A 72,089-nucleotide genomic window follows, 5' to 3' on the forward strand; every position below is an offset into this window, starting at 1 on the left:
GATGGTCCCACAAATCTGTTTAGTTCCTGACCGTATTTCTACCCTCTCTACCCTCTTACATGTGGTCTCTTCTCTACACTTAGTTCTGGTGTTTCTTCTGCCAGTCTTCAGGCCATTTTCTGGCTTATTTATTCTGATGTGAGTGTTATCTAGTTGTATCTGTGGGATGAGGTGAGCCTAGGGTCCTCCTAGTTCACCATCTTCCCCAGAAGTCTGGAGAGTAATTGACTTTGTATCCTGCAACCTTGCTGTAATTGCTTATCACAGCTAGGTCATTCTACCTATGATAATTGCAGGCATATGTTCACAGAAATTTTATACACAAACAGAGCTACTTTATTCATAATATCCAAAAAATGGAACCGATTTAAACATTTATCAATAATGACTTATTGACTAATTATTAATGACAATAATGGGCAAAATCAGGCTTATCCATATAACATAATACTACTCAGCATTACAAAGGTATGATACATATCACATGTGGATAAATCTTAAAATAATATGCTTAGTGAAGAAAGAATATACCAGAAGAGACATAGTGTATAATTACATCTATATGAAATTTGAAAAAAAACCAAAACCAAAAACCCCAACCTAATCTATGGACATGAACTGTCATTTTTTGGGAAAACAGGTTGGGTTTCAGGAAAAGACAATAAGTATGTATTTCATAGGCACGTGAGGAAATTTAAGGGAATAAAAGATATGTTTATTATCTTGGCAATTCTTTCACAGATTAATACATATGGCAAAATATCTTAAATTGTATATTTTAAACATATTCACTTTACTGTATGTCAGACTTCAATAAAGTTGTAAAGACATTTTTAAAAGTATATCCAACGACTGCCATAACATAAGCCAAAGACATTAGTATCACCTGGGTGTTCTATATGTGGGGTTGAAATATCCTTGAACTTCTACTTTTCTCCTCCTTGTATTTTCCTTATCACTCTCAAACTATATTGGTTTCCTCATTTCTTTCAGATTTCAAAGACAGTGCAAAATGCAGTGCTTTTTTTCTTCCTATTTCTTCTGCTTAAAATACTCTCATCAGAGTTTGCCTTATTAAATCTGTTGTCTCCAAATACTTTCTCACATACCATCTACTAAATGATATTTTCCTGACAACCCTAAATAGAAATATATCTTCCACCACATACACAACATCCCCTTATTTCCCTTTCTTTATTTTTTCCACAGTATTTATCGCCAACTGTTTTTATTTACTATATTCATGCTTAAAACTTTATACTATTAAAATAGTTCAGACTTGCCAAAATGCAATGAGTCCACCATAGCCAACTTCTCCAACAAATTAAAACTAAAATCTGGACAAAGTACAAAACAATTACCACAGAATTCTAGTAAGTTAGCAAATCAATCAAGTTAAAATGAGTCAAATTTTGAAGAAGTGATTTATATCATGTAAGATCTCAAGAAAATTTTCCCCCATTTGTTCCTTCCACTGACTAGAGTGCAAGCATCCCACAGAGATATAGGAGCTTGTACAGGGTACAAAAATGCAAGGACTGTTTACTGGTCAGAGGATCAGGAGAACGGTGTCTGTGAGCTGGAGAGAAAGAGGAGAATCCCCCTATTTCTTCTTTGTTTTTCTACTAGACCCAACTGAAAGTTATATCCCTGTGATAGAATAGTACAAGCAGCTAAAACTCCAAGAGAAGGTTTATTTTTCTGGCCAGCAAATAAAAGAAAGAAAGAAAGAAAGAAAGAAAGAAAGAAAGAAAGAAAGAAAGAGAAAGGAAGGAATATAGGGAAAGAAAGAGAAAGAAGGAAAGAAGGAAAAAAGGAAGAGGGAGGGAGAGACAGAGAGAGAGAGAAGGAAGGAAGCAAGGAAGGAAGGAAGGGAGGAAAGAAGGAAGGGAGGGGAAAGGGAAGAAAAAAGAGAAGGCTGATGTTGGAGAGTGTGTGTGAAATTCCTACCGTTATCCTCCCTCCCTTTCTTCTTTTTTCTTTTCTTCTCTTCTCTTTTCTTTTCTCTTTCTTTCTTTCTTTCTTTCTTTCTTTCTTTCTTTCTTTTCCTTCCTTCCTTCCTTCCTTCCTTCCTTCCTTCCTTCCTTCCCTTCCTTCCTTCCTTCCTTCCTTCCTTCCTTCTTCCTTCCCCAAGAGCAGTACCCATTTTGATGGCATGGTGATACATGCAGCTACAGTTCTGCCAGAAATGCTGTCTTTCTTGATCATGGCAATATGAGAGGTGAGCCCTGATAACTGCAGAATATGAAAAGAATCTTGGAGAGAAGAGAGCTGGATAAGTGGCTCCTTTATTTCTGTATATGAACTGACACAAACCATAAGCTTATTCCTGAGCTGCACATGCATACGACAGACCCAACAAAACACAACAAAGGCACTGAGAACTGAACTACAATAGAAACCATCTCTGAGTTTCAAGATGAGTGATACAAATATTGGACAGACAAAAGACAACCATTAGAACCACCACAGGAGGCAAGTTAAGACTTGTAGTCTGAACACAACTAAATTTCCTGGTAAAACAAGACAAAGGAAAACAAAATCAATCCTCTACAAAAGATTTTAACAAGATCCATATTCAAAATGCCCAGGATAAAAGTTTAAAAAAATTATTAAACATATGAAAAACCAGAAAACATGCGACTATCGAGGGAAAGATGATCCACAGATCCCAATCCCAATATCGCTCAGATGTAGGAATTGTTATACAAAGACTCTAAAGCAGTTATTACAACTATACTTCATGACTTAAAAGTAAACACTATTGAATTATGTGAAAGGTCCTCAGCAGAGAAAACAGAAAGTATTAAAAAAGAACAATGTAATTTTACATGTAAAAGTCTTAACATCTGAAATTCATCAGATGAACTCAATAGAAGAATGAAGATGAGAGAGGAAAGTGTAAACTTGAAAACAGATTAAGAAAAAAATGATTCAATCTGAAGAGTAGAAAAAAAATATTAAAGTCATGAACAGAGCCTTAGGGATGTGGAGCGCATATAAAAATCTCTAATATTCATGTCACTGGGATCCCAGAAGGAGAAGAAAAAGATATTGGGCAGAGAAATATATTTAATGAAACAATAGGCAATCATTTTCAAACTTGGTAAAAGATATAAATTTACAGATTTTTAAGACTCCATGATCCCTAAAGAAGTAAACTAAAAGAAATGCATATATGTAGGAAAAACACACGGAATTGATAAAAACCAAAGATGAGGAAAAAATATTGCAAAGAGTCAGAAAAATATGTCATATTATATATAGAATGTATTCTCCAGGAAAACATAACCATACTAAACGCATATGCACTTAAGTGCAGAGCTTCAAATTATATGAAGGAAAACTGAGGGAATGAAAGAACATATAGTCAAATGCACTATTATATTTGGAGAATTTAAAGTTCCTCTTTTAATATCCAATAGTACAAATAGAAAATTAACAATCAAAAGGTGTGGGATACAACTAAAAAATAGATCCGACAAGGCGCCTGGGTGACTCAGTTGGTAAAGCGACTGCCTTCGGCTCAGGTCATGATCTTGGAGTCTGGGATTGAGCGCCACATTGGCTCCCTCCTCAATGGGGAGTCTGTTTCTCCCTCTGACCGTCCCCCCTCTTGTGCTCTCTCTCTTTCTTTCAAAAAAATCTTTAAATAATAAGTTAAACTAAAATTTATATTATTAGATATTACTAGAAAAAGGCTATATGGTAGTAAGTATACATTAATTACTTTCATTTACCATCTTTCTTTATTGGTTATAAACTCCACTAAAGGAAGTAATTCTGCTTCATTTGTTTACCCTCATGTCTTCTATGCCCATGTAAGTGCTAGGCACATTACAGAGGCTTGCTAGATACTGAGTGGATAGATAAATGCAAAATCAGTCATCATTTTGTTTTACTTGCTCATTTCAGGAGTAAGAGTTCTGTTTCTTTGAAAGTTTTAGAAGTTTGAAAAATACTCAATGTTTGTAATAGCAGTGGAAATGACTCACTTTACAATCCATATTCATTCTCAAGAGAGCTCTTACAATGCATCCTTCTGTAAGTTGCAAAGTGAAACCCTAGGGCTTACCCAACATTTTTTTCTTCTGCCCACTTTTCACCAGCTTTCTCTTATGGCTACAGTGAGAGTACAAATCAACCCAATTCAGATTGCCATTTGGATTACCTAGTCTAAAATTTCTCCATTAAAAAAAATAATGGTTAGATGGATGTTCTTATCTGGTTAATTTTGTAAGATAAACTAATAAGTGTTTCATAAAGACACTGAGCAAACCCATAACACACAGCAGAATAATTTCACACACTGAAATAATCTTACCTTTATTAAGTACTAAAATATCCTAGAAATAGTGCTAAACACTTTGTAACCATTAACTTATGACATAGGTACTATTATATCTGTTTTACAGATGCTTGTTAGATAAATCAAATATAATTTCCACTTATAGAAATAGTAAGTGGAAGAATTAAAATTCTAATATTTGGTCTTGCTAAAGCTGGAATCCAACAACTGTACACCAAAGAATTATAGGAGGATGGGAATAAGTAGAAAATAGGACCCAGAATTCTCAGCTGATTTTAGTCATGAATAATCGTAGAACACATTCTCGGATCTGTCTAGTCCTTACTCCATAGATGATAGGGTTCAGCATAGGGGGTACCAACAAGTGCATGTTGGCCAGCAGGATGTGGGTATGGCGTGGTATATGCTTACTAAAATGGTGGGTGAGGAAGGAGAAAAGAGCAGGGATGTAGAAGGTGAGGATGACACATGCATGGGACCCCCAAGTGCTGAGGGTCTTCAACCTGGCATCTTTGGAAGGGAGATTAAATACGGTACGAAGTATCTGTACATAAGACAGAGAGATACATGTCACATCAGTCCCAATGATTAAGATAATGACCACCAAACTATAAAGACTATTGATGGAAATGTCAGCACAAGCCAATTTCACCACAGCCATGTGCTCACAGTATGTGTGGGGGACTACAGTGGACTGGCAGTACGGCCATCTCCTCACCAGGAAGGGATGTGGTGTCATTAGTACTAACCCACGTAAAAGAGCCACCATGCCAACCCAAGCCACCACAGAATTGGTAAGAATGGATGAGTGTCTCAGTGGATTGCAGATTGCCACATACTGGTCGAGTGCCATGGCCACAAGAAGCCCTGACTCCACCCCAGAGAAAGCATGGATGAAAAACATCTGAGTAACGCAGGCATGGAAGCTGATTTCATGATAATTGAACCAGAATACACCCAACATCTTGGGAAGAGTGGAGGTTGACAAGATGAGGTCTGTGATGGCCAACATGGAAAGAAAATAGAACATGGGCTCATGGAGAACAGTCTCAGTTTTGATGATGAAAAGGATGAGTATGTTTCCCATGAGGGCAACAATATACATTGAGCAGAATGGGATGGATATCCAAATATGCAAGTCTTCTAGACCAGGTATGCCCATCGGGAAGAAGGTAATAGGATTGGTGAATACAGTAGAATTCAAGTCAAGCATGGTGATTCTGGCTACATGAAGATATATTCTTGCTTTCTTTTTTCTCTCCTTTATGCCTGGAGCAGTCAAATGCACATATACTCTAATAAATATACCATAAAATTATTTAGTGTAAAAATGCAACTGAGCAAATTTATTCATATTTTAAGTCCTCCTCGATGAGCTTCTCTGAAATTACAAGTACTGCATTACTCACTGCCAGCTATTAATCTTATTAAGAACTAGCTGGGGTACAGAGTGTCTCCTTAGGCTGAGAAGCTCCACAGTGTTCTGCCTGACACTAAGTATTCTCTTTCTGTCTGTGATAACCAGGCTGAGCAAAAGTTTGGTCTCTGAGAAACAAACTGAGGGCTTCAGAGGGGAGGGGGGTGGGGGAAGGGGATAGGCTGGTGATGGGTGGTGGGGAGGGCACGTATTGCATGGTGCACTGGGTGTTATATGCAACTAATGAATCATCGAACTTTACATCAAAAACCAGGGATATACTGTATGGTGTCTAACATAATAAAAAAACATTAAAAAAAAGTTTTGATAAATAACTCAAGTTCCTCACATTAACAAGGCAATAGGGGGAAACCTGTAACATTGCACTCACTGAAAAGCACCCCTCCAAAATAATTATGGTCCTGGAGACTCTTTGCATGAGGTAAATTCTAAATAGAGATGTTTGAAAACAAGACATGAAGGAATAATAAGCTCTCCCTACTTACAATGCTTTGAATGACAATACTTTTGAAATTTGCTGCCCTGGTGAATTTTTGGCCATAAAAGAACAAGCATCTGATCACTTAAATGTATAATAGCTTTAAAACGCAACAAAGTCATTGACACACCCCAAAAAAGTATGCTGGATTTTCTGGGATCCCTAGAAAAATGTGACTTGGAAAGATTGCCCATGTTTTCATGGTAATTCATGTGTGTGCATGTGTGTATATATATATATGTATATGTATATATATATGTATATCCTGAAAGGATAACTATTAGATTTGTGTGTATATCTATGTGTAATATATATAAATGTAAATGTGTAATGTATATATACATATATACAAATATATAATTTGTGTAAATATGTGTGTATATATACACTTGTGTGTGTGCATGTGTGTGTACATATATAGATCCATATATAGATCCATATATATATATATCCATATATATATCCATATATATATATTTCCCCAAAGGATAACCATTAAATTTGTTTAACACAGTTCCTAGAGAGGGGAAGTTACTTGCTAAAGAACACAGCCTCTTTTTATTATGATTGAAGTGTAATTGATATACAATATTATATTAGTTTCAGGTGGATGACATAGCAATTCCACAATTCTGTACATTACTCATTAAGTCATTAAATCTTTCTTTATATCAAATTTATACTGTGGTGTTAACTGGGTACACGAGCTTCTTACCACACCTAAGAAATTAGAATACACTTTGGGGGGCGCCTGGGTGGCACAGCGGTTAAGCATCTGCCTTCGGCTCAGGGCGTGATCCCGGCGTTATGGGATCGAGCCCCACATCAGGCTCCTCTGCTATGAGCCTGCTTCTTCCTCTCCCACTCCCCCTGCTTGTGTTCCCTTTCTCGCTGGCTGTCTCTATCTCTGTCAAATAAATAAATAAAATCTTTAAAAAAAAAAAAAAAGAATACACTTTGGGAGAGAAGGACTGATGAGCTCTAAATCAATCAAACATCATCAACATTTGAAAGTAGTAACAGTTACTACCTTTTGATATCATAATATGTACCACACAAAATGCATATGTCATTTCCAGTGCCCAATTGCTGACTTGTATAAAATCTGGTGAGGCCACCATTATTCTCAATGTATAAAAGAAGCAACTTAAACTTTACATAAGCTAAACATTCCTCTGAAGTCACACAATCAGCATGCTGTAGGGGAAAACACACCCTAGTTTCACTCCAAGACTACACCTCTGTTCCACTACAATATGCAATAAAAATAAAGAGAACGCTCATGTTAAAGGTTTTCACAGATTTTATCATAAAGGATTCTCACAGCATATTCAGAAGCAATAAGGATGTACATTCTTATTTCTTTTGTTTTGTAACCGTGGTTTAATGGATTGACTAATAGGGCTCATGCAAAATCCATAAAATAATCCTAAACTTTCTATTCCAACATCTCTGTTAATGGCCGATGTTCCCTGTGAAACTAACTCACTGTGAAACTAACGACGAGTATGTTATTTCTTACTAAATTACTCCTGAGCCCAGAGAATATACCTGCATACACTTCCTTTTCCCAAGTTGGTACCAGCTGACTTGTGGACTGGAATTTCCAAAGGATAGTTGAGGAAGACTTCAAGAACTTCCTCATCTAGCCTTATAAATGGCTAGTTCTTTGTGCTGGGTACACTGATTTACCTGTCAACCATGAGGCAATCCAGAGAAGTCTCTAACTTCTCTTCAGAGGGACCGCCTTGTCTTCATGCCCTAAGTTTATGTGCAGCACAGCTGGATCTCAAGAGTCCAAAGTAATTTTGAGTATTTGTTCCTTAGCTCTGGAAAGCTCTTCCTCACACTAATACACTACAGTCCCCTCATCACTGCCTCTTTCACTTCTTAGGCTTGAGTATACATGGATGAGTTGTTTATCCTTCCAGATTAATTGTGTTGTTGAATCAAAGCCAGGAACTCAGAGATTTGAATTATTCCCACATGAAAGGCTAATTTCAGATTTTATAGCTCCACTGGGGGCAGTCCCAGGGGCTCAAAACCTGCAACAGGTGTTTCCTTACCTTCTGAGAAATATAAATGTTGCCAGAGGGAATACACAATTACTCTCACAATTACTCCATCACATGATGTCAGTTGATAATGAAATTTGATTTGAGTGAGGCTTTGAAATGAATAAAAAAAGGCAGCAGTAACTCTTAAAAATTAACAAAAAGTCAAGGGAAAATTGCAACAGTAATATGTCCTGGAGATCTAATGAACGACATAATGATTATAGACAAAAATGCTGCATTATAAACTTCAAAGTAGCTAAGAGATTAGATTTTAAGTGTTCCTAACACCAAAAAAAAAATGGAATAAGATAACAAAAATATAAAAAATAAGATAAAAATAAGAAATGTTAAAAAATATGATTAAAGGTGTTAGCTAATGCTACAGTGGTAATCACACTGCGATATATAAATGTGCCAACTTAACAACTGTATACCTTAAACTAATGCACTGTTATGCATCAACTGTCTCTCAATACAAATAAGTTTTTTTAAAAAATCAAGAGTTTCAGAACTCACAGAGATCTCAAAAGCAGATAGAATAAAAAGATAGATTACCCAGATAGGCATATAAATATAAATTATTCTTGGTAGAAGACTTCTCAACATTAATGATAAACAAAATATTGTCAATTAAATTTATCCCAGAAATACGTTTGGTTTAATATCTGATGATCAGTGAATATAATGAAAAAGGGAAAAAATATAATTATATCATTACGTGTAGAAAAGGCATTTGTTAAAATTCAATAGCCATTCATGACTAAAACTAAAATATCTTAGCATAGTCCAGAAATTAAGTTTACAATGAGGTGTTCTCAATCCAATAAAAGTATATTCAAAACATAAATAAGTAACCCTAGAGTAAGCATTACACTAAAGGCAAAAGATTTGATTGCCCCCTTGAGGTGCTTAGAGGGCATTCAATACAAGATAATAGAACAATTAAAAGCTAGGATAATTAAGACAGTGTGCTATCAGTTCAGAGACAGAAAAACAGATCAGTGAAACAGAATAAAGATAAAACAAAGTCACATATGGTGTTCTAGAAGATACGGGAAAACTATAGACAATATCTGTTATGAACATTGATGCACAAATCCTCCATAACTTTCCATCAAACCAACTTCAGCAGCATAGTAAAAAGGAGTACACACTATAACCAAATGGAATTTAATCTTTGTGTTAGGAAAAACTCAGTCCTCCCTCCTCTATTTCTCCTTTACTCTTACACCACCACCTCACTCACAACACTTCTGACATCAGATGTGGGGGTGGTTTCCCCCATGTAGCTATTCTGCAACACCATCTGGGTGTCCTATATGTAACTCAATGCTGACACCATCCACCTAGAGATAGCATCAGGTCCCACAAGTTAGGGCTGTCTCACGAGATCGCTCCCATTCCACTTCAGATGCCAATCACAAATCTAGGCTGTCATCTGTGCTTCTGACTGATGGGCTCTAAGTCAGAAGTTGCAAATTTATCTTCTTTATTTTTGATTAATTTGCTAGCGTGGGTGGCAGAACTCAGAGAAACACTTACTATGTTTACTAGTTTATTAAAGGATACAATAAAGGATACAGATGAACAGCCAGATGAAGCGATGCATAGGACAAGGTCTGGGAAGGTCCTGAGCACAAGAGCTTTGTCCTTGTGCAGTTGGAGTGCATCACCCTCCTGATAGCTGGATGAGGTGCTCACCAACCTGGAAGCTCTCCAAACCCAATCTACTTGGCATTTTTATGTAGACTTCCTCGCTTAGGCATGATCAATGACTAACTCCTTTTTCAGCCCCTCTCCTCTATCTGGAAAAATGGCTGGGGTTTAGGGATGAAACTTCCAAGCTTCTAGTTATGGTTTGGTCTTTCTGGTGACCAGTGTCTATCCAGGAGCCCACGTTGAGTCATCGCATTAGAACAAAAGTTGTTCCTAATGCTCAGATCACTTAGACATTTACAAGTTTTATGACCCCTGTGTCAGAAACTGGTGGCAGGTATATATATCATTATTAGTTCACAACCCTAAAATATGTGTTTCTTATTCATTCACTACCGTGAAATCATGGTAACACCATTCAATGAAGAAAGGACAGGCTTTTCAACAAACAGTGCTGAGAATATTGGGTATCCATGTGCAAAAGAATGAAGTTGAATCCTTACCTAACACCATAAATGAAAATTGACTCAAAATAGATCAAAGACCTAAAACTAGAAAACTCTTAGGAGAAAATATCAGGAAAAAGCCTCATGACATCAGATTTAGCCATGATTTACTAAATAAGAAACCAAAGGCATAGGAAACAAAAGGAAAAAAAATCATATATTTGGTTGTTTCCAGGAGCTGGGTGAAGGAACAAGTGAGGAGTTATTATTTCATAGGCATAGAATTTTAGCTCTACAGGATAAAAAGCAGCATAGAATGTGTAGTGTTGATGGCTGCAAACAATGTGAATGTATTAATTCCATTGAACTATACACTTAAAAATGGTTACGGTAAATTTTATATTATCTGTATTGTATCTCAACAAAAAAACAAACAAAAAAAAATGGGGGAAAAAAGAAACCCACATATGATCTATAACAATGTGTGGATAGAATGGAGTTTCCAACAAAGAATAGGTAGCCATATAAAGGAAATATGTATGTCCATGCAATATTACACCATCCTCCCAAAACAAACAACTTTATATTGTTTGTACAATTAGTGAATTAGAAAATATTGCTTTTAGAGGAAAACATAGAAATATCTTATCTTGAAGTAGGCTATGCTTTGTTAAATAGGACCACCGCTACCAACAAGAACAACAAAATATAAAGAGCCCTATGATAAATCTCAATATACATGGCAATTTTGTATATGATGAATATGGTTCTCCAAACTAGTGGGGTAAATTTATTTTGTGTGACTAATAGTGCCAGAACAGCAGGTTATTTATATGCAAAAATACCCCAAAGTACATATGTAAAATAAGGTTCAGCTAAATTATTCTGAAAACTTAAATGTATAAAAAACAACAACAAATGGTTTAGTACATACAATATCCTATATTGTATTATAGAATTTAATTCCGTATATCATAATCTATACTCTCTACTATACATGCATAGATAGATAGATAGATACCTATCTTCTTATCTTGCTAGTTAGTTATAAAAAACTAAAACAGGAATTATCAAATGAAAATATAGAAGCACCTAACTATTAAGAAATTATTTTTTAACAATTACAGCAAAAGAAAACACAATCATGATTTTTAAAAAATGATTTGAAGAACAAATATCTTGCACAGGAAATGGTAAACTCCCCAATGTACAAAGATCATGGAAGAGAAATCAATTCACACGATTAAACAGAAAATTTAGTGAAAGGGTATCTACAAGTAATTCAAAAGAGAGCAATTCTGTATGGACTATACATTTCTTTAAAATGGCTCATCTCATTAAAGAATGTTCAATATGCATATAACTTTGAACTGAAATGTAACATAATACAAGTAATATAAGTAATTCAAATAATACAGTGATTCAGAATTTGCCTATAAATAGAAGCAAAGGGGTTCCTGGCTAGCTCAGTTGGTAGAGTATGTGACTCTGGATCTCAGGGTCATGAGCTCAAGCCCCACCTTGGGCATGGAGCCTACTTAAAAACAAACAAACAACAAACAAACTCATAGAACTACCCACTAAAAGGATGAAATTTACACTGCATAAATTTTATCTCAATAAACCTGATTTTAAAGGAGGGAATAGGGGAACCTGACTGTCTCAGTCAGTAGAGCACGTGACTCTTGATCTTGGGGTTGTGGGTTTGAGCCCTACTTTGGGTGTAGAGATTACTTAAGAATAAAATCTTTAAAAAATAAACAAAAAATAAATAGAATCAGAAAATATTTACAATAGTCATTAATATAACAATACTTACAGGCATAAGCTTAAATATGTATAATATAAATAAACTTAAGTATAAACTTGAATATAAATTGAATTCTATCAAAAAAATTCTAGACACACACATTATAACTGTTCACAAAAATGAGCTCTAAATGGATCACAGATTTAAAAGTAAAATGCAAAACTAAAGCTTCCTTAAAGATAACATAGGAGAACATATAGATGACGTTGCTTTGGTGATCAGTATTTACAATACCAAAGGCACCAAACATGAAATAATAATTTATTAATTAGACTCTAATTAAAATTTAAAACTTTTGTTCTATGAAGGACATGGTCAAGAGAATAAGCTGACTAGTCACAAAGTGGGAGAAAATATTTGCAAAGACATATCTGGTAAAAGATTGTTACACAAAATATATAAGGAATTCTTGAAACTCAATGAGAAGAAAATGATCAACACTATTTAAATAGACATCTCAGCAAAGAAGATATACAGATGGCTAGCAGCATATGAAAAATGTGCAACATCATCTGTTATTATGTGGAACAGTGGGAACTCTTATTCATTGCTTGTCGAAATGCAAAATTGTACACTCCATTTGGAAGACAGTTTGGTGATTTCTTACGAAACTAAACATATTCTTACCATAGGAGTCAGCAATTGGTATCCTTAGTATTTACCCAAAGGAGTGGAAAAGTTATGCCCACACAAAAATATGCACATGAATGTTTATAACAACTTTATTCTTAATTGTCAAAACTTGGGAGCAAACAAGATGTTCTCTAGTAGGTGAATGAATAAATAATCTGTGGTACAAAATCATCCTCACCATTATCATCATCATCATCATCATGGTACATTCAGATAGTAGAATATTATTCAACACTAAAAATAAATAACATGTCAAGCCATGAAATAACATAAAGGAACCTCGAATGCATATTATTAAATGAAAGAAGCCAAGGCTACATACTACATGATTGCAACTCTCTGACATTCTGGAAAATGTAAAACTAGGGAGACAGTAAAAAAATCAGTGGTTTCAATGGCTGGGGAAAGAGAAGGATGAATAGGTAGAGGACAGAAGATTTTTACTGCAGTAAAAATTGTTCTGTATGATACTAGAACAAAGGATACATGTTACATGTCATGATACATTTGCCAACACACAGCGAATGGACAACACCAAGGGTTAACCCTAATGCAAACTGTGGACTTCGAGTAATAGTGATGTGCTACTGTAAGTTAACTGACTATAACAAATGCATCACCTTCATGAGAGATATTGATAGTAGAGTACGCTATATGTATGTGGGGTCAGAGAACCTGTGGGAACTCTCTGTACCCTCCTCTCAATTTTGCTTTGGGCCTAAAACTGTTCTAAAAAATAAAGTTTACATAATTGGGTAGATAGATAATAAGTGATCTCTGATTTTTTTTTTAAAAGAATGCCTAGCAACAGACAGTTTAATAAGGACCAATATATCTATACTAATGAATATTCTGTGGAAATCAAAAAGGATTAGATATTGACATTGACATTATTCTTAACAGTCATTCACAGTCATAAAGTAAAATTTGAGTAGTGTGGAATATCACTTAAAATATATATTCCATTTTCAGTAGTTTTTAAAACCACCTACATCTTCTTGATTCTAGTATTTTTTTTTCCTAATATTTCTTTCAACTACAAATAAAAATGTGGAAAATATAAAAGGATTGACAATTTGGTCACACTAGTTAACTTGAGAGAGACTTTTATGAATATATAGGGAATGGCAGAAAAAATAAAATGTAATTTCTACAGTAAGAAAAGTAAGTTTACTGTCGACATTATGGAAAATTATAAAATTTATGTACATTCTAGACCACAGTTTCATGAAAGAAAGACTAAGTGTCTGTTGTGTTTGTTGTCAGTTTATTGGATTTACACTTCTTTTTTTTTCTAAAGATCTATTTATGTATTTTGGTTGGGAGGGGTAGAGAGAGAGAGAATCTTCTTAATTCTGTGCTGAGCTTCTAGCCTGACATGAGCTTGATCTCACAACCCTGAGATCATGACCTGAGCCAAAACCGAGTCAGACGCTTAACTGAGTCTGTGCCCCCCAGGCGCCCCTGGATTTACACTTCTAAACAAATGTCTTCCTTTTACCTTTTCAGTGTTTAAATTTTCCAAAAAAATATTTCTTTTTTTTTTTAAGATTTTTTATTTATTTATTTTACAGAGAGAGAGACAGCCAGTGAGAGAGGGAACACAAGCAGGGGGAGCGGGAGAGGAAGAAGCAGGCTCCCAGCGGAGGAGCCTGATGCGGGGCTCAATCCCAGAACGCTGGGATCACACCCTGAGCCAAAGGCAGATGCTTAACGACTGCGCCACCCAGGTGCCCCCCAAAAATATTTCAATTGCATTATCAGAAAAACTAGGTAGTCATTGCCATATGGACATTGTGAATAAGTTGATCTATATCATATAAAGCCAATTTAATAACATGCTGCATTTCTCCTCAAAACTAACCTCAGTCTGAAATAGTCATTTTGATGAATAACAGTCCTGTTGGATGGGAAAATTGTATGCAGATTTTCAGCTGACTACTGTAATTTTCTGTTTCTGTTCCTTTCCCTTTGTTTTATACTTTTTCCCAAACTAAGAATTTTTAAGGTATATATTATTCTTGAAGCAAAACAGCTCTTAAATTCTAGCTGTGGCACAAGCAGATATATACAGAAGAGCTCAACTTATACGTAGAGCTGACCTCTACGTTGATTACACAAAATTGAAGAATATATGATAAGCTAAAACAAAACAAAACAATATATGATAAGTTAAGCCTCAATTATAGGTCCAGTTTCTTTAAAATGGAAGCATATTTAACTTCAGAGACACACTTTGCCCTTTCAGTTTTTCTACTGTCAGTTCCTAGATTATTAACTGTTACAAGCAAGACAAAAAATGCTGACTATACTATACTGACAGATACTGACATCAGTGTATTAGCCACTCCAGGTTGAGTGTGCCTGTGCTAAGGAATGATGGAATGAGAAAACATTTGTCATTGAAGAAACATACTAAGTAACTTATGTACCTTGAACTTGATTCTAGGTATTGGGAAATTTGTGTTGGGAACAGAAAATCAGAAATGGCCCTGTACTAAATATAGTAAAGTCTTTCACAAAATAGTGTATAATTGTTGGGACCTACTGCATTCCATATATTAATTACAAATTTTTATAGTAAGTATGGCCCAGCAGTCACCTGGGAAATTTCTGTCTTCTTAAGTAATAGTGTTTTACTTGAATATAAACAAGGCCATAATTCCGTGGTATCTGCCTTCCTTGCTGGTTAACTAAAAACACCTTACAAACTCAAACATATGTGTTTTTAAAGACTTTAAGAAACCTGTCCCGGATATTTTTGGTTTTGACACCGTAGATGATAGGGTTCATCATTGGAGGGATAAGAAGATAAATGTTGGCTATAAAGATGTGGATATGCGGAGCTATGTTCTGACCAAATCTGTGGGTGATGAAGGAGAAAAAGGCAGGAATGTAGGACACTAAGATGACCCAAGCATGAGAGCTACATGTGCTTAAGATCTTGAGTCTAGCCTCCTTTGATGGGAGTTGAAATACAGCATGAAGAATGAGAATATAAGAGCAGATTATCAATATGAAGTCCAACCCACCTGAAAGGAAGGCAAGGATTAAGCCATAGAGTCTGTGGCACAGGCCAGTTTGATCAGGGCCATAAATTCACAGTAGGTATGGGTGATGATGTTGGTTTTGCAGTAGGGAAGCCTCATCAGTAAGAAAGGATGAGGAGTCAGCAGGATAATTCCACGCAGGACAATGGCCAAACTCAAAGCCATGATCACTCCATGTGTAAGGATGGTGGAGTGCCTGAGAGGGTTGCAGATGGCCACATATCGGTCAAAGGCCATGGCCAATAAAAATCCCGACTCCATGGTGGACAGAGAGTGGATGAGGAATATCTGGGTGAGGCAAGCTTTAAAGCTAATTTCTCTGTCATTGAACCAGAATCTTGGGAAGGGCAGTGGTGCCAAGCATCAAGTCATTCAGAGAGAGCATGCAGAGGAAGAGATACATGGGCTCATGAAGACTGGGGTCCATCTTGATGATGAACACAAGGACACAATTCCCCATCAGAGCCAGTAGGTAGACCAGGCAAAAGGGGATGGAGATCCAGACATGAGCAGCCTCCAGCCCTGGGATTCCAAGGAGGAGGAAAGTAGTTGGGTGGAAACTGGTTTTATTTTGAACTAACATTTTCAGTCACTAAACTTGCTGTAATTTAAGTGTTGTCAACGTTATTTTCAATAGGTTGAGCATAAAAAAATACTCTTTGTTTGCCCCTAAAATATGTGACCCATATCTTACGACAATCTATAGTAGGAAACCTTGTGCCAGATTCAGGTATGGGGGTGAGGAGGTAGAATTTGCTGGTAATTTGTTTTAATCTCAAAATTCAAAAGGGGAAGAGTAGGCTTTCCCTAGGGAAAGAATGAAGAGAACCTGAAATTGTGATATTTTGCTGCATATCTCATTTATTCTCACTGCATAAACACCACCTAGTAATTGCTGGAAACATACCATGTGCTTATTTTGTTTATACTTTCACTAAGCAGATAAATAAGAACAAAAGAGGCTGCTTTTCAAATAAAAGCTAGAAAGTTATTGCCCTGATTATGTCTCTGAAACATCTTTTGCCCTATCAGGCTTATTCTTTCTCTTCACTGGAATTTTTTTTTTTTTACATAAAACCCTTTATAAAAGCATATTGCTATTTTAGATTGAAAACACTTACTGAACCTAGTACAAATCAATTTCTGTGAATGTAATCAGACTGATATGCAAAAGCAAATATGAACATTTTGGACCACTTAAACCTTGATTTTTAGTTTTATTTGATCTTTGTTACTCTTACTTTATGAAGTTCAAACAAAGCATCCAGCCACGTCTCTCAGATACATTTCTATAGCAGCCGCAAAATTTATGCATTATTTCAGAATTTAACCTACTTCATTTATCATTATTTTTGGTCTTAAATATCTTTTAAATTGCCAAAATATTTTGTTCAGCTGCATGCACCAGTAAGTCTATAAAATATTATGGGTTTTTTTAAAGATTTTATTTACTTATTTGACAGAGAGAGAGCGCGCGCATAAGCAGGGGTAGCAGCAGAGGGAGAGGGAGAAGCAGACTCCCCACTGAGCAGGGATCCCTATGCTGGGCTGGATCCCAGGATCCTGGGATCATGACCTGAGCCAAAGGCAGACACTCAACAGACTGAGCCACCCAGGTGGCCCCATAAAATATTATGGTTAAATAATTCTGTTTTTTTTTCCCAATAAATAGCCTCCATTTTCAATTCCCTAAGAACTACCTTTCTTTTACTCACCTTAGCCTATATTGGAGACCTTCTAGATGCCCCTACAATTTAGCTTCTGAGGTAAAGAATGGCACAGCAAGAGCCCTTCCTGACCCTGCTTCTGTCCTGTGGTTGGAGTCCATTTGTTGCTCACTAAACTAGCAAACTGTTAAATATTTTTAATTCCTCCTCTGTTTTGCTCTGGAGTAGAAATGCCTGTCTCACATAGTCATCCTATTTCTTCATCTGGCTGGTTGTTGCCTGGCTTGCACTCAGCTTTCAGATGGTGATAAGACAAACTGGCTGTCTCTTACTTCTTGCTCTGGTGCCCATGGGTTTTTCAGGAGGGTTATGCAAAATTAATGCCCCATGGGGTTGGCTGTCAATGACCATGAATGAGAATATCCCTTTTTGTTCCTCTCAAGGAGTCTCACTGAACAGAGAGATGATAGCCTTTGAGAGTTTGCAGTCACTAGAGGACTAGCTTCAGGAACCAATAATAAAAGAGTCCGTGGGTCATAGTGGTGATTGTTTAATTGTACTTTTGTGGGACTAAACATTACAGATTGTATAGGGGAAACATCAGTCTTCACAGCATGAAGTTGATGAAACTTACTTAGCCCCACATTTTTGAACAGTAGAGTTCTAAGTCAGTATGGTTTAATGCCGTGCTAATAGAGTATTACCCAGGCCATATCTGCTGCAGAATCACCTGAAGTAATCATATTTTCCCAGATTGTCCCTAAAATTTCATATTCCCCCAGATATTGCCTAAGTTATATCAGCTTAGCTGATGTTATTTCCATATCTTAAAAAGCAGGATAATAATATCTACTTTTCAGGAGTTACGTGATATTAAGATAAATAAATATAAACTATAATTCCCCATTTACTATTTGACAAATAAAAAGTCATTTTAATATTATTATTATTGTTGTTATTTTAATGTTGCCTTTCAAATGTAAGCCTGGGATTTCCATTTCCAAATGAACTTGAAGAACTAGCAACAATGTCAAGCGGTGTAATTAAATTCCTTGTTGTTCTTTGAGAGCCTAGGAAAGAATCTGTGAAATTAGTACTGACAATCATTGATGACGAATGAACTATTGATTGATTGATGACCAAGGAACTATTACATCAGACATGAGTCATTTTGTCCCTTCTTCTACTGCTTCTCCTGTCATTAGTCTTCTCTGACCAGTCTGCAATTACGGACTTCCCTGGGCCATCAACCGCACCACTGATTTTGCGTCTGATGTTCATGTTGTTTACGATATCTTCACTGAAGCTCATAGGGCAAATGATCTGCCCAAATCAAACAAAGAGCAACTGAGGATGTCTCAGAGAACACATTTAGAATTGGGAGATTTAATATATCAACTTGAGTGGAAGGGAAAAAAATTACAATGCTATATAATGTATTTTATCTTGGAATCTGAGTTTCCTTTCTCAAAGACCAAAGTCCTGTTTCCCTTCTCTCAGTAAGTGTAATGTAAAAGGCCCTTATTGATATGTATGCAAGTAAAGCAGTCTTATTAATATCAGGAGTCTATTCCGTAGAGAGTCAAATAATAAGACGAATGTGTTAAATATCAGGAATTCCATATCCTATTTTTTCTCTTTTTTTTAAAGATTTAAATAAATAGATAGAAATAGATACATTGATATGTAGCTAGATACGTGGACATATATTTCTGATTACTGTAATAATCTAGAATACTTTGAATGCCAGACTTTTAGTCTTCTTCTGTAAACCTGGGGAACTAAGTGCCTAAGCCTTCTAAATGGACGGAGCTTCCTGGCGTGGGCATCTTTAGGTAAAACCTGCCGACCCTCATGTGTAGGGGAAGACCTGGTTTCGGGGTTGGCTTTGTATTGATTACACAATCATTTTCATATGATTTAATCTTCGCGATCTCAAATTTCCTACACTTTAAAATATGGATGCTAGTAGTACATATATCATAATGTCTATATGAAGCTTAAATAAATTAATATGGCTGTAGTGTTAAATAGAATGAATAACATAGTAATCACATTAATAAGTGGTAGTGGTGATTAATGATGATGGGAGTTGCAGTGGTGATAATAAATGGTGCATAGATTTTCTTCCTCTGAGACTCTGTTGGATTTAAAGATTTTCTCATTAAAAGGGAAATCTTCCTTATACCCTACAGCCAGCTGCCTTTACGGGGCTCCAGTTCTGCTAGTTCTTCTGTGCCGCAAATTGGACATGGGTAAACACCCGTGCAAAGATGGGATAGCAGTAAATTCCTGACTGTGACTGATGGGGGGATTATGTCTAGATCTCATTACAAATAAAAATACAGGCAAAGTTGATGCAGATGAAAGCAACATCCTCCAAATCAGCTCTATTTTTAATACAAGTGTATTTAAGACAAAGTACTTGCTGTATTTTTTATGCTAACTTCCTTTTTTCTTTTTCTTTTTTTTTTAATTTAAATTCAATTAACCAACTTAAAATGAGTCATTAGTTTCAGATGTAGTGTTCAATAATTTACCAGTTGTGTAAAATACTTGCTTTAAATTGTTTTATTTCTCAGTTGGTTCAGAATGCAGGCAGGGCAAACATTGGTCACATGCTGCCCCTTGTCCCACATCCCTAATCCAAGTAATGCCATTTTCCCTTTCTCTTCCTTTCTCTCCACTATGTGTCTGTAGTATCTGCCAGAAAGACTTTCTGAGGAGTTTCTACTGAGTTTTGGGTAAAAGATGGGAGATAGGCATCTTCCCACATGAGAAAATGTGATAAAAAACATAAATAAATTTCCAAATGTAAGGTAGTCTTTGAAATGGAAAACACCCTCCCTTATTTTTTGTGAAGTTTAATTGGCAGATTTGTTTATGATGAAAAATTGGAAATCCCTTTTTTGTCAGGGATGAAACTTACCTAGAATTATTGTGATTCTCTGTAGGGGTTATTCTCTCTCATAATCCTCCCAGAGCACACTCTTCTTCTTATCAAGAAAATCCACGTACCCACTAAGTTCAATTGAAGCAGGTATTAACTTCCCAGGAAACTATCTCTGTATCTCTCTGTTAATAAAGCCTAGCTTATTTGCCTCTCATTTGCACTCATAGAACACACTTTCAAGTAGCTGACATTTTTATACAATGTTACGTATATGTACAACGTATATTTAAATTTATCTTCTAAATAAATTGCAGGATTCCTGAGAGCAACATCTAAATGTTATCACTGTTTTATGCCTGATATCTGGCAATAAGTCTTCCATGTAGTTGGCTCTTTCCATAGGGAAAAATTAATTGCATTAAAAATAGAATTATACATTTACTTATCCTTAAATGATATCTGCTACAGAAAATACAGTAGGGAATAAAGTTTAGAATAGTATCAGTCCCTATTTCATTATTTAAATAAAAAAGAACAATATTAACCTGTTCCTAGCTAATTTAAAAACTCTTCCAGATATCCCTAGATATCACTAAAACACAAAAAACAACTGTGTAATGTCACATCAATTATATCTATTCAATATAAGTATATTAACATTAATTGCTTAATTATTTACATTTGCCTCATCACTTGCATGTTAGAGTATATATGCAAAATAATGAACAGAATAGATATGAATTATTTTCCTTTATTTCATTTTATTATTTTTTTATAATGGTCAATTAGCCAACATATAGTACATCATTAGTTTTTGTTGTAGTGGTCATAAATATTCTACTCTCTGTGTCACCAATAACATACATCCTTTCATAAATACATAATTAAAAAATCATGACACATTTATATTCATTTCATTAGCAAATTAAAATGGAACAATCAGAGCAAATTGAAATGATTAATTACCTACTGAGATTATCTGAATAAGTTCTTGTGTCAGTAAGAGAGAGGTGAATCAAACAACAAATAGGATGAATGGATCAATGATAGAGGGATGAACAGAAAGATAGATATGAGATAAAGGAGACAGCAACATGGGACGTGGAGAATCAAGGGAGTGAGAAAACATGATGGATATTTATTGTATTTTTTCAACTTTTCTGTTTCTTTAAAAATATTTGTAATAAAAATTTGGGGGAAAGAAGGGAGATGCAGCTCTGGTCTTTACCGCTATTCAGTACTGGGGAAAGAGAATGGGAATTTGCTTTCTATAATGTGGGCCTTTCCATGTCTCTTAGGTTGGACTATAGTCTTCACAGCCTTTTCTATTTCCTTAGGAGATATTTTCACTTAAAAATGTAATGGGGGGCGCCTGGGTGGCACAGCAGTTAAGTGTCTGCCTTGGGCTCAGGGCGTGATCCCGGCGTTCTGGGATCGAGTCCCACATCAGGCTCCTCCGCTGGGAGCCTGCTTCTTCCTCTCCCACTCCCCCTGCTTGTGTTCCCTCTCTCGCTGGCTGTCTCTATCTCTGTCAAACAAATAAATAAAAATCTTAAAAAAACAACACTAGAAATAAAAATTCTGCTTTTTAATCAAAGACTTGCTATCAGCTATTATAAATAAGTTCTACAAACTACAAGAAACCAAGTAAAGAAGAAAAAGAAAGATTGAGAATTGTGTCACCAAATAGAGAATATAAATAAAGAGAGAGGAATTATAAAAAAAAGAACCAAATATAATGGCAAAGTATAATAAATGAAATGTAAAATTCACTACAGGTGCTCAAAAGCATATTTGAACTTGTAGAAAAAAAACGAATAAGCAAACTTGATGAGAGGCCAATTGAGACAATTCAACTAGAGAAGCAAGGGAAAAAATGCAGAAAAATGAAGTCTCAAAAACTTGCAGGATACTAACAAAAATAGCAACATACCTATAAGGAAAATCTGAGAATGACAAGAAAGACAGAAATAACATTTGAAGAAATAATGGCTGAAGTTTTTCAAAAATTGATTTTAAAAAACCCTTTAACCCTCATATACAAGAACCTCAGCAAATTCCAAGTAAAATGAATATAAGATATTCTTTACTAGAGTGTCAGTCAAACTTTTGAAAGAAGAGAACAAAGGGAGAATCTTGAAAGCAGTAAGATATGCTTTTAAACACATTTTATTGTTAAGAATTTAAAGAATCTCTCCCTGATTCTCTTGGTTTTCACACCATAAATAATAGGGTTCATCATAGGTGGAATAAGAAGATATATATTGGCTATAAAAATGTGGATATGTGGAGCAATGTGGTGGCCAAACCTATGAGTGAGAAAAGAGAAAAAAGCTGGCGTATAAAACACTAAGATGACCCATACATGGGAGACACATGTACTTAAGGTCTTGAGGCAGGCAGCCTTGGATGGAAGATTAAAGACAGTGAGAAGAATAAGGACATAAGAACAGATAATCAATATGAAATCCAATCCCCCTGTCAGGAATGCCACGATTAGGCTGTAGGCTTTACGAATCTTGGTCTCAGCGCAAACCAGCTTTATCAGGGCCATAAACTCACAGTAGGTGTGCGGGATGACTGACATTAGTTCTGCAGTAGGAAAGCCACCGCAATAGAAAGGGATGTGGACTGAGGAGTATAGCTCCTCTGAAGGCAATGACCAAACCCAAGCCTACGATCACTGCAGGAGTTAGGATGGTGGAATGTCTTAATGGGTGGCAGATGGCTATGTAGCGGTCAAAAGCCATGGCCAAGATAAATCCAGATTCCATAGTAGACAGAGAATGAATAAGATACATTTGAGTGAGGCAGGCTTCAAAACAGATCTCTCTGTAATTGAACCAGAAGAGGCTGAGTATCTTGGGAAGCGTAGAAGTAAGCATCAAATCGGCCACTGACAGCATGCACAGGGAGAGGTACGTAGGTTCATGCAGTTTGTGGTCTGTCTTGACAACGAATAGAAGGGCAACGTTTCCCATTAGTGACACTATGTGGACGAGGCAAAAAGGGATAGAAATCCATACGTGGACAGCCTCCAATCCTGGAATGCCAAGCAGCAGGAAGGTGGTAGGGTGAAGATTGGTCCTGTTGTAATTGAACATTATGAAAACAGTGGATATTCCATGACCCTGTCCAAATTTTAAAAAATCACAAAAGTTATAAATCTACAAATACCAATTTTTCTCATTATTATGGACCAGGAGAGATGCTGGCTATTGAATTATTTCTTCAGTAGTATAATCTTGAAATGCACCAAATACATGGGACTGTGCTTTTTGGGGTGAAAAAAATTAGTAGAAAAGGATCTGTCTATCATCTATCTATCTATCTATCTATCTATCTATCTATCTATCTATCAATCTATCTATCTATCTATCTATCTATCTATCTATCTATCTATCTCTCACCTTGCCTTTTATTTTCAGTGTTGCTTAGCTAGGTAGATGCATTTCAGAAGTATTACAGAATTAGTAGTTGATATTTTGCTGAGCATGAAGATACAATTTTCTACTGTTTAAGACAGGCAAAAAAGGGGCGCCTGGGTGGCACAGCGGTTAAGCGTCTGCCTTCGACTCAGGGCGTGATCCCGGCGTTGTGGGATCGAGCCCCACATCAGGCTCCTCCGCTGTGAGCCTGCTTCTTCCTCTCCCACTCCCCCTGCTTGTGTTCCCTCTCTCGATGGCTGTCTCTATCTCTGTCAAATAAATAAATAAAATCTTAAAAAAAAAAAAAAGACAGGCAAAAAAATAGCACCATCACGAATGAGATCAGCGATTTGTTATATTTTAACCCCTCTTATTCCCTTCCCAATGATAGTGCTTATAGATATAAGGAAAAGGTGACTTGAGAAATACTAAAGAACAATTGGGGAAGTTAGCTAAAAAAGCAGAATGAAGAGGTATGAACCAAACTGGTCCTATTTTTAAAGTTGAGTCATTGAGCTAATAAATGAAGGATACTTATCTTTATAAAATCATCTCAACTGAATGATAAGAAAATACTTAGCAAAGGATTATAGAGAAAATGACTAAGTCTGGAAAACATGGGTATTCAGATTACCAGATATTTGTGTTTTTTGTGAAAGATCAATCAAATTTTTCCAGAAGGTAAATAATACATTCTCCAATCACATGATACACTTACACTGACTTTTATTTCCAAAGCAATTTTTTTCTTCCCTCTATGCCCTATGCTGTGCCTTTTATTCTTGTGACTTATTCATTCCATAACTGGAGGCCTCTGTCTCCCACTCCTATTCACCCATTTTGTCCATGTTCCACCCCCTTCCTTCTAGCAACCATCAGTTTGTTGTCTGTGTTTACAGGTCTAACACCTGAAGCCAACTTTTAAATGCAACTCTTGGCTCTCATATATCAGCTTGCCAAAAAGCATGCCTTAGAATCTGTGAAAAACTATTTTGGAAAGGTGTCCTTCCAATACTAAATTTTGAATTGATAAATCATTATTTTGCTTCAAATATTGGCATATGGTGAGCTTATATAACATGAGATATCCTTTCACTCTGAATAAAACTAAGTATGATTTTTTTTTTTAAGTTTTTGACCAATGCAGCTCAGGATTAAATCCTAGGAGTAGATTAACAGAAGTTATGGACAAAGATTACATATCAGCTTAAATACTGAGTTCATCTTCTTCTACCTTATTTTTTTGTCAAGAAGTTTAACCATCCTTCAGAGAGCCGTAAGTCCACACTACTTAACACTGGACCTAGAACCCCATCCTAGGCCCCATCATTCCCTTCTCATGGAAGCACTGAATTTTCCCATCCCAACTCAACTATAATTTTACAGCCTGTAACCTGGTTATCTTACCTCTACAATAAGATGGTCTCATTGCTCACTGTGAGTGTCAGCTTAATATTGGCTATAACTATAACAAGAGCCATTATCCTGGGGGACCAGAGGCTGGCAAGGAATAGCCTGCCTATCACCGCCCATGAGAAGGCTCTCTGATTGTAAGCAATTTCACTAATCTCTCCCAGTCTCTCCAGACACAATCTGGTCTCTTGAAGGGAATCAATCTTGTAGTGTCTTTGCCAACTAAGCTCTTGGCTTAGAAACCAGTAAGAGATGGCCTCTGGACTCCAGGTCTCTTGAGATACCTGATTTATTACACTCCCTGGGCTTAAGCACATGCAGGTGCTATGAATTAATGCCTTCTTACAATGTATGTTATGAGAACTAGAGGGAGTGGGGGACACCAGAGAGGTGTATGTTTACTAATTAATTAGGGCATCCACATTAACATCCCTCCATGTCTCCAGATATTCTTAAGTAACTTACTCAAATCTTATTTAGTTCTGAAAAAACAACTGAAGCTCCAGGTTATTTTCTAGTCATGTTCTTGTTCCTGAATCCCCCCGAACTTTACTTGTTTGATCAAGTACAGGATATTCATTATCCCCCAAAAGAATCTTTATTTGCATTTTGGTTGGTATGTTATGCAAATGTTGGGTATGTCTTCCTTATAGATATGTCCTTCCTCATCCTCCTCTCCTATTTCTGTATTTCAGGAGTGATGAATATTATAGGCTGTATTTTCCAGAATCACAGATCATCTGTATTTATGCTGGATTTGTTCAGTGGAGGCACTGGCAGGAAAATATTAGGGAAGAGGAAAGGAAAACTTGGTTTATTTCTCCCTATTTCTCACTCTTGACAACTGCATCTGCTCCAGGACTCCAGATCCTGCCAGAGGGGACTTCCATGGCTTCAGCTTCCACTGAGAGACTTGTATCTTTGAGATATGATTGAACTGCTAGTTCCTCTCTCTGTTTCACTGACCTAGAGTTGGTATGGCTTCCCCTAGTTCTTTTAAAAAATTTTTTTTGTATTTCTTAAGTAGACTCAATGTTTACCATGGAACTCAATGCAAGGCTTGAACTTATGACCCCAAGATCAAGACCTGAGCTAAGATCAAGATCAGAGGCTTAACCAACTAAGCCACACAGGTGCCCAGATGAGTACCTATAGTTCTTAATTTCTGGGAGACTTTATTTTTGAATATTTAATTTCTCAGAAGTTCTATAATTTATATAATTATCAGTGTTAAAGATACCCTATATTAAATATTCAAGAGCTTCTTGTTTCTTGATTAGATTCTGACTAATACAGATAGCTTTCACAATACTATATGGCTTTGGTAATTAGTTGATTTGAAAGAATGACAGTATTTCCTAGTTAACTGTTTTTAAATATTAGAAAGGGAATGATAGGAAACAACCAGCAACCTCGACTCCGATATAATAAAGGCCATATATGAAAAACACTTGTACTAACATTATACTCAATGGTGAAATACTGAAAGTCATTTTCTCTATGATCGGGAACAAGACAAAGAATACCCATTTCTATCACTTGTATTTAACATAGTACTGGAAGTCCTAGCCAGAACAATTAGACAAGAGAAAGAAATAAAAGGCATCCAAGTTGGGTAGGAAGATATAATATCTCTGTTTGCAGATGACTTGAACTTATAAGAAGAAAACTGGAAAGATCACACACACACACACACACGCCTACTAGAACTAATAAATGAATTAGCAAAATTGCAGGACTCAAAATCAGCATGCAGAAATCAAAAATTGCATTTCTATACATTAATAATGAGCAATCTGAAAATGAAATTAAACAATTCTATTTACAATAGTATCAAGAAGAATAAAATAGGAATAAATTTAAGCAAAGAGACAAATACTTGTACACTAAAATATACAAAACATTCTTGAAAGATATTAATGAAGACATGAATAAATGGAAAACGATTCCATACTCATGGATTGGAAGACAAAATATTGTTAATACGTCAATACTACCCAAAGTGATCTACAAATTCAGTGCAATCCCTACCAAAGTCATAATGGCATTTTTTTCAGAAACAGAAAAATCCAATGTAAAATTCATACAAAATCTCAAGGAACTCAAAATAGCCACACACACAAAAAAAAATTTGAAAAATAAGAACAAAGTTGAAGTCTCATATTTCCTGATTTCACAGTTTACTCCAAAGTGACAGTAATCAAACCAGTGGCTTAAAGACAGACATGTGACTTATGGAATAAAAAGGAGAGCTCCCAAATTAACTGTCACACATATGGTCGAGGAATTTCTACAAGATCATTCATGGGGAAAGAATAATGTTTTGTTTTCCAACAAATGGTGATGAGAAAACTACATATCCACATACAATAGGATGAAGTTGCCCTCACAGCCTATAAAAAATTACTAAAAATGGATCAAACACCTAAGTAAGAGATGAAAACTATCAAATTCTTAGAAAAAAAAAGCGAACAACTTCATGACATTTATTTGACAATTTCTTGGATAGGACACCAAAACGTAGGCAACAAAAGTAAAAATAAATAAGCTGGACTTCATCAAAATTAAAACTTTATGCTTAAATACGGAGAACAAACTGGTGGTTGCCAAAGGGGAGGTGGGTGGGGGGATGGGTGAAATAGGTGATGCAGATTAAGGAGGGCACTTGTGATGAGCTCCAGGTGATATACGTAAGTGTTGAATCACTCTATTGGACACCTGAAATTGATATTACACTGTATGTTGATTATACTTCAATCAAAAAAATAAGCAGAAAAAAATACTTTTGTGCATCAAAGGACATTATCAACAGAGTAAAAAGGTAAGCCACATAATGAGAGAGGATATTAACGAATCATGCATCTGATAAATTAATAACCAGAATGTACATAAAGAACTTCTAAACCTCAACAGCAATGACAACAACAAAATGACTGGATCGAAAAATGAGAAAATAACTTGAATAAACATTTTTGCAAAGAACATATACAAATGGCAAACACATGAAAAGATGTTCAACATCACAATTTTTAGGGAAATGCAAATCAAAAGCCATAATGAGACATTACTTCACATTCATCAGGATGACTCTTACTTTAAAAAATGAAATAAAAAATAACAACTGTTGGTGTGGATATGAAAACACTGGAACCCTTGTGCATTGCTAGCGGGAATGTAAAATGATGCAGATGCTGTGGGAAACGGCATGGCCATTCCTTACAAATGAAAACAAAGAATTGCCATATATTACAACAGTTTGACTTCAGGGTATACACCCCAAATAATTAAAAGTGGGACTCGAACTTATATTTATTCAACTATATTAATAGCAGCATTATTCACAGTAGCCAAAAGGTAGAAGCAATCCACATATAAATATATGGGTACAGATAAATGGGTAAACAAAATGTAAGAGAGATAGATGATAGATAGATGATAGATAGATAGATAGATAGATGATAGATAGATGGATGGATAGATAGATAGATGATAGATGGTATATAGATAGATGATTGATAGATGATAGATTAGATAGGTGATAGATAGATAGATAGATGATAGATAATAGATAGGAATCTATATTTAGACCTATTTCTGTTTTATCTATGTAACTATAGTCCACTATAATATATGGGAATATTATTCAACATCAAAAAGGAAGGAAATTCTCAAGCATTCTACAACATGAATGAAACTTCAGGATTTTATGCTGAGTGAAATAAGCCAATCGCAAAAGGAAAAATATTCTATGATTCCACTCGGATGAGGTACCTGGAGTAGCCAAATTCACAGAGACTAAGTACAATGGTAGTTGCCAGGGGATGTGGGCAATGGGGAGTTAATGTTAATGGATAGAATTTCAGATGGGGAAGATAAAAAAATCTCTGAAGAAGGATGGTGGTGATGATTGCACAACAATGTGAATGCACGAATTCCACTGGACTGGGCAATTAAAAGTGGTTAAAATAATAACTATTATGTTATGTTATTTTACCACAATAATAAAAAAGTCACCAGTAAACACCCTTTAGTTACATTCCACCTTAATGCTAAAAACATGAATGATAATATTGGATAGATAGATACAGAGATATGTAAAGGAGAGATCAATCTTCATGGCCTTTTCTTTATTACCAATATACAAATATATATTACAAACAGAAACATCAGGGGAAGCTTCTTTCAGTTGTACCCTAAGCTGTTCCCTAAACAAGAGTGGGAAACCGTCCATCATTTAGTTCTCTTGAGAAATATTTTGTTTACAATGTACGTATTTTTTTCCTTCTACTGTTCACTCTCTATTTGTAATTATCCTCCAAAAGACACACAGTTAAAAGGGGATTAACAATTTGTCCTCCAATATTTAATAAATGAATAAACTGAAATAGTGTGCTGGATTAGAATTTTTGGAATTCACAGACATATAATAAATAAAAGGGAACATTCAGGCAGTAAATGCAATTCAATTGCAGGAGTAAGAGCAGCTAGTTATTTTACTTACATCATCTGTTTTATGTCCATTTATTTTGTCAATCCAACTAAAATCAAGCACCTTTGATCATTAATGTCCTAAGAACGTGCTCCCGTATTTTCTTAGTCCTTACTCCATACACAATGGGGTTGAGGAAAGGGGGCACCAAAAGGTACATATTTGCAATAAAAATATGGATATGTGCAGGCACACTCTTCCCAAATCGGTGAGTGAAAATGGAAAAACCAGCTGTGGAATAGAACACAAGGATGACACAGACATGTGATCCACACGTGCCCAAAGCCTTAAAGCCAGCTTCTCGGGATGGCAGGCGGAACACAGAGCGGAGGATGAAGGCATAGGATACAGCAATGAGAATGGCATCACATGAGCCAATGATAGAGGCCATACTGAGGCTATAACTCTTGGTGGCCCTTATGTCCACACACGCCAACTTCACCACAGCCATGAACTCACAGTAGGTGTGGGCAATGATTCGTGTTCTGCAGTAGGGCAGCTGTTTGAGCAGGATGGGATGTGGAGAAAAGAAGGCTACACCCCGAATCACCACAATTATACCCATTATGGTGATGCGAGCATGGGTGAGAATGGTGGTATGGCGCAGTGGGTCACAAATGGCCACATAACGGTCAAAGGCCATGGCCAGGAAAAAGCCTGATTCCATAGCAGTAAAGCTATGGATGAAGAACATTTGGGTCAGGCAGGCATCAAAGGCAATGTCATAGGCTCCAAGCCAGAAGAGACAGAGCATGCGGGGCAGCGTGGACGTGGAGAGGACCAGGTCGGTGATGGAGAGCATGCAGAGGAAGAGGAACATAGGCTCGTGGAGACTTCGCTCGGCCCTCACCACCACCAGGATGGTCACATTCCCCACCACGGCCACCACGTACATGGAGCAGAAGGGAATCCCAATCCAGACATGCAGGTGCTCTAGTCCTGGGATGCCCATCAGCAAGAAGGTGACAGGAGAGGGACGAGAAGTGTTGAGAGGAGGCATGGTGCTTTTCCCTTTGCTTTTTGTCACTACTTCTGAAGAGGAAGCAGCACAACCGGATGCTGAAAACATGGAGATTCAGGTCGAGAAGATCCGTAATGATCTGTTGCTAAAAACAATTCAAATTCATAATCAGGTGTATTTAAATTCACTAGGATCATAATACTAAAATTAGCAATAACATACCAAATGACTGTGTTTAGAAGTACAGAAAGATAATACTTATATTATCTCAGGGACGTATAAGTCAACTTGTCCCTTCATTTGCAGTAAAAGATTCCATCTTTACTCATACTTGTACTTAAGTCAACATTTACCGAGAGGTTGCTGAGTTTCTTCCTTGAGCTCTTATTCAGTATTTCCCTCAGGTCAATGAGTTTTCCATAAATGGAAGTGGTCAAGCAGAGGTCTTGTGAAAGTATCAAGGAGTTATTGAAAGGACGCTTATAATCCACTCTGCCATTCATGTGGGGAATAGAAATAGAGGGTCTTTGTCCCTCTCTGGACCTGATATTGAAGTTTTGGGCACAGCTTTTGAAGTAGAATTAACTCAATCTGTATCTTTAACCTTTCATTTGCTGCTTTGCATATGTAACTAAGCCGACAAAGTTTGCCAATGATGTTGCTTTTTTCCTATTGTTTATTTCTTTATATTTTGTATTACTTAAATAGGCACATATTAAGTTTTTGTGAACCAACAGATATCTTTTGGTATGGATAAGGTATTTCTTAACATTAACCCCTCACTACCTTTTTATCTTCCTTTTTTTCAGATTTCGATCATTTCACTGCACAGCTGGATATTAATTGAGCTCCTTCATTTGTTGGTCCAGAAACCCAAATTCCCAAACATGCACAACAGTTTATTTATGGGATTTGTAAATTTACCTGATGATGCTTGAGACACAGGTTACTGACTATGGTAATTTCTTTTTTTTTTTTTTTTTTTTTTTTTNNAAGATTTTATTTATTTATTTGACAGAGATAGAGACAGCCAGCGAGAGAGGGAACACAAGCAGGGGGAGTGGGAGAGGAAGAAGCAGGCTCACAGCAGAGGAGCCTGATGTGGGGCTCGATCCCATCACGCCAGGATCACGCCCTGAGCCGAAGGCAGACGCTTAACCGCTGTGCCACCCAGGCGCCCCTATGGTAGATTTCTTTACACTTTATACCTCTTCTTATAGTTCCGATGGACGGTCAAGCCTCCATGGCAAAGAAGCCCTGGGATAAAGGGCTTGAGCATGAGGCAGGAGTTGAGAGGGTTAAAGAACAGAACTAACTTTCAAGTCACCGCAAATGCTTCAGTTGTAGAGGAACCCTTAGTTACTGGTTTTCTGCTTTTCCTATCACTCATCAAGGCAGTACTTAGTATGTATCTAGTAGCACTGCCATCGGTTTTTAAGGAGAACAGGCTTTCTTTATGTCTCAAATAAATCCTCATAGATATAATATGAACTAAGAACTTACACAGAGTTACTCTATATATGCTTTCCTGAATCATGCCAAAACACTTATATTCCCCATATATCGTTAACCAAAACATATATATATATATATATAGATAGATAGATAGATGATAGATAGATAGATATAATAATTTTTTTCTAAGCTTCTACATTTACGAGAACCTGGTTTTATTATAGTGAAAAACACTTGAAGAGCACATATATGGCTTTTTTTTTTCATTTAGCTTTAAACAAGTCATTACATTATAACTTTAAACAGGCAATTTATAAGGCAAAAAATTATCCCAAAGGAAAGGATGAGTTAACAGAAATGACAGCAAGGGGTCAAATTTATTTTAGTGAGTTAAGAAAAGCCTTCTACTTAGGCTGGAACGTGAGGATTTCATGACGTTTTCCCAAAGGTTCTGAATATGGATATTTAGGTATAGATATGGATAATGCATGTCTACCTACGTGCACCCACAAGCACATGCACATAAACAAAGGAAAACAAAGGAGCATAAACAAAGTTCCATCGGGAAGGACAATCATGATGTAATGAATTAAATCTAGTATAGTCGGGACTCAAAGGTTACAGAGAGATTAAAGTGAAATAAAATTCCATGGGTAAAGAAGGGTCCCCACACATTCATGTGTAAGCACGTAACCAGCAGGAAATGTTATAATCTAGACCAGTGCAGTGGCTGTCACCTGTTCAGCTGCTAAGTGCATGTTGGAGTTACAGATACGCTACAGAGCATTGCAAGAGCAGGGCTAGAAAGTACACACACTCACAAATACACACAGTGGTTTCTAAAACACTTTTTTTGTACAAATGCACAAGATGTAATCTCTGTGATATCATCCCCCTGAAAATGCCAACCTGCCATTGAGTACGGAGATCACAAGGTATCTTTATTTTTCTTCCTTCAGTGGATTCATACAATATGAAATATGGTCAAAATGAGAGATAAACCATCCCTTCTATCCTATCCTTAAAAAGATCTTTGTTTCCTAGAATCCATTTTTTTTCTTGTTTCATCCATAAAGAATGAAAAATGTGTATTCTCTCAGTTTCAAAGAATTACATCTTCTCTCTTGAATCAGGACATTTGGAAAGTAAAAAGATGTTAAGAAAATCCCCTGTCCCTGAAAGTTTTCCTTAGATCCCTCAGACTATCTCTTTCTCTCCATCCCTCTCTTGTTTCATAACCTTAATTAGCTCATAAAGAAACTGATTCAGAATCAAGAAGCAACCTAAATACATAGTTTCTATATACAGCAGCTACAACATGGTAATCTCAGAGGATAAGCAGGAATAACATCAGACACAAACAGCTCCTTATGGAATCACTGGGAGAAGGGGGAGTATATGTACTGTTAGTAAAGGTTTGATAATCTTCCTAATTCCCTTAGGTTTAGTGCAGGCGCAGTGATCTCTTAGTATTTTGATATAATTTATCAACCACATAATAGGACTGGAAGGGAACTGAAAAGATAAAGAACACACTCTTTTTATTTATTTATTTATTTATTTATTTATTTATTTATTTATACATCGACTTCATTCCTGTGTCAACTTGGTACATAAAATTTGCAGGCCAGAAGAGAGGGGGATGGTATGCTTAAATTATTTTAAAAAATAAACAAGAATTCCTTGTCTAGCAAAACTGTCCTTCAAAAATGAAAGAAAAAATAGGACATTCCCAGGTACACAAACGCCGAAAGAGTTGATTATTCCTAGACCTTCTTGGCAAGGAATGCTAAAGGGAGTCTTTTATGTTGAAATTCAAGGAATTTAGAAAGTAACTCAAACCTATACAAAAATATTAAGTTCTTCAGTAAAGATAAAGCACACACGGATATAAAAACCAGTATGATCACAGTTTTGGTTTATAACTCCACTTTTTATTCTTCTACAGGACAGGAAAGACAAAAGCACAAAATTAATTATAAATCAAAGTTAATGGGTACACAATATATAAGGAAGTACTTTGTAACATTAATAACATGAGGCGTGGGTGGTGGAGCTCTATAGGGAGGAGTGGAACTTTCGTATGTGATGGAAGTTCAGTTGTTATCAGTTTAAAATACATTGTTATAACTTCAGGATGTTATATGTAATCCCTCTGGCAATCACAAAAAAAATACTTCAAATATACACAAAAGGAAATGTCAAGCAGCCAAAAAGTGTCATTATAAAAATTAAAAAAAAACACAAATGCAGCCAGTAAGAGAGAAAAGGGGGGACAAAAAATATTTAAGACATACAGAAAACAGTAAGTTGATAATAGTAAATCCTTCCTTATGAATACTTATTTTAAATGTAAATGTTTAAAAATCCCCAGTCAGAACAAAGAGTGGCAGAATGGATTAAAACAACAGGAACCAGACTCCAGTTTTCCAGTCTAGCATGTGAGACACTGGAAATTTACACTCTGTTCTAACAATAAGTAAAAAGTTGAACCAACTGAAAAGTCAGCAACTCTTCTTGGACCCATAAGAGTGCCAGGATAAGAAAATACAAACTACAGGGGCACCTGGGTGGCTCAGTGTCATGGGTGGCTCAGTGTCTGTCTTCAACTCTGGTCATGATCCCAGGGTCCTGGATAGAGTCCCTCATCAGGCTCCCTGCTCAGCGGGAAGCCTGCTTCTCCCTCTCCCACTCCCCCTTCTTGTGTTCCCTCTCTCACTGTCTCTCTCTCTGTCAAATAAATACATAAGATCTTAAAAAAGAAAGAAAGAAAGAAAGAAAGAAAGAAAGAAAGAAAGAAAGAAAGAAAGAAAGAAAGAAAGAGAGAGAAAAAGAAAATACAAACTACCACTCCAGGGGGAACCCAGTCAGTGATGGGTCCCTACCCTTTTGTGAATTTTACATCCAGGAGCTCATCAGGTCCTCACAGTGTTTTGAAGAGAAAGAGTAAAAGTCAAAACCAAACTTAGATATTGCAGGGATGTTGGAATTATCAGACCATGAATTTTAAAAAACTATTAATACACTAAGGACTCTTTTGGACAAAACACACAACATGCAAAAACAAATGAGCCATGTAAGCAGACAGATGGAAAACCCAAGAAAGAACCAGAAAGAAATGCAAAAGTTCAAAAACAGTAACAGAAATGAAGAAAGCCTTTGAGGGCATTATTAGTAGACTGGTCATAGCTAAAGAAAGAATCTCTGATAATAAGAATACCTCAATAGAAACCTCCAAAAATGAGAAGCAAAGAGAAATAAGACTGAGAAAGAAAAAGAAAGAAAAGAAAAGTAAAGAAAAGAAAAGAAAAAAGAAAAGAAAGCAAGCAATGTCCAAGGACTGTAGGACAACCACAGAAGGTGGAACATATGAGTAATGGGAACACCAGAAGGAGAAAAAGGAGAGATGGGAACAAAAGAAATATTTGAAGTAATAATGATGGAGAATTTTCCCAAATTAATGCCAGACACCAAACTACTTATAAAGGAAGTTCAGAGAATACCAGGTAGGATAAACACAAGCAAAATATTAGATGTTGGCATATCATCTCCAAACAGCAAAATATCAAATATGGGGGGAAAAAATCCTAAAAGAAACCTGACTTAAAACAAACAAACACACCTTAGCTATAAAGGAACAAAGGTAAAAATGACATCTGCTTTGTCCTCAGATACCATGCAAGCAAGAAAAGTGGAGCAAAATTTTAAAGTGTTAGGAGAAAAAAAAAAAAAGAATTCTGTACCCTGCAAAATAATTCTTCAAAAGTGAAGGAGAAATAAAAACTTTCTCAGACAAACCAAAATTGAGAGAATTTGGTATAAGTGCACTGGCTTGCAAGAAATGTTAAATAAATTCTTTAGAGAGAAGGAAAATGATATAGGTCAAACATTCAGGTCTGCTTAAAGAAAGAAAGAGCACTGAAGAAGAAATAAGTGAAAGTAAAATAAAATCTTTTATTTTTCTTGTTTGTAATTTATCTAACAGGTTGATAGTTTGTTCAAAATAATTATAGCAACATTTTATATAAACATATATTTACACATAGTTACTATAATTATTTTGAACAAACTGTTACCTGTTGGATAAATGTATGTGCATATACATGTATGAGCAGAATGAATGCCAGCAATGATACAAAGGAGAGGAGGGAGGTACTAGGGTTCGTTTGTCCTTATAAGGTACTCTCACAGGGAAGTGGAGGAGTGCTATTTGAAAGTAGATTTGAATTGGTCGTAAATGTATACTGCAAACTCTAGGGCAGTGACTAAAGAAAGTAAAAAAAATAAAATAAAATAAAAATAAGTACAACTGATAGAAAGGAGAAAATAAAATCATATAAAATGCTCAATTAAAACCACAATAATAATCCTTAACATGTATGTAGCTAAAGAAGAATATCAAAATATATGATGCAAAAACTGATAGAATTCCAAGGAGAAATAGATAAAGCTACTATTATATTTGGAGAATTCAACATCCTTATATCAGAAAAGGACACATGCTGCAGGCAGAAAATCAGTAAGGACACAGTTGAACTAAATGACATCATTGATCAACCAGAATAATTGACCTCTATAGACTGCTCCACCCAACAACAGCAGAATACAAATTATTCTCAAGCTCACAAGGAACACTCACCAGGATAGACCATGTTTGGGGCCATAAGACCACCTTAACATATTTAAAAGAATAGAAATCATATAAAGTATGTTGTTAGACCACAATGGAATTAAACTGAAAACAACAGAAAGAGAGCTAGGAAATACCCAAATACTTGGGGAGTCAACCATATACTCCTAAATAATGAGTGAAAGAAGAAATCTCAAAAAGCTAATAAGAAATATTTTAAGCTAAATCAAAATTAAAACAAAATATATCAAAACTTGTGAACGCAGCTAAAGCAGTGCCTAGAGAAAGACTTAGAGCATTGAATGCAAATATTAGAAAATAAAGATATAAAATTTAAAAATCACATTTTCCACCCTGGAAACTAGAAAAGGAAGAACAAACTAAATCAAAAGTAAGCAAAAGAAAAGAAAAAAAATACCCAAGAATTAGAGTATAACTCAAAAAAATTGAACAGAGGGAATCAATAGAGAAAATCAATGAAACCAAAAACTGGTTATTTTAAAAGATCAATAAAAACAATATGCCTCTAGCCAGGCTAAATAACTAGAGCGAGGGAGGACACACGTTACTGAAATGAAAGAGGGGGTGTCACTATAGGTCCCAGGGACATTAAAAGGATTAGAAAGTAATACTATGAATAGTTCTATGCCCACAAATTCCATAACCTGGATGAAATGGAGCAATTTCTTGAGAGACATGATATGCCAAAACTCATGCAAGAAGTAGGCGATCTGAATAGGCCGGTATCTAGTAAAGGAACTGTCTTCCAAAACAGAAAACACACAGCCCAGACTAATTTACTAATAAATGTTATCAGGCATATAAGAAAGAAAGTATATCTACTCTTTACAATCCATTTCAGGATAGAAATAGAATACTTTTTATTCCATCTATAAGGTCAGTGTTACCTTAATATCAAAACCAAAGACATTACAACAAAAGAAGATAATAGACCAACATCTGTCATGAATACTGATGCAAAAATTGTCAAGACGGTATTAGCAAATCAAATCCAACAATGTATAAAAAGAATTATAGACCAGGACTGAGCACAATTTGTTCCAGTTATATAAAACTTGTTGCCATTTAAAGTCAATAATTGTAATCAATCACACCAACAGAGGACTTGAACCATACTATAGAACAATTGTATATAGTATCTTCAGAACATTCCACACAACAATTGCAGAATATACATTTCCATTTGCACATGGAACATTCTCAAGAGTAGATCAGAGGCTAAGATTTAACAAGCATAAAAAGATTGAAATCTTGTACAAAGAACGTTTTTCTGTTATAATGGAATGAAACTAGAAATCAATAGAAGAAAAATTGGAAAATCCACAAATATGTAGGAATTAAACAACACAATCAATGGGTCAAGAAAGAAATCACAAGAGCAATTAGAAAATATTGCAAAAATAAAATGAAGACACTACATTCCAAACAATACTTAGGAGAGGGAAATGTATAGCCACACACCCTACATTAAAAAAGAAAAACCTTGGGGTGCCTGGGTGGCACCGCGGTTAAGCGTCTGCCTTCGGCTCAGGGAGCGATCCCTGCGTTGTGGGATCGAGCCCCACATCAGGCTCCTCTGCTGAGAGCCTGCTTCTTCCTCTCCCACTCCCCCTGCTTGTGTTCCCTCTCTCGCTGGCTGTCTCTGTCTCTGTCAAGTAAATAAATAAAATCTTTAAAAAAAAAAAAAGAAAAACCTAAATTTAAAATTTATACAGATAACATCATGATCAATAGTAAAAAATGAAAGTTTTTCCTCTAAGATCAGGACCAAGACGCCCAGTTTCACTACTTCTATTCAACATAATACTAGGACCTCAAGCCAGAAATGGAAAAGATGGGCTGCCTGGGTTGGCTCAGTTGGTTAAGCATCTGACTTTTGATCACAGCTCAGGTCTTGATCTTAGGGCCCTGAGTTCAAGCCCTGCAGAGAGCCTACTAAAAAAAAAAAAAAGAAAAAGAAAAAAAACCATCCATATTAGAAAGGAAAATGTAAAAATGTATCTGTTCTCAGATGACAAGTTCTTATGTGTAGAACCCTTGAAAATTCCACCAAAGTAAGTTTAGAAATAATAAACAAATTCCAAAAAATTCAGGATACAAAATTCAGTTGCATTTTTATACACTAACAACGAACATTCTAAAAAGGAAATTTTAAAAAAGTCCAATTAATGGAAAATAAAATACCCAAATAGTATGGCAAAGCAGATGGCAATATGACAGTTTGGGGATAGGATCAAAAATAATAAAACGTTTAGGAATAAACTTAACCAAGGAAGCAAAAGATTTGCACACTGAAATCTGTAAAACTTTACTGAAAGAAATTAAAAAAGAAATCCATAAACAGGAAGACATCCCAGGTATGGATTGGAAGACTTGATACTGTTAAGGTGTTTTATTCTAGCCTTCTCTGAGGAAGATCAACAAATGGCCAATTAACACTCAAAAAGATGCTCCATGTCTCTGATCAAAACTGCAGTGAGATAACCTCACACCCATTATGATGGCTATTATTCAAAAGAAGAAAGGAAAGAAAGGGAAAGGGAAGAGGAGGGAGGAGGAGAAGGGAGGAGGAGAAGGGAGGGGTGCAAAAGAACAAGAATAATCCAGCGATTATGGAAAAAGAATGAAGGAATATCATTCACAGAAACATGATGTTTATGTGTTAAACAGCAAAGAGATACAAGAAATTTAAGAAGAATGGGAAAGTAGATGGTGATCATAATTTGGATAGGATGCTTTATAAATGTTATGGAAGAGAAACTAAACCATCTAAGCCCCTTGCGTGTTAGATAGAAGCAACAGTAAATAAGATGAGATAACTTCTTAAGAGCAATAAGGACAATTTAATAACTTGGGAAATCAGGAACTTTCTTTTTCTACACAAAGATAAACATGTGAAGGAGAAGCCTATGCATCAGAAATATCTTGTCCTGATTTTAGAGAAGACTAATGTCTGAAAAGACCACATGCAAATTTACAATCATTTGAATATACTCAGTATTTATTGTGTGTATGTTCTGCATACGTATATGTGTATATATTTTCATGGTAAGTCTGTCTCTGCCTTTTTTGTGTTCCTCTTTCATCTGCTTCTTTTCCGCTCCCTCCTTCCTGGAACACAAATAATGTCAACTCTTCCCAATGCCAGCCCTTTGAGATCATGGTCCTAAAACACACCCATGGCCAGAGGGAAATAGAGACTTGGGTTTATTTCTAGAGCTGTCCCTTAGGAGACAAAAGGCCAGAACTTTCAAACTCTTTTCTCCCAGATGGGCATAATAGGGAGTCCAGTTCCCATTCCTACTGGAGACAAGGAATCTAAGTGAGCCTTAACCAGAATCTCCTAGGTAAGGTGAAGGTTTTAATTTTTGTAAGGAAATATTGTGCATCCACCAGGACTCTACGCTATAGGCTCCTGACCAAGAGTGAGGTCTTTGATGACAACTTCTAGTACATTCTTCACTCAGGACTCAGTAATAGGAAACGCGGGGATTGTTTTAGTATTTAGTAATTCTTATTCTCTCTGACAACTGCAAGGTAGTAAAGATAATGGCCTTTCATGGCAGTAGAAAAATCCAAGTTAGGACAGGACCATAGCTGAAAATAGGCTCGAAAAGGAAACACCGAAGGAGGCAGCTGGGAACTAAGAGTCCTGGAAGGGGGACATTGGCATCTTCTTACTACCATAATAGGACCTCGATTAGCCAGTTGGTCAGTATTCCTAAAGATCTTCAAGAAGATACACTTATCACAATTTTGTTTTTTTCTTTTCTTCAATTACCCTCAATTCAGAGAGACTGAACTTTTTATTCTTTCTTTCATTCCCTCTTTCCTATTTTTCACCTGTCTTCCCATGTTTCTTCCCTTTTTCTTTTCCTCATGCCTTACTGCTTCCCTAAAGTTTTCTCCTCATTCCTTGTTTTGTCTGATTTTCTCTGTTAAACATGAATTATCAGAGATGGGGTAAGACCCCCCCTGGATATTGCTCAGGGTAAGATTAAAACCTTACTAATTATTCCTGACCAGGGAGAGCTCTGTCCATGATCAGTTCTCCCCTCAAACACCTTTATTTCAACTTATCTGACCACTATTTCTCTTGGATGTTCCCCTTGTATAGAGCAGGTCAAAACCCTTAGTTGCCTTATGTTCAAGTTCTCTTTATTGCCTTATGCTTCACTATGATCTAAGCGACAAAGGGATTCACACTATCCTAGTAAGAAATGTTGGGGGTCTAAAGCTCTTGTTGAATGCCTGTGCCTGTCTGTTTAAGCTCTGTTTAACAATGTTTATCTACAAATGTTTACTGAATGCTTTAGTGAGGAAGACCTGTTGGTTTGGAAGGTGACATTTTAAATTTGAATGCATGTGAAAATTAGTATGAAATAAAACACACTGAAGGCATCTAACATGTAAGGTATCCCTGTATGTGTATAGATTTTCTATCTGTGTTTCTGTATGTCAGTGTGGCTGTGTGTATATATCTATGCATTTTAGTCTTTGCCTTTATTTGTTGTTTGTCCTCAACATCCTCAATTGGGGAAGGCATTGTATTATGTATTAATCCAGATACCACTCTTCACTCATAAGAAAAAGTACCAGAATATAGAATATTTTGGTTCAGAACTGCGTAAGATATTATATTACCTCTAAGCATTGACCATGCTAGTAATCATCATAAATGATGCGTCCCTTGAATTTAATTGTGTCCAGTATCAGGAATCTTGCTTTTGGTAAATCCAGTATAAGAAAACAGGTAAGAAACAGTATCACTGCATTGTCTTGCACTGCAATAAAACAAAACTAGTTTGAAATAATATGAAACTATTTTTGTGCTTTTTTATTTTTCTTCTAGGAATGGACCATACATATCTCCTATCCCAGCCAAATCCAGAATGCCCCAACAAAATATAACCATGGTCCATCCATCCACATTTTTTCTTTTAGGCATCCCAGGGCTTGAGACTGCCCATGCCTGGATCTCATTGCCCTTCTGTTGTATTTACCTTATGGCTCTTATTGGCAATATCACAATCTTGATAGTCATATGGACAGAAAGAACCCTCCGGGATCCAATGTTCTTCTTTCTTGCCATTCTATCAGCCATAGATCTGGCCCTCTCCACAACCTCGGTACCACGAATGTTGGGTATCTTTTGGTTTAACGCTCATGAAATTGGCTTTGGAGCTTGTGTGGCCCAGATGTTTCTCATACACACCTTCACAGGAATGGAGTCTGCTGTTCTGCTGGCGATGGCCTTTGACCGCTATGTAGCCATCTGTGCCCCCCTCCACTATACAACCATCCTGACAGTCCGAGTGCTGTCAGGAATTGGAGGGGGTGTTGCACTGAGTGCAGTTGTGCTCACACTGCCCATGATCTACCTTGTCCACCGTCTACCCTTTTGCAATGCCCGCATTATTGCCCACACCTACTGTGAGCACATGGGCATTGCCAAGTTGGCTTGTGCTAACATTCAGATCAATGCTATCTATGGTCTCTTTGTTGCTTCCTTCCTTGTTCTTGTCCTGGTGCTTGTTGGAATCTCCTATGGCTACATCCTCCATGCTGTATTCCACCTCAAATCACAAGAGGCCCGTCACAAGACACTGAGCACTTGTAGCTCTCATGCCGCAGTCATGTTTGTTTTCTATACACCCTCTCTCTTCTCCTTCCTCACTCACCGATTTGGCCAGAAAATACCCTCTTATGTCCACATTCTCGTTGCCAACATCTACGTGGTCCTTCCACCAGCCCTCAACCCCATCATCTATGGGGTAAGGACTAAGCAAATCAGAGAGTGTGTGATCAGGGTATTTACTGACAAGTAAGGAGCACTATGCTTCTTGATCTTTAGGGACGAGGAGCTGCCTGTAGTGACAATATTGACTCCACTTCCATATTAATACTTGAGATAAGCAGTTGCCAGTGTATTTGTCCATGTGAGAAAATGGTAATTGAAGCCTTGAAATGATATGCCATAATAAAAAATCCAAGCCTTGGGAAATAATTCCTAATTTAAGTCTGTTTTTAAGTTCTCATTAGTTCTGCTGAAGGGCTGCAGCTTCTGAGTGTGGTAGGTCACTATTCTTGAGGAAAAGAGAGAGCAGCAGACTTGCAGATGGGTCCCTATAATTTAATGTTTGAAAGTTTCCCTGATTCAACTTGGTGTTCATATAACATAACAGAATTCTGTGTGAAACGTCTACTGGTAAGTCTAAACTTATTCCAATGATCTATTGTAAACATTCAGATAAATTTTGGAGTATATAACATTACTGTAATATTCTTTTCAAGAATATTAAATTCAAAGAGTTTTTCACATTTATTTTCAAATTTCCTAATTTTTCCTATTTTCCCTCATGAAGATAATCTTAGGGAAATATCTCAAAAAGTTTTAAAAAACAATCAGCCCTTCCATCCACTCCCCCAAAAAGATGACATAAATATTAAATGTCAATCCACTCACAGGTAAATTAGAATTAAATAGAGAGCCTTGAGAGTGCAATTTTTATTCTTAATAAAGGAAAACTGATGTTTTAAATTCAAGTCCATCTGTTGGAGTTATTGGAACTTTTGGCAGTCATCTGTACAGCTTCCACGTGAATCTTCACTCTTGGAGTTTACCAACACCATTCTGTTGTGAACATAATGGGTTTCTAATAGAAACACATCCTATCATGGTAGATAAAGAACCTAGAAAATAATTTTTTAGAGTCAGCTTTGATTCATGTTTTGCTGGAATGTTGGCAGGTGAGCAGGAATCAGTTTGTTTTCAGAAGAAAACAAACTCCTGGGATAAAATGTAAGTTGATAATATTGGATATCTTGAACTAATTGCCATGGAGCTGTCTCAATGTTCTGTGTAGTCCCCTAGTTTAGAATAAATTTTTAGGCTCCAAGTGGATAGGAACCATAGATGCAATGGGATTTATACATCACTGCAGAGCTCAAGTAGCTTATCATTAATTAAAATTCAAAAATGGGAATCAGGTATCTAATACTACAGTGATATATGTAAGTGTGGGGAAACTTTTACAGCCCATTTTCTTAGATTTTAAAGTTTTCGTTGTTCCCAGTTCCTCCCAAATACTTTGACAAAGGCTTTAATGTATTTTTCAATGTGTTTGTAAGAGTACTTAATGAATATTCACTTCTTTATTATGTGGCTTTCACTTAAAGTAAAGTGAATTTATAATAATTTAAGAAAAATGAGTGTATAATAATATATGAAGATAAGGTACACATAATACGGGGTGATTCTTTACATTATTAAGTAATATGTTTCAATTTTTAAATTTAACAGTTCAATATAGTACAAACACCCAAAAGATTTTCATGGATTAGAAGCATTTATACCTCCTTTCTGGTCATTTTGCAAGTTTCATCTCTACCTAAATGTAAAGCCTTTTTTTTTTTTTAAGTAAAACTTCAAGAAAAAACTGAAGCTCTTACTCTAAAGATGTGTATTAGCCTGACTGGAATGTATTTCTCATCTCCAGCTCCCAGTTTGTTTTCATTTGCATTCAAGACAGACAAAAATGACTCAGCAGAAAAGTACTGAAAATACAATACTATACTGTCTTATACATAATAACTTCAGGTATACAGATTCTATAAAACCCTACAAGAATTCGCTTAAGGGGAGGGATGAACGATCCGTGTATCTTCTAGGAATGGCAGTTTAGAAGAGAACACTGACGTAAGGCAATCTTAAACTTTTTATAATACAGAAAACAATATAAGAGTAAATATACAGAGAGTAAAAGTAAAATTAATTCTCCAAGAATGTTGTCAGGTAAAAACTAAATAAAATAAACCAACCTATAGCACAAATGAAGAAAGTAATAATTAAAAGTGTGCCTTTAGTGAAAGTTTGACTTCTTCCTTGCTGATTTGATTGCTTTTTATTTGTGTCGTCTGATTGCTGAAGCTAGGACTTTCAGTACTACGTTGAACAGCAGTGGTGAGAGTGGACATCCCAGTTGTGGTCCTGACTCTAGAGGAAAAGCTCTCAGTTTTTCCCCATTGAGGATGATATTCACTGTGGGTTTTCATATATAACTTTTGCCATGTTGAGGTATGTTCCCTCTATCCTTCCTTTGTTGAGGGTTTTATCAGGAATGGATGTTGTGCTTTGTCAGATGTTTTTCTGCACCTATTGAAGGGATCATATGGTTCTTATCCTTTCTTTTATTAACATGGTATATCATGTTGATTGATCTGCAAATATGGAGCTTCCACTATTTGCAGATGACATGATACTCTATATAGAAAACCGAAAAAAACTCCACCAAAAAATTGATACACAAATTCAGTAAAGTTGCAGGATATAAAATCAATGTACAGAAATCTGTTGCATTTCTATACACCAATAATGAAGCAGCAGAAAGAGAAATCAAGGAGTCAATCCCATTTTACCTCACACCTGTCAGAAGGGCTAAAATCAAAGACACAAGAAACAACAGGCATTGGCAAGGATGTGGAGAAAAATAAACTCTCTTACACTATTGGTGGGAATGCAAACTGGTGCAGCCACTGTGGAAAATAGTATGGAGGTTTCTCAGAAAGTTAAAAATAGAGCTACCCTATGACCCAGGAATCACATTACTGGGTATTTATTTACCTAAAGGATACATAAGTACAGATTCAAAGGGGTACACACACCCCAATGTTTACGGCACCATTTTCAACAATAGCCCAAATTATGGGAAAGAGCCCAAATGATGTCCATCCATGATGAGTGGCTAAGAACACACACACGTATATACAGACTCACACATACACACATACACTAGAATATTACTGAGCCATAATTGCAGCTGTGTGGATGGAGCTAGAGAGTATTATCCTAAGTGAAATAAGTCAGTCAGAAAAAGACAAATACCATATGATTTCACTTACATCTGAATTTAAGGAAAAAACAGATGAACATGGGGGAAGAAAAAGAGAGGCAAACCCAGGAAACAGACTCTTAACTATACAGAACAAACTGAGGGTTGCTGGAGGGGAGGTGGATGGGGGATGGGTAAATAGTTGATAGCGATTAAGAAGGACAGGTGTTGTGATGAGCACTGGGCATTGTATGTAAATGATGAATCACTAAATTCTACACCTGAAACTATTACACTGCATGTTAACCAACTGGAATTTAAATAAAAAACTTGAAGAAAAATAAAAGTGCACCTTTAAAAAATAGAGTGGTTTCAGATATTATTTTTCATCCCAAATATTTCTTAAGGCATACAATTATTAATATATCACAGGCATTATATGAGTCTAACCACATAATTTAAAACCTTGGCTGTGGAGTCAGAGAGTACTAGATTTCTCCTCCCTGACCAATTGGAGTACATTCATAACTGACATGGTGCCACGTTGTGCCATTTTCTCAAGACTGCATGAGAGTTGTTAAAAACAAGGTTCTTGACGTGAATTCACCTGAGGAAGTTGCATAGTATTATATGAGGTTATAAATGTCCCAACTAGCGGAAGAGGATCAAAGTTTTGAAAAGAACATCTGAACTCAGCAGCAGTAGGGAACTCCTGGGGCTCAAATAACAGACAGCCAGAGTCTCACAGCGCTGAGGAGGGAAGCTCTCCGCCTCTTTTTAGAAAAAAACAACAACACTCCATCAGCAATGTTCAGATACATGATTACTGTCCCTTTGTTACTGGCAAGAAAATGGACCTAATTCATGAGTACATAAACACTGAAAAATACAAGCGTAAGTCTAAATTTTAGAATATGTTATATGTCCATATATAACCCAATAATGGTGTGCTTGTTTTCTTTTAAGTGTTAAATACATTTATAATAATGTAAGTGTATGTGACAGCACATTTATACCATAACTTTCTATATTTATTTGGGCAACTGACCTTACCTCTGCAAGTCATATAAATTTTATACTCCTACTTTACTCAATCCCTGTGTTTTGTTCGATTGCTAGTAACTATAATAATACCTAATACGTAATTAGAAAGCATTCAATATTTGTGAGTGAAGAATATTTCTTAAATGGACTTAGTCTCTATTTTTTCCACATATAATAATATTCTCTGGCACTTATGAATGAGGATAAATATGTTTGCTGGTAAATAATAATTTTAAACAGCTTTTTTGACATACAAAATCATAAGAAAAAATGCATTATTTCATAAAATGTGTCTCTTCACACATGATGATTTTGATAATCTGGTAAAGATGTGAATTTTTTGTAGGTCCCATTATAAAGCCTCATATATAGTGGAGAGTTTTCTGCTTTCCCCATACCCTTTGGCTTGATTCCTTAATGACTCATTAACTTTAATTCCTACCACACTTACTGGGTGGATCAGATCTTTACCCCAAATTCTGCATACATACAGTAGATACTACAACTACTATTAATAATTATTATTATTGTTCTTGTTAGTAGGATACAGTTTCTAAAAAGTTCTTTAAAGGTAAATGCTTGCTTAATTTCTCTCTCTAGTTTCATATATGAATTTAAGCACAAATGGGCAAATACTGGATAATCAAGTGTCTCAACCTAAGATATGCATAGAACCTAGTTTGCGAAAACAAAATTGAAAGTTCAGAATTTTGAAAAACATGGAAAATAAAACTAAATCAGGTGCTTCTTCAGCATCCTCCAAAACCCCTGGGTCTCATGCGTCTCTTGTTCCGACTGATCTGACATGACGAGCCCTTGATGGATTCAGAATAAGTTAATTCAAGTACAACCACATAGTGCCGCACCTTACGCCATGCTCCAAGTCCCCTTCCTAGGGTCAGAGCAATCAACACTATGCATCAGAAAATGTAATGGGGTGATCCTTTTACAAATGACAGGTGGGTGTCCGTGGGTAAACCATGTCCCCTTTCCTCTCCTGCAAGCATCAATTATGAGACAAAAGTTTATGGAATGGGCCCATGGGATAGAGCATGTAGTCTAGTCACAGTTAGCAAAAGCCAGGTGCATAACATATCATAATCAAGGATCTCCTACTTCTCTGGTCCCTCATTCATACTTTTTGATATCAGAGTCTTCAGTAAGGTAATAGCATACAAGACATTTATGCTGGGCTCTGATTTTTTCGTTTAGTGCTATGGTGAGGAGTAAGTTGAAACCCGTAACTGTTCCACCCAGTGAAGATATTAAATCACGGGAACCACATCCCAGAAGAATTTTTTTTAAAGATTTCATTTATTTATTTGACAGAGAGAGAGAGAGAGAGAGAATAAGCAGGGGGAGCAGCAGACAGAGGAGAGGGAGAAGCAGGCTTCCCACTGAGCAGGGAGCCTGATGCAGGGCTCAATCCCAGGACCCTGGGATCATGACCTGAGCCAAAGGCAGATGCTTAACTGACTGAGCCACCCAGACACCCTAATTATCACTCTCACCCCTGAGCTGTCCAGCCTGAGATCAGGCAACTGTGACCGGAAGGTTTGAAAACACCCCACAGTGGGACAGATAGGCTGAGAGACCTGGCCAGGAGGCAGAAGGGTAAGGAAGGTAAACAAAGACATCAGAGAAAACAAAAAGCTGACTTCAAACACCAAACAGGAGATTCAACCCATGAGGGTGTCAGTTTACTGGGCTGTGGAGTGATGAACTGACCTGGCTCTGTGGGAGACCTGGAGTGGCCTCACCAGACAAGGGAGACGGATCTCGGAGACTGTCCACTTATAAGTGCTAATGAAGATTAAGTGTGTGGGACCCAGGACCTACAAGGACTTGGTGATGGCCTGTATGCCCTGCTGGTGTTGAGACGACCTCCTCAGATCCTGAGCCAGGTCAGGCTGACTCCTGCCTTGGGCTGACAGTGGGCCATGTGGGTGGGGCCATGTCCAGGCACACCTCACAGGTTTGGCCTGAGGGCCGAGACAGCTGTACTTGCTAGTGCTTTGATCTCTCTGAGTTTCTGGACAATTGGAGTCTTGAGTCAGAGCTCACACTTTCAGAAGTTACAGCAACGCAGTTACCTCGCTCACAGAGAGAGAGAGACTTCAGACCTGTTCTCACTTGGGGAAGGAGGAGGAAAGCACCTGGAATTCATTTCCACTCCTTCCCTGCTCTGCAAACGATCAGATGCACAGGGAAGAACACGGGGCACCATGTGCAGCCCTGCCCGCCTCTAGAGGGGCCAAGGACACTGTGTAACATGACTGAAGACCAGGGCACAGCTGACTGAAGTGCATTCACCACAGGAGGCAAAAAGATTAACTGCCTGAGGGTCGTTCTTCCCTTACTGTTAAAGCACATCACCGAAGGCAGGACCTGGGTACCAGCCGTGAAAGGACGAGTGTGGCACACAGGCTCTGAGGTGCCCACCGAGGCCTCCTTCTCTTTGCCTGTCACCTCAAGGCAAAGGCTTTGGGCACGAGGCAGAGCAGCTGTTCACGGTGGTCCCCAGAGCCCCTCCCCTTCCTCTTTCATAATCATCTGTTATGTGATCTGTAATTTACTTTTCTCTGGGTCACCCCTTTCCAATCTCTCCAGCCCCGACTTCCTCTCCTCTAAAGTAGTTTCTTAAAAGGTCAAGGGCTAAGAAAAAAAAAAAAGTCCAGTGCTTCCTCCAAGCACACCTCATCTCTTCTGGGATAATTCATTTCTCAGGTGTTTACTTAGCCACAGCAGACCCTCTATGGGGTGTTGCTGACAGGCTCCAACCATGGCCACCACCCCACTGCAGCCCAGGCTTTTAGGGAGGTTGGGTTTGGGATAATTTGTGGCCCCCTCCCAAGGCTGTCCTGAAGCCAGGTTGGGTTTCCTGCGGCTACTCCCTGGATAGTAAGTGGATCCTGGAGGCACCGGGCTGTGTGCATACAGGGAAGTGTGCTGCCGGGGGCTGAGTTGGTTGGGCATCAGACTTTTGATGTTGGCTCATGTGGTGATATCTGGGTTGTGAGATCAAGCCCCGGGTCAAGCCTGCAACGGGCTCTGCACACAGCAGAGTCTGCTCGAGATTCTCTCTCTCTGTCTTCTCATGTACTCTCTCTCTCTCAAAATAAATAAATCAATCTAAAAAAAGAAAGCCTGGAGTTTGCAATAAATTAAAAGTATAACTACGTTTTGATTCAGCAATCCCACTCCTGGGTATATATCCAAAGGAACCAAATGTAGCATCTCAAAGAGATATCTGTACTGCCATGTTTATTGTGGCGTTATTTACAACAGCCGAGATGTGGGAGCGATCTAAGTGTCTGTCAACAGATGATTGGATGAAGAACATGTGCAATGGAATATTATACACGCATAAAAAGAAATCCTGCCATTTGCAACATGAATGAATTTGGAAGACATTATGTTAAATGAAGCCAGAGACAAAGATAACTATTGCATGGTATTGGTTATTTTTAGAATCTTAAAAAAAAAAGTTCATGGAAACAACGGAATGGTGGAAGTCAGGGCCTAGAGGAAGGGGGAAATGGTAGATGTATGTCAGTGGGTACAAACTTTCAGTTATAAGATAAATAAGTTCTGAGGATCTAATGCACATGGTGGTAGCTAGTTAATAATATGGTATTTATACTTGAAATTTGCTGAGTAGAACTTCAGCATTCTTACCACACATACACTTAACTATGTGAGGCGATGCATGTGTTATTATCTTGATCTTGGTAATCATTCCATAACGTATATGTATATCAAATCATCACATTGTGCACTTTAAAAATATATGATTATATTTGCCAATTATTTGTCAATATAGTTAGAAAAAATAAATAAAATACAATGTAACTAAAATATGACTATATTCACTGTTAACAATCATGCAGAGGCTATCGCTTCTATAAAGAATAAGGTTGAAACTCATCATTATATGTACACACACACACACACACACTAATTTCACACTCTAACACCAATCTCTTCTTCTGAATGCATCTCCCACAATATTCCATCTGATATTTGAACCGTAATAACATCTAAGTGTGTATATATCTCCACAAATTGCTTCATGACTCCCTTCTTTTGCTAATTCTATTCCTCTGCTTAAATTCTTCATTATATTTTTCACTTAACTGGATCCAAATTATACTTTGAGACTCGATTGATTGATTTGTCAGAGAGAGGGGGAGCTCGCACAAGCGAGGGGAGCAGCAGGCAGAGGGAGAAGCAGGCTCCTCATTGAGCAAGGAGCCTGATGCGGGACTTGATCCCAGGACCCTGGGATCATGACCCGAGCCCAAGACTGAGCCACCCAGGTGTCCCTTGAGACTCAATTTAAAAGAAATCTAAGAAAAAGTAAAGCTTGTCTTTGATAAAAATCAGGAAATATTTTCCTAGAGGGAAAGAACAGAATTGGAGAATGACTGGAATGAGGCACGAGCAGCCTTTCTGGGCTAGTAGAAGTTGTCAGTATCTTATTTTATATGGTGGTTACACACCAGTACACACATACCAAATATCATCAAACTGAATGCTCGAGAACCATTATCCTTTTTATGGGTTTTTAGGTGACTGCTAGTATGCAAAAGGTGCTATTAAAATCATAACACACATCTCCTTGTGGTCTTATGTATCTATTTCTCTCTCTCTTTTTTAAGATTTTATTTATTTATTTATTTATTTGAGGGAGAGAGAGAGTGAGAGAGAGGGAGAGCATGAGCAGAGAGGAGAGGGGCAGAGGGAGAGGAAGAAACAGACTCCCCGCAGAGCAGCGAGGCCGATTTGGGACTCAATCCCAGGACCCTGGAATCATGACCTGAGCTGAAGGCAGACGCTTCCCAGGTGCCCAGTATTTGTTTCTCTTGAATAAATACCAAATAGTGGAAATGCCTGGCCAAGAAGAAGGTGTTTTTCTTTGCAGGTAAGCTTTCAGTAGAGATAAAAAAGATGAAAATTAATCCTTATTAATGTGGTGTATGAAAAAGAATGAATGAATATAAACTATTATCTGACAAACTGAGTCATAAAATACAGTGGGCCAAGTCTCTTGAATATTTCTGGTTAAAAGAGAGGGTCCATTATTTTCATAATAATTTAACATTTGTACATGTATATAGGAGAAATGACAGGGGTTAAGTTATTGTACAAGAAGGAGTAGACGACTGATGAGACTTGATTCTGTGGAAATTGAGCTAGATTAATAAATCGATAAACAACCCATAGACAGATTCCTGAGGAAACCGAGAGGAAAATGGAAAAGAACGAAGATGACGACTGACCCTGCCTGAAAGTATTTTCTTCTCCAGTCAAATAGATTTTGCACAAATAGGTTGGATGAATGATTCTGAAGCTGGGGAGCGGCTCAGAGTTTAGCAACACTGAACGTAAAGCAACTAACGATGTTGCCACACGAAGCTGGAGGGCGTCAGGGAGATGAGCCACATACAGAGGAAAAAATATCTATGTCAGAATCATGCCCACGTTTTGGTCATTATGATCTAAAATTCTGTTATCGGGGAGTCTTCTAGAGAAAAATGGTTTGCCCACCTCATATTGCAATCCGTGAATTACTGGCTTTCTATGGCAAAGGACAGAACTACTGAAACTCTGAAGTTAGAAGGACAGCCTACATTTAGAGTATCCCCAGACTGCTGGAAGGGAAAACATATTACGGGCTAATATTCTATGCAACTTATTATCTGTGGATTTTGAGTAGATCACTAATGCCACTGCGTAAGCGTTGTCATTGTAATTAATCACAACTGCTACTGACAGATAGAGGTGATAATGGTGAATTATCTAATATGTCAATTAACAGAGGAAACTTGGAAAATTTTTTCCTGAAAAAACGTATTCAAAATACATTCAAATCTGAAAGTTAAAATTTTGGGAAACAGGGGTGACTGACATTCATTAAAATAGTAATAGTAATGGTGGTGGTGGTGATAGTGGTTGTGTAACTGTATTTGTAAGCACAGTACAATTGTATTGTATAATCCCTCATGAACTCAGAGTCAACTTCATCTAAATGTGATCCGAGACCAGATATTACCCAGTTCTCATTCCTGGGAGACTCCTTCCTCTAGAAACCAGAGCACTTTCTGAGCTGGTTTTCTAGGTTTGATACACCTGGCCAACTGGGATAGCCAACTGGGATGAGAAGAATAATCATACTCTAAGGGCATCAGAAGGGTAATGATGCTCTGTGACCAACCCAGGCTCTCAGGAATATCCTGCAACTCTTCTATTAATATGTACTGGAAATTTCGATGGAAACAAATTGATGCAACCATGCCATTCACATGCCAGGCCAACCTTTGGCTCATTCCAGGTAAGTTTTTGTCCCTACAAATTGGGAACTGGTAGCTGATAAGGGGTTGTAACGACAGTTTCTTTTAGTAAAAATTGATAGAATAAGGGTTTTGAATCTTGTTTTTTCCCCTCTGTCCACATTTTCTCTTTTTAAAATATTTTAATAAAAAAATTACTTTAATGTAATTTAGTGTTGAAAGATTTTCATAGGTAATGAAGTAATAGTTTGTATTTCTGAATCCCAAGCAATCAAAGGCATAAGCAAGGTGGTTTCCAAGCTTTCTGGGTTCTGATTAACTCGGTCCTTATTAATTCTAGTGTTTCTTGATTTATTGAAGATGAAAAAAAAGATAATTTTGAAGTAACCTGCCATTTGGTAGGTATTTGAATAATGTAAAAAGCAGAGGAAAGATAGGAGGGAGAATCATACGCATTGAAAATATTTAGTATCTGATCCCAGCAGCTCAGTCTTCCCTGAAGCAAAGGACAAAGGACACCCCAACCTCCTTTTTACCCTCTTGCCTCAGATACCAGAGAGGGTATCACCTTTTCTTCTTCTTCCACTCAGTAAATAGGAATGAGACAACTCCTTATATGATGGGAGTTAGATTACTTTTTAACAGCTAAGAGTAATCAAGCTTAGCCCTGTTGTCTTTTATAGAAATTGGATTTAATAAAATCTAGATGTGTTCATTTTTCCCACTTTTGTTCTATGTGCTCAAATCCAGTGAAGGAAGAGTAATTATTACAAATATTTTCTCCCTTAAATCATATGACTTTTTTTTTAATTGCAGAAAAAGTCTGTAACTAGTTAGGATATCATTTTATTATTTCAACTGTGACCATTTGATGACTACTTGAAGGAATGGCCAATATTATATATGAGATGGTGGAGGAAAGCTCTTAGGCTCTAGAAATTTCCTTTTTTCATGGAGTTTTCATTTTTTTGTTTTTTTTAAGATTTTATTTATTTATTTGTCAGAGAGAGAGAGCGAGCACAAGCAGGGGGAGCAGCAGGCAGAGGGAGAAGCAGGCTACCCCCTCAGCAAGGAACCCAATGTAGAACTTGATCTCAGGACCCTGGGATCATGACCTGCACTAAAGACAGACACTTAACCAACTGAGCCACCCAGCATCCCTGTAGTTTTCATCTCTATCATGAAAATATTTTCACTTCTCTGTGTTCTGTTTTGTCTCTCTTTAATATTCCACAGCCTGTTTCTGTTTTGACAAAAACACCAGGCTTTTTATAAGCTACCATATTTTGAATATTTGAATTGTTCCAGACAACACTGAGCTAAGCGAGGACAGTGTCCTTAATTTATAGATGAGTAAACTGGGAGTAATAGGTCTGGCTCTTCAGCAAGTGTCCATAAATGGTAAGGGATCCAGAATTAGTAGGCAGGGCATCTTTCTGATTCCCAGGCCCTTGATTTTAACTACTTGCTGAATACTAGGTGAAAGAAAAATATAGACATTGTTGTTCTCTCTGCATCACACCAGCACTTCTCACACTTGATGTGCATGTGTGCGATGGCAGTGGTAGGGGGTTCCACATAAGCAATTCTCCAATTTATTGCAGACACCAACTGTGTGTCCTATGTATTCAATTCAATTCTGACACTAGCTCCCTGAAATTAGCATTGGATTTCTCAGGTTAAGGGCTCAGTCCCATTAGACTGTCCTCCATCTCAGAGGCTAACCTCAGGTTACCCAAAAGTAGTGTATTCTACCTGGAACTTATGTCCAGTTTGGCTACAAAATCAGGGGTTCCCACAACCTCCCTCTCGAGTTCAAGAATTAGAATGAATGGCTACAGAACTCAGGAAAACAGTTTACCTACGTCTAGCCGGATCAAAGCACTGCATAGGGCAGGATACGGGAAGGGGTATGGAGCTTGCATAACTTCTGCAGGCATCAACTCTGCATGTTCAGCAAACCAGAAGCTCCCAGACCCCATACTTTAGGGACTTTCATGGAAACTTCGAAACATTGTGATTGATTAAATAATTGATCATTGGTGATTAAGTCAATCTCCAGCCTCACACTTTCTGCAGAAGTTGGGGTAGGATTTATTTTTTTATTTTATTTTTTTTATGATTTTTTTAAGATTTTATTTATTTATTTGATAGAAATAGAGACAGCCAGAGAGAGAGGGAACACAAGCAGGGAGAGTGGGAGAGGAAGAAGCAGGCTCACAGCAGAGGAGCCTGATGTGGGGCTCGATCCCAGAATGCCGGGATCACGCCCTGAGCAGAAGGCAGATGCTTAACTGCTGTGCCACCCAGGCGCCCCCCTTTTTTATGATTTTTTTATTATATTATGTTAGCCACCATACATTTAAAGTTCCAACACACTAATCCCAAGTTTCATTCCATGGACAACCAGCCCCATCCTGTGGTTATCTAGGGGCTTTCCAGAAACCTCCTCATTAACATAAACTCAGGTATGGTTAAAAGGTGCTTATTAGGAATAACAAAGGATACTCCTTTTACCTTTATTGGTCTGGGGCTATTTTAAGAACTGAGGACAAAAGACCAACTAGGACAAGAAAAGATGTTCCCATTGCCCTTATCACTTAGAAAATGACTAGAATCTTAGAAGCCCAGTGCCAGGAAAGGGAATGAGGACCAAATATGTATTTCTTATTATAAATCACAACATCACACTAGGCAAGTCATATAATAAAGGCATTATCATCAAGTAGGTGGAGTTAAGGATAAGATTTATATTTGCCTTCTGACTATCAATTACTGAATGATTTTTTTAAAGTTTTATTTAAATTCCAGTTAGTTGACATATGGTGTAATGTTCGCTTGAGTTGTACAATACAGTGATTCAACACTTCCATACGTCACCCAGTGCTTATCACAACCAGTGCCCTCCTTAGTCCCCATCACCTATCTAACCCATCCCCCCACCCACCTCCCCTCTGGTGACCATCAGTTTGTTCTCTGCTGTTAAGAGAACTTGGTTTGTCTGTTTTTTTCCCCTATGATCATTTGTTTTATTTCTTAAATTTCACACGAGTGAAATCATATGGTATTTTTCTCTATTTATTTCTCATAGCATAATGTTCTCTAGCTCCATCCATATTGTTGCAAATGGGAAAATTTGATTCCTTTTAATGGCTGAGTAATATTCCATTGTACATGTATACCACCTCTTCTTTATCCATTCTGAATGATTTTTAAGGAAATACTGATATTTCTGACTTATAAGCTCTCTTTCTATTTCAGTTTCTGTCATTTCTGGCAACTTGTATACGTAATTATTAGCCACAGTGTTCACACATTTCACTATCTCCACCACCATATACCCCCAGATACCACATAGAGGTATTATTTTTCACAACGTTTATTGCTTTAATCCCTATTTATGACTATTGCGACTATAGTCCACTCATTAGCATTGTTGCAGAATCACTGGCAAAGAGATCTCAGTGTCCTTCTGTCATTTTTTTTCTTTCAAATAAGAATTATTGCACCAAAAACTCCTTTTTATACCCCCATACAAGTATTCCACGTGGCCACGAAACAGCTACTTACCTGACATTTTTCACGAAATGGGCATTCAGAGAAACACAGAAATACAGACTTCGACTTCTTCATAAAGGATTTCTTTTTTCCAGCATGTATAGAGGCTCAGACCTGAGAAGATCTCTTTGTGGGAGCAACTGGGATCAGTGCTTAGGCACGGACAGATTAGAACAAAATGCAAAATGATTAAAATATTAGAGAGTGGTTAATAAAACTGAGACCAAAGGGAGAAAAAAAGATTTTGTCAGATTGATTTGAATTCCCCAGAAGGAAAACGAGCCAAAATCTGGAAAGACTGTAGAACTAGGGAGATATTAAGAGCTGGACATTGTATTCAAAGGTGCTTTGGGATCCAAACCACAGCTAATCACTCACAGTACAGCGTAAAGGTATTAAAAAGCAAAAGTAGGGGGTCGATCATGCAAAACAGAATATGCAATTTTACCCAGAGCCCAAGGAGTCTAGTGATCCCCTGATCTTTAACCACTGGGAAGAAAACACAATTAAGGTAACCTAGCTTCAGAGTTGGTCTAAAATAGCCAGATGATGCTTTCTTTTTTTTAAAATATAGTATCCTATTTTAAATTGTACATTCTTCTTGAATTCCACAAATCTACCCTAAATAAGTGAGCATTAGTTAATTAGAGAACTAATTTCATCTAGCTATATCTGAAAGATGACCACCCTCTTCAAATGTCCTCTAAGGGCCATTTTTAGTGCCCTGAAAAACAGTAGTTTGTTCAATATTTTGATAAAGGAGTAAGTTAATATAAGGAAGACAAACCCTTCTAACAAAGCCCTTGAGAACCAATGCCAACTCTGCGATAAATTACTCCCTTCCGGGCACCAGGAGTCATGTGCTTAATACTGAAGGCTCGCATAGGATTATAAACGAATGCACACAACAGTGACAGAAATAAGATTTCTTCTAGGACATCAGGACTAGGTGAATTTCCAACTGCAATGAAATTGGGTTGGTATCTAGGTAAAGAAAGAATACCTAATGGTGGGTTTTCAGGCAAACTAGGCTAGAACTCAAGAAAGATGGCAAAAATCAGTGTCATGCTCAATTTCATGCTTTCCATTTCCACAAGGGCTAAGGCAGAGATCCCCAAATTTTCTCATTTTTTAGCTCTGGTTAAGATCAGCAGGACTGTTTGCTTCTGCCAATCTAAAGTGTATTATAGAATTTCACCAGAACATTCTGGCCAAACTGCCACCCAAAGTTAACTGAACTTGTTCAGTTTTCAGTATGGTTGAATGATAACAGCTGTATGATAGTGAGGGATGAAGCCTTTTCACTTCTCATCCAAATTTTCTTCTGCAGGTGTCAGAATCCACAGTGAGAAGACAGAATACCAACCTCTATGGCATCCATCAATACTTCATATTTGAACCCCAGGACTGTAATCTTGATTGGGATTCCTGGACTAGAACATGTGCAGTTTTGGATTGGGTTTCCTTTCTTTGCTGTGTGCCTAGTGGCTCTTTTGGGAAATATCATTTTACTCATCATCATCCGCACAGAACGCAGCCTGCATCAGCCCATGTACATCTTCCTGGCTGTGCTGGCAGCCACTGATGTAGGACTCTGTGTAGCCATTGCTCCCAAGATGTTGGCCATCTTCTGGTTCAGATCTTGCTCTATGGCCTTTGACACCTGCCTAGCTCAGCTGTTCTTCATTCATGCCTTGCAGTGCATGGAGTCTGGCATTCTGTTGGCCATGGCTTTTGACCGCTACATTGCCATCTGTGATCCACTGAGACACACATCCATCCTCACACCTTCCATCTTGGGTCGCATGATAGTAATAGTGGCAATTCGAGCTATAGTGCTGGTTGGTCTGTTACCCATTCTAATCAAAAGATTGCATGCTTTTCATTCCATTCTTATTGCCCACTCTTACTGTGAGCACATGGCTGTGGTCAAGCTAGCTGCAGAAGACGTCCGAGTCAATAAAACATGTGGCCTTTTTGTGGGTTTTGCCATACTGGGATTTGACATGATTTTTATCCTCATTTCCTATATGCTTATTTTCCAGGCTGTTTTTCATCTACACCAAAAGGAGGCACGGCTCAAAGCATTTAATACATGCACAGCTCACATTTTTGTTTTTCTTTGAGTTTTATATTCTTGCCTTCTTCTCCTTCTTCAGCCACCGTTTTGGACATGTTGCTCCCCCTACCCACATTCTTCTGTCTACTGTCTACCTCCTTGTGCCACCTGCACTCAACCCTATTGTCTATGGTGTAAAAAACAAAGTAATCCATACACGTGTGGCAAGGATTTTTCTTCTGAGTCATATATCCCACCAGTGATCTATCAAATGTTTGTGGTCAAGTAGAAAATACTTTCATTTCTTAGAGATGGAGAAAGTTTGGACTCCGTGTGTTCATTGTTGGGGACTCACATGCTCTACCCTAAATCTTTTCTTTTCACAGTCAGGTTGACATAAAAGGTATCCAGATTAACAATGATACTTGTTCTCTATCTGTAATGCATTTGACTTCCAATCTGATCTTTATCATTTCCTTCCTTTTCCTTTCTTTGTGTTTAATTTGCAGTTATTTTTATTTCTTCATAAGGAAGCTTTGATTATTGGTTTTCAAACATTCCCTTTTGGAATATGGACATTTTCAAGTATGGATTTACTTTCTTTCTTTCTTTCTTTCTTTTTTTTTTTTTTTTTGTATACCACATATTTTGGTCTTCTGTGTTTTCATTTATTCAATTAAAAATAAGACTAGGGGCACCTGGATGGCTCAGTTGTTAGGCGTCTGCCTTCAGCTGGGGTCATGATCCTCAAATCCCAGGATCGAGTCCCACATTGGGCTCCCTGCTCAGCAGTAGGTCTGCTTCTCCTTCTGACCCTCACCCCACTTGTGCTCTCTCTCTCAAATAAATAAATAAAATCTTAAAAAAAAAGTAAAAATAAGACTAATATTCATCATGTTTCTGTGTTACCCATGAAATACTGAAATAAAGTGATACATATATGGTCAATTGATTTTTGAAGATGTCTAAGCAATGTAATGGGAATTAGAAAGTCTTCCTGAAATGGAGAGCTGGAACAACTAAATCATTGTATGAGAAAATGAACTTTGACTCTAACAACTACCTCATATTCCATAGCAAAATTAACTTAAGGTGAATCATAGACCTAAGCATTGAAGAAAACACTGTAAAGCTCAGGTCTGTAAACCAGACCTCATTAGAGAAGGAACAGCCTTGGATCACTGAAAAGTGGCTGTGATACTGCTCCAGCGGAAATCCACCTTCTAGGGTGCCAGGAAAAGCTGTTCATGGGTTTCTGAAGAAACTGCTGGCCACTGGGTGCTGCCGGCTTCCTTTACTGCAGCATGTGGGCCCTGGAAATTTGCAAAGCTGCAAGAACCCACCGTCAACTAGATGGAGTACAAACTGCATTGAGTCTGTGGGCTGACCCACTACATAGGAACCAGGAAGCAAACCCTCTCCTCTTGCAGTGCCTTACCAGTGCCCTCTACTGACAAAGTTCAGCATTGCACCAGCTGGAAAAGAAAAAGTACTCAATGGGCCAATGTACATTTTCACCAAGAAGGCAGAAAGTGTACTTGGAGCTGAGAGACAATCAATCGTTAACCAGCACAAACTGCATGGCAAATAATAAAGTTGTTGGTACATGTACTGGGAACACAATATGCAAGAACGGCCAGTCCGCCATTTCTCTTCAGTGAATGTTAGTGCTCTCAGCAGTCTTCACCTGTAGAGCTGACAATCAAATATTGCCTTTGACATCTGCTAAAGAAAAAAAAACAATACCATAGGACAGCAAGAGCAAACAGAAGTTCATCTTATTCTGATACTATTGCCAGCAGTAGGGTAAGAAAGCGCAGACCAAGTATAAATACTCAGCTCTCCTGAAATCAAAGCTGAAGGAATTTTAAGAGCTGGGGTGCAAGGGGCTATAGGCCAGCTATGTTCTCTAATTGGCTCTCCACTATGAAAATGAAACATGTGGGCTGATGTGAGTGATACTTCTATTTTGCTCACGACAGGATATTTTTTTAATGATGGTTGCATATAGAGCTTTTAAAAATTCTTTTTCTGCACATATCAATATGATTTTTTTTTTCTGGTGAAATCTCTTAATGTATTGGGTTCCTATTAAAATATCCAGAACAAGTCCTTCTTGCCACCTCATTTACTAACTACTTGCTACACACTATTCATTTTCTCTGGACATTTGCAGTCACAATGTAGTAGATTGTATTATCAGTTCCTAATATTTACTAAACTTTCCTAATAATGTCATCCGTATCAGTCCTCTCCCTATATGAGCCTTATTGTTTCATATTAATCACATCAGTATCCATCATGTGACTTCTAATTGCCAAGGAGATGTAAATGGAGAGACTTATGGCACTTGTGAACGAATGATTTAAAATTCATCATTTACTTTCTTAGTGTCTCTTTCTCCAGTGACACAACAATAGAAGTAGTTCACAAAGGGGGGTCCACCTTCAGTCTAAGCCCCAGATCAAAGTGGCAAAATGGACATATAGGTGAGAGATATACCTTTGTTCTGACGAGTTCCTGAGATTTAGGGAATTTATGTTACTAGAACATTACTGAGTCTGTGTTGATTGATACAGATTATAAATGGCTCCCTGTCTCAACATTTTCCATTTAGGCCAATTATCAAAGGCATAGCCAGGCATCTTAAATATAGTCCAGGACATTACCACACCTCTACTGGAAAACCAACCTAGAATACTAGATTCCACCCCCCCTTTTTTTAAATTTAATTAATTTTTTTAGTGAGAGCCTAGGTCTTACAATTGCTACGGGGCATGTGTTCTCTGTGCCACTCTTATCTCTCAGAAATTATCGTTCATAAGTGAATCCCCCTTGCTTATTCCTTACAGCTACTCAAACTCACATGGCATGTTCAACCTCAACGTCTTTGCATTTTCTCTTTTCCTTGACTGCAACACCACCCCCCCAATATCTATGAGACCCACACTTACCCTACACTGGAACCCACTATTGCAACCCACCTGCTCTCTAATCCCTGTGTATATTCTGATACACACATGTGTATACACACACATACACATTCGGAGAGAGATTGAGAGGAATTGTTCCTACAGTTTTAACCCTCATCACTAGGGGAACCTAACGTACATTTTTAAAATTAATCCATGAATGAAGGAATGGTGAGAGAATTAAAAAGTGAAGCATTTGACAATGTTGGCATAAAATAAAGATAGTAAATAATTTGAAAGTTAGGTGTTAGTCATGTAAAAAATTATGAACGTGTTAACTTCCATGGAGACAAGGAAGTACTTGCTCACGTTTCTTTTTTTTTTTTTTTTAAAGATTTTATTTATTTATTTGACAGAGATAGACAGCCAGCGAGAGAGGGAACACAAACAGGGGGAGTGGGAGAGGAAGAAGCAGGCTCATAGCAGAGGAGCCTGATGTGGGGCTCGAACCCATAACGCCGGGATCACGCCCTGAGCCGAAGGCAGACGCCCAACCGCTGTGCCACCCAGGCGCCCCTCACGTTTCTAATTATAAACATGGGTGCCCTCAACAAAGTGAGGTAGAATATTTAATAGAAAGAAAAGAAACCATATAATGCTGTGATGAAAACAAGAGCAACTGGGAAATGGAAACTTTGCTTCGGTAGAAAGTCTGAGAGATCGTTCTCTGGAGTTCCTTTAAGTTTCCAAAGAGGTTATTTTTTTATATAAGACTTGAACATGCTTGCTTATCTAGGGAAGGAACAAATAAAGAGGCAATATTTGAAGATATAGAAGAAAAGGCAGTTGATGGGGAACTGACCATGAAGTAATTCATAAAAAGAAAATGAAAGAAAATTAAAGAAGAAAAAAATCTCATGGGGACAAAATAAAGATGAGTTGAAGAAGAGATTTTATTTTAGTTTAGTTTAGTTTTTAAAAAGATTTTATTTATTTATTTGACAGAGAGAGAGAGAGAGTGAGAGAGCACAAGCAGGGGGAGTGGGAGGGAGAGGGAGAAGCAGGCTCCTGCTGAGAAGAGAGCACTATGTGAGGCTCAATGCCAGGACCTGAGTGGAAGGCAGACGCTTAACTGACTGAGCCACCCAGGCACCCCTGCAGAAGAGAGTTTTAAAGGTGAGTAGAAAAGAAAACAAATTCAATATACTTTAAAGCCAAATTTGTTGAGAAACTGATTGACCACAGGTCTGGTAGGGGGAAAAAAAATGAAAAACTAAGGAAGCAAAAGATACGGAAATATTTTATCCATCCTTTTTATGGATAGTAAATATTGAACATGTAGAATTAATATGTCTTTCTGAGACATACAGTCATAGTTTGCTTACATAAGCCCAGAAGTCTGATCATAGAACCAACAACTGAGACATCATCACCTGGCAGTTGGAGTTAGGGAGTTGGCTCATTCCTAGTCGAGCACCTTCCAAAATAATTTTTTTTTACATTTTTCCAGCTTTGTCGAGGTATAATTTGCAAATAAAATTGTAATATGATGTACAACATGATTTGATATATGTATACGTTGTGAAAGGATTTTGCCCATCAAATTAATGCATGCCCATCATCTCACATATTTTCCTTGTTGTTGCTGAGACAATGAAATTCTACTCGGCAAATTTCATTTGCACAATAAAGTGTTACATCAACTTAAGTGTAATAAAAACCACATTATCAAACATGCAGGCTGCATGGAAGGAAGGTAATTCTTATCTTAACAAGGAGGGACACTTCACATAGGAATTTTATTTCTTGCTTTCAAGAAAAAGAGGGAAGATCTTCCCTGACATAGCAACAATACACCACCCCACTTGCAGCCAATGAGAAACCATCACAACCTCGAACTCTTTTTCTTCTCCATGAACTTTTGTTCAAAACAACTCTCTCCAATTTCTCCTAAAAATTAATAATAGCTGACCTTCACTTTGCCTCTTTAAACTTGTCAATGGTTTGCCATAGTTTGCTTGTCCTGACTTGCAATTCCTCTGCTATTCCTGAATAAACTTATTTTGCTAGTAAAATAACTGTCTATTTTATGTCTAAGGTTGACAGAGTAAAGAAGAGGAAATAAGTTTTCCCACACAATTTTGCATGGTATGAGTTTCAGGAGTTTCAGCTGTAGTAACTTTGTATTCATAAAGATAAGCATCTTCTGTTCCCTTAAGCCTGTGGCCAGAAAGTGAACTAAATTGCTGTCTTCCCAGTCTACAAATTTTCCATTCTTAGATTTTTTTTTTTAAGGTTTTATTTATTTATTCAAGAGAATGAGAGAGAGAGTATGAGCAGGGCTGTGGGGAGGGGCAGAGGGACAAGCAAACTCTCCACTGAGCGCAGAGCCCCACGCAGGGCTGGATCCCAGGACCCCAAGATCATGACCTCTGAGAAGGCAGACACCCAACCAACTGAGCCACCCAGGTGCCCCCCATTTCTTCAGTGTTTTTCCCCTCACATTCCTAATGATCTCAGATTTACTATGATCTAAATGTGACCTATCATTTGAGATTCCCTGGTTCTCATTCTTTGAAAATAACTTTTTATGCAGTAACAGTGTTTTCTGGCTTTGTGCCTCAAGCAAGGGGTACCTTTCTGCTTCAAAACAGAACTGAGCTTCAGACATGTAATGAACCCTCTAGGGCCGGGTCTGAAAATTGCCCTGGGATCACCTCAGATTCAAAGGCCGAGAAAAGCAACAGCTTAAAGTCATGATAAAAGACAGCAAATCCAAAGTCTGGCAGAAAAAAACCTATTCCATCCATTGATCTTACCAGCTATCTGTTTCTCTGGGTGAGTTACTCCATGAATTGGGACCTGGGTATAGCTCAGTGTTTCTAATTGTAGCAAATTTTAAGAGGTAATGGAAAGGATAGTGAGTTAGATGATCTCAATCATGCGTCTTTCAGAAACAGACTTTCCTTTGGCACATCACGTTATTTTCTCCGACCCAAGTGTATTTATCAATAATATGAGGGAGGGACTAGACTCATGTCATTTAGAGATGGAAGAGGAATGCAAAGGTAATCTAGTGGCATCTTCTTAATCACATGTGAGGAAAAACTATGAACTGACATCCAGTTAATTAGTGGAAGGGCAAGAAAAATAAGGTTTTCAGGCTCCTCCTCTAATGTTGACTAGAAAGTAGTTCTAACATTGCTTGGTTTATCAAAACTGAGAAGACGGTCTCTGTTTTGGAAAGGGTGTTGTGTTGTGTGTGTATGTATGTGTGCATTTGCAATTTGAGCGGGGAAGCTTACAAGATGTGGAGAGAAGGGCAAAGATGGGAGCATGCTATTCATTGCCTGTAACAGTGTTGCTATCTGGGCTTCTTACCACTGTTCCTACAGCTCATCCCCCATGCCCTGAATATGCTCTCTTTATCCAGGGCATCAAAATCATGTATTTTTGTCTCTTCTGTCTTATACTTTACACTGTCTCCATTTAACATATCTTCCCATTCCTCTCTCCTTTTTTACTCAGGGAGCAGGAATGAACATTTTCTGATTTGATTATTATAGAAAGACAAATTGCATAAGATATATACCGTTGTGGTCTTAAAAGCTACTAGAAACTGGTTTTCCTATTCATGTGTTTTTTATCTATCTAGGAAGAATTTAAAGGAAGACGTGAGTATTTCTCAGATGAACTGACCAAATCAATTTAAATCACTGAAATGTATGGACTCCATCAAGGCCTGCACGTGATTAGGAAGTCACTTTTCTGTTGTGACAATGGTCATTTCACCTGGATAATATATTAAATATAAATAATACAAATACTATAAATATGTTAGTATTTACATATTTATAATTATATATTTTATTTATAATGTATATATTTATGTAATATATACTTGTATTTATATATTATATAATATATATTATAATTATTTATATACTGTATTCACATATAATATATATTTTATTTACAATATATTTTTATTTATAAATATAGTATAAATATATAAACAATACAAATATATATTTGTATCACATACAACCTAGTACAAATATGTATTACATATATATGTATTACAATATAATACAAATATATATTATTATAAATATATAAATACTAATATGTATTTACATATTATATATATGCTATACTATATGGAATTTTATCTTTACATTGTTAGGCATTTCTAAATATATCTAGGACGTATTGCCTTTTATAGTTTCTTTAGATTCTGCCTTTGTCTACTCATGCCACCTTGATAAGATATATTCATGTTTATCAGCAATGAGTTCTAGGGAGTCCATCACTTGCTTACCTAACCTCATTTATCTGGGCATCATAAGGTATTTGTTTTCACAAAATTTCTAATTGTTTTAATATATATCTCTTTATTGCCTTTGTCATAGTCAACTGATACATGTAGCTACAGAAGGTCATATAACGATCTCCTGCTCTCAATCAACTAGTAAAGTATTTTAGATTTTACTACATTAGGGACTTCCTAGTTATACCCACATGCATACATAGTCTTACTGACTGTGAACCAGTCTATTTTTTCCTATAATTTTACAACAGCAATCCTTCTAGTTTCTTTTCAAAGAAAAATATATAAAATCCCATTCAGAGTGGTATTCTCTATTCAATGATTTGCTATGACAAAATCATAAGGAAAACAGAATGAAACTTTTGGGATGACTTTAAGCTTGTAGAATGGTTAATGAAAAAATAAAAAAAAGAGTACATAAAGTTATCTTAAGGTTTACTGAATAAATTTCTAAAGAAAGAAAGCAGGCAAATTATAAAAATTTCAGAAGTTTGGGATTGGTGTGAAGTGGGACAATGTAATCCAAGTAGCAAATTATTTTCTTGGCCAATTAACACCAGTAAAATGAACGAAAGCACCTAGGTTTAGGTCGAGATCCATTATGGACAGTAGAGTAGCTCACAGCCAATCCTGCCTTTTTGCATCAGAAACACTTTAATATCAAAATATTTAGCTACACTGGTTTTCCAATAGATCTGGTTTTGTATGTTACCATCCTATCCTAATTTATGGTACTTCTTTATTCAATTGACTTCCTATCTTCTCAATTTTCTGTCTCCTCTAAGATCTGTGAAGACTTACACCACCATCTACCCCATTCTGCTTACACATCCACTCTGAAAGCTGATCATCCAGAATTATCCCAGTGAGTCAAATACACTCTGCTTCTACTGATAAAACAACAAGTCCTCCACATCACTTCCAAGCACTGGATAATGGGTCTGCACACAGTCAGCTCAACCAGCATTTGCTGAAAGAACAGAATCTCCTCACTCCCTCATCTGAGAATCAATTTCTAAGATTTGTAGGGAGGTATTTTACTCCCTAAACCAGAGAAAATGGGGCTGGGAAAGGCTGCCACTTTCCAGAGATTCTAAACTTTGAACAAAATGGACAGGGCTAAGGGATTGAGAATCTATTCCACAACTTCCAACGCTGCAAAGGGATTTCGCTTAATCTGAAATGTGTCTGGGGGTTGGAGAGGGATATAAACAAAAAAGTTAATGTTGCCATCTGCAGTACGTTCTGAGGACATTTCAGAACCTAGCAGGATCCATGCTCTTAGAATCACAAATTCCATTCCTACTACTTCCTCATACACAGATACCCACACTGGCTTTGGGAAAAGATATTCGAGAATCCTAATACAGACTTAAGTTGATTCCCAAAGATTCAAAGTCATGTGGCCACATTTCCATCCATGTTTTTCGTGTTATAGAAGAAATGAGAATTCCCTTGTTCCTTTTCATCCATAATTTTTCTCTGAAGAAGTATCAGAATCAATGGTGAAAAAGGGATCTATCGACCTGATGGGATCTACAAACGTGTCATATCTGAACCCACAAACAGTGACCTTGATTGGGATCCCTGGACTAGAGCATGTGCAGTTTTGGATTGGATTTCCCTTCCTTGGAGTGTGCCTGGTAGCTCTGCTGGGAAACACCTTCTTGTTAATCATCATCCCTACAGAACGCCGTCTTCACCAACCCATGTACATCTTCCTAGCAATTTTGGCAGGCACTGACCTAGGTCTCTGTGTAGCCATTGCTCCCAAGATGTTGGCTGTCTTCTGGTTTGGCTGCTGCTCCATGGCTTTCGATGCTTGCCTCACTCAGCTCTCTTCATCCATGCCTTGCAAGGCATAGAATCCGGTATCCTGTTGGCCATGGCCTTTGACCGCTACATTGCCATCTGTGATCCTTTGAGGCACACATCCATCCTTACACCTCCATTTCTAGTTCAAATGATATTGATGGTGGCCATCCGGGCAACAGTGCTTGTTGGAATTTTACCCTTTCTACTTAAACGCTTGCAACTTTTCCAATCTGTGGTTATTGTTCATTCCTACTGTGAGCACATGGCAGTGGTCAAACTGGCTGCAGAGGATGTCCATATTAACAGATCATATGGACTCTTTGTGGCCTTTGCAATTCTAGGTTTTGATATGATCTTTGTCTTCATCTCCTACATTCTGATTTTTCAGGCTGTTTTTCGTCTTCCCCAGAAGGAGGCAAGACTCAAAGCATTCAATACATGTACTGCCCATATGGCTGTCTTCCTGGAGTTTTACATCCTTGCCTTTTTTTCCTTCTTCAGCCACCGTTTTGGACATGTATCACCCTATGTTCATATCCTCTTGTCTACCATCTATCTGTTTGCTCCCCCTGCCCGTAACCCCATTATATATGGTGTGAAGACCAAGGAGATCCGTGTGCGGGTTGCTCAGATTTGTATTCTGAAGCCTGACACTGAGCAGTGATCCAAAAATACTATGACGCGGGAAAACTATATATTTACCCATTTAAGATGCAAACTCCTTGTACTACGTCTATGTTGGTGAAAACCTGATGAGGATCTCCTCTAAAGAATGTATATTCCTCAAACAAAAGACCTCAGAATGTGAGATAAACTTGAGTGAACAGTGTACATATATCTCCTAAGTTCCTATCATCTCCCCATCTCTCTCTCCCTTTCTTCTTTGATCTTTTCTTATTGTCTTCCTTCCTTCCATCTTCCTTGTTTTTTCACCCTTCCTTGTTTACACATCTATTGTATCTTTCTGCAATACCAAGAGGCAGTTTATCCTTGATGTGTAACAGTGACAAAGACATACTCCATGATTTCAAAGCTCACAGTATAGTGATGATAAAAAATACTGAGCAAATATAATTTAATGTTATTTAAGCCATGGCAAGAGAATAAGAAAATATTTTTTTTTCGCATGTAAGAAGCAACTAATTTAGATTTTAGAAGAAATCAGAGAAGACCTTATATAGGAAGTCATGGCATATGTGAGGTTTGAGTAATGCATTTTACTTAAGATGATGAAATGTTATTAACCGAGATTTCAGGTTTTTGAAACACTATCAGTATAACTCATGTAGATGTGGAGAAGTATATGCAGGTGTGTGTAAATCTAACCTCCTTGAGCACCTGATTCAGGAAAAAGCAAGCTCATCTGTGCTTTCATCAGTGATCAAAATATGCAAATCATTCTGAAGTAGGGAGTAATGTGTTAATATATCAGTATCTGATATGTGGTTTTATTTAATTGCACAAATATACTTCTTTTCTTGGGTAAATGAACAAATTCAACTTTTCAGAATTGCCGCTGACTAGCTAGCATTGCTTGTGATGGTCTTGGAAGGAGTTCATTCTCTGTATTGTGTGGCAACTCATTATGAACTTTTTTTTCCCCCAAAAGGTCATCAGGAGATACTTTGGAAAGTTTTGAGATGCAATCCATCGATTCGAGCAAATTCTTTGATTAGGGCCATAACAGCTTCTTTTCTCCCATTCTTCTTCTCCTTACTGCTTAAAAGGCATTATAAGCTAGTGAAGAAAATCCAAAGACTTTAAGTTTAGCCATATCACCATTAGTTCCCTTCTCATATCAGGCCTTCTTGTCCAGTATCTCTGTGGCTTGAGAGCATATATACCACCATCATTATCACCACATGGACACCAATAATTTTAACTCAGTTCACTTCTCTGTTTACCACAGTGATTTATCTCCCTCCTCTTGATGGTCAAGCTAATGACTTACACTATTACTTACAGTAGGAAGAGAAGATTAAAGTTTATTCTCTGATGGTCTCAATGTATAAATGGGTGAATATGACATAAAAGTGTTATCAAGGGTTCCCCCAAAAGCAAACCAAAGCAATAATTTTAGTGTATGTGGTATATCTTGGGATTGATTCAAGAAAATAATTTTGTAAGGGACTGAGCAAGTAAGACAGTGAAGGGAAGAAATCCAGTAATGTGTGTATGATCGAGCAGGTTACTGCTATGGATTACCAGAGCTCTTTCCTGTTGGAAGTACTTGGGAAAAGGTAAGGATCACACGTTGAAACTGTCCATTTGAGGGGCTTGAAACAGCATATTTATCTAGCTATCTCCATCTCTTATTAGATGGTAATTCCTGAAATATCGCCTTCCCAACACTTTTCACATGTACCACTCATAGACAGAGATTGCTCCCCAGGTCAGAGGAAGATCTCAAATAAAGAGTCATAGGAATCCATTGGAATGAACTATCTATAGGAAATTTATGGAGCAGGTTGAAGGTATATGGGCAGTGTTTTTAAGCATAGCTAAAAAAAAATATTTTATTGGGTAAGAATGCAAAAAATAAAGAAACCACAGAAGACATATTCTAAGTTCCTTCATGATCTCACAGAGGTAGACAAGGTAAGTAACACTGCCGGATGCTTAATAGACTGTACTCCAGAGAAAGAATCACCATGAAATAGACTTGTGGGAGATTTAATATGTTGGCATTAAGCACCAGGCAGTCTGACATTTATGGCAAGAGTTCTAAATTGAAGTATCAACTGTTTAGAAGAGCAACTGGAAACACCAGCTTTCCAATACATGGAGACTTTCCTCATTATCTGATCCAATGGAAAATTGAGTTTGGTTAATATAGCCTTTTCTACTGGGAGAGACGGGGCATCCTTAGTTTCCCAGGCAGACAACATAGTACTCACTGGATGATTTATATTTTTATTTATTTATTTTTTGTATAATCTTGCCTGTCCTCACCAGAAATACTGAGACATATTGGATTAAATTCTTATCCTAAAGTAATTTTTTATAATATGATTCTTCTATATATTTTGTGGGACTAGAACTTCTTCTAAAGCCTTTTAAAAGAAAGATTATACAAAAGATAGACCAAAAGGGTGAAGTTTCCGAACAAGATAAAGTAGCTGTCTTCAAACAAAAATATGGAATATAATAGTGAAGGAAACTTTAAATCCTCCTGCCACTATCTGATCAAGATCCAAAACAGGTATGAGAGCTATTCATCTATTTATCCACTTATTAATTCATTCATTTTCTTTTAACTAAGTATCTATATTGTGTGCATAACATGAAAGTCAGCCCCTGCCCTCATAAAATTCTGTCAAGGAAAACAGTATTTTAAAACTATTAAAAATATGGATGTTGTGATCAGCCAGATCTCAGCTTGACTTTTGATTCGACTATCTATTAGCTGTGTGTTATAAAAAAAAAACTAAAATATTTAAATTGTCTGAGCGTAGTTTTCCTCCTCTTTGTAATTGGGATAATAACAATTGCCTAAAAGGACTATTGTATGAACGTAACAATTTTAAGTGTGTTTTAAGCATAGCACATAATAATAGGGCGCTTAAAAGATAGTTACGATCATTATTAAAATTGTTAACAATAATAGTGAGGTCAGGAATTAAAAATCCAATATAAAATCCAACAGAGTAATTGCTATGATAGCTACCTGAAGTAAGAAAAATTAGAGGGAGTAGGGAAACACTGGCTGTGTATTTTTTGTTGCTTCCATTGCAAAATTTTAATGTTTTAAAGAAAATATTGCTTTATTAAAATTTATATTCTCTTTCTAGTCTTCTTGATATACAGCTTCTTGTTCTGAATTAAAATAAGAATATCTATTTTTAAGAATACCTATTTTTAAAAGTAATACCAATTTATGTTTGTTTGTTTGTTTATTTATTTATTTATTTATTTTCTAAGGAAACAATAAACAAAAGTAAAAGGCAGCCCATGAAGTGGAAGATATTTGCAAACAACATGTCTGATAAAGGGTTAGTATCCAAAATCTATAAAGAACTCACCAAACTCAATACCCAAAAAACAAATAACCCAGTTAAGAAATGGGCAGAAGACATGAATAGACACTTCCAAAGAAGACATACAGATGGCTAACAGATGCATGAAAAGATGTTCAACATCACTCATCATCAGGGAAATGCAAATCAAAACCACAATGAGATACCACCTCACACCTGTCAGAATGGCTAAAATTAACTACACAAGAAACAGCAGATGTTGGCGAGGGTGCAGAGAAAGGGACATCTTCTTGCATTGTTGGTAAAAATACAAACAGATTGGAAGTCCTGCAAAGAAGTTAAAAATGGAACTGCTCTACGATCCAGCAATTTTACTACTAGGTCTTTACCCAAAGGATATAAAAAGACAGATTCAAAGGTGTACATGCACCCTGAT

The 72,089-nt window shown here is 37.0% G+C and overlaps 4 protein-coding genes and 3 pseudogenes across 4 annotated transcripts; 3 read left to right on the forward strand and 4 right to left on the reverse strand.

Annotated features, from left to right (window-relative positions):
- Positions 1 to 4,574: 4,574 nt before the first annotated feature.
- LOC100474511 (olfactory receptor 52E4) lies at positions 4,575 to 5,522 on the reverse strand. Its single transcript, XM_019793524.2, has one exon. The coding sequence runs from the start codon at positions 5,520 to 5,522 to the stop codon at positions 4,575 to 4,577; it is 948 nt and encodes a 315-aa protein (XP_019649083.2).
- A 10,017-nt stretch (positions 5,523 to 15,539) lies between these two features.
- On the reverse strand, positions 15,540 to 16,460 carry LOC109491224 (annotated as a pseudogene).
- Positions 16,461 to 22,595: 6,135 nt separating this feature from the next.
- Positions 22,596 to 23,541, reverse strand: LOC105234800 (annotated as a pseudogene).
- Positions 23,542 to 29,822: 6,281 nt separating this feature from the next.
- Positions 29,823 to 30,767, reverse strand: LOC100475284 (olfactory receptor 52D1). Its single transcript, XM_002930703.4, has one exon. It carries the CDS (start codon positions 30,765 to 30,767, stop codon positions 29,823 to 29,825), a length of 945 nt encoding a protein of 314 aa, XP_002930749.2.
- Positions 30,768 to 41,726: 10,959 nt separating this feature from the next.
- LOC100475026 (olfactory receptor 52J3) lies at positions 41,727 to 42,662 on the forward strand. Its single transcript, XM_002930702.3, has one exon. It carries the CDS (start codon positions 41,727 to 41,729, stop codon positions 42,660 to 42,662), a length of 936 nt encoding a protein of 311 aa, XP_002930748.1.
- Positions 42,663 to 57,930: 15,268 nt separating this feature from the next.
- On the forward strand, positions 57,931 to 58,882 carry LOC100474253 (olfactory receptor 52A5). The gene is given in 2 exon segments (XM_002930700.2): positions 57,931 to 58,683; positions 58,685 to 58,882. Coding segments are annotated over 2 exon segments (951 nt in total).
- An 8,508-nt stretch (positions 58,883 to 67,390) lies between these two features.
- Positions 67,391 to 68,340, forward strand: LOC100474767 (annotated as a pseudogene).
- Positions 68,341 to 72,089: the final 3,749 nt, after the last annotated feature.

Source organism: Ailuropoda melanoleuca, chromosome 8, assembly GCF_002007445.2.
Source record: "Ailuropoda melanoleuca isolate Jingjing chromosome 8, ASM200744v2, whole genome shotgun sequence".
Taxonomy (NCBI): Eukaryota; Metazoa; Chordata; class Mammalia; order Carnivora; family Ursidae; genus Ailuropoda; species Ailuropoda melanoleuca.

Coding starts and splice junctions, on each gene's coding strand:
- LOC100475284 (XM_002930703.4), bottom strand. CDS start 30,767: ATGCCTCCTCTCAACACTTCTCGTCCCTCTCCTGTCACCTTCTTGCTG.
- LOC100474511 (XM_019793524.2), bottom strand. CDS start 5,522: ATGCTTGACTTGAATTCTACTGTATTCACCAATCCTATTACCTTCTTC.
- LOC100475026 (XM_002930702.3), top strand. CDS start 41,727: ATGCCCCAACAAAATATAACCATGGTCCATCCATCCACATTTTTTCTT.